At 40.0% G+C, this 72089-nt stretch overlaps 2 protein-coding genes, 1 long non-coding RNA gene and 1 pseudogene across 4 annotated transcripts; 1 reads left to right on the forward strand and 3 right to left on the reverse strand.

Annotated features, from left to right (window-relative positions):
* Positions 1-4570, reverse strand: part of LOC133130972 (H-2 class II histocompatibility antigen, I-E beta chain-like) — a 6074-nt pseudogene extending 1504 nt beyond the window's left edge.
* Positions 4571-15548: 10978 nt separating this feature from the next.
* LOC133121935 (H-2 class II histocompatibility antigen, E-S beta chain-like) lies at positions 15549-36643 on the reverse strand. Of its 2 annotated transcripts, none has more exons than XM_061231531.1 (6): positions 36526-36643; positions 20004-20273; positions 19043-19330; positions 18253-18366; positions 16343-16369; positions 15549-16121 (listed from the first exon to the last, which is right to left on the reverse strand). In XM_061231531.1, the coding sequence occupies exons 1-5, from the start codon at positions 36587-36589 to the stop codon at positions 16344-16346; spliced, it is 762 nt and encodes a 253-aa protein (XP_061087515.1). In that variant the 5' UTR covers positions 36590-36643; the 3' UTR covers positions 15549-16121; position 16343. The 2 variants fall into 2 exon arrangements, with proteins under 2 accessions (XP_061087515.1, XP_061087506.1); XM_061231522.1 differs by having other exon boundaries at positions 16338-16369.
* A 9213-nt stretch (positions 36644-45856) lies between these two features.
* On the reverse strand, positions 45857-59225 carry LOC133121949 (H-2 class II histocompatibility antigen, A-U alpha chain-like). Its single transcript, XM_061231543.1, has 5 exons — positions 59070-59225; positions 57695-57943; positions 55872-56153; positions 52222-52351; positions 45857-46564 (listed from the first exon to the last, which is right to left on the reverse strand). Exons 1-4 carry the CDS (start codon positions 59131-59133, stop codon positions 52227-52229), a joined length of 720 nt encoding a protein of 239 aa, XP_061087527.1. The 5' UTR covers positions 59134-59225; the 3' UTR covers positions 45857-46564; positions 52222-52226.
* A 2554-nt stretch (positions 59226-61779) lies between these two features.
* On the forward strand, positions 61780-65184 carry LOC133121959 (uncharacterized). The gene is made up of 3 exons (XR_009708060.1): positions 61780-61821; positions 62162-62192; positions 64841-65184. It is a non-coding gene; the product is annotated as an uncharacterized LOC133121959 (long non-coding RNA).
* Positions 65185-72089: the final 6905 nt, after the last annotated feature.

The following is a 72089-nucleotide window of genomic DNA, read 5'->3' on the forward strand; positions in this document are numbered from 1 at the left end:
ACAGACTGTCCCTCGGCGGCCGAAGGCTCGTGACCGTGATTCCGAGGCGCCCAAGGTGCTTTATTGTGCAGTGAACAGCTAGCCCTGCTAAGTCCCTCCCCTCTGGAGCAGAGAGCCAATTATGCTGCTTCACATGACCCGGCCAAACCTTTTGGCAGGACGGGGAATCGAACCCCAGTCCTCGGTGTGCAACAGCAGTGAACTGCAACTGCAAGTCCATTGCATCTTAGCCTGTTGCGCGGCTCCGGAACTGAACGTGCTTGTTGGAATATTTGTGCGCTTGCTGAAATGACCGCATCAGTGAATGAATCACATAGTCTTTGAGTAGAATCTTTGGACTGAACTGAACAAACAGATGCAAAATGATCTGTCATTTCCACCACTACTGAACACAAGACTACAAGGCAAACCTGACCCAAAACACAACAATATGTTTAATGTGCCATGTATACAGCATGTCACCAGTACATAGGCTTTTGCATTTCCTATGAGCTTTGAGAAAATATCAGCACCGAGAAAATGACTTAAGAGTTCAGAGCCTAAATATCTTGTCTAAAATAGTATTATTGTCCATCCATCCATCCATTATCCATCCAACCCGCTTATCCTGAACAGGGTCACAGGGGGGCTGGAGCCTATCCCAGCATACATTGGGCGAAAGGCAGGAATACACCCTGGACAGGTCGCCAGTCCATCGCAGGGCACACACACGATTCACTCACACACTCATACCTATGGGCAATATAGACTCTCAAATCAGCCCAACCTGTATGTTTTTGGACTGAGGGAGGAAACCGGAGTACCCGGAGGAAACCCACACAAACACGGGGTGAACATGCAAACTCCACACAGAGAGGCCCCGACCAACCGGGATTCAAACCCAGGACCTCCTTGCTGTGAGGCAGCAGTACCAACCATTGCACCATCTGTGCGGAATCTTAATTATTTGGACTACCAATTACAGGATCTATGACTAAAACTACCTTCCCAGACTGAAAATGGCTACTGTCATATGTAAATGCTCACCTATAGTCATTAATGATACTACATTGTTGCATTTAATTATGATAAAAAAGAATCCATATCAGATATAACACAAATAGGACTACATGCTTTGTTTAATGATAATACTGTAGGTGGTTGAAAGCTTGCTTCTTACCAGTGGATTTCTTCTTGTAATAGACCACTCCGGCAATTGTGATTATTAGCCCCAGCACCAGGCCAGAGGCACCAATGATCACCTTGTTTCTCTTTACTTCAGACATGTTGGGGTCTGAAAAAACAATGTTCTCCTTGAGCCAAGAGCTTATTCCAAATAAAGAAAAAACACATAGAAATCATGCGTTCATAATAATAATCCATTTTTGAAAGTGTGGATGTTGCGACTTTTGAAAGTGTGGATGTTTTGAACTGGCTAGAAATAATGCTTACTTTCTAAACAAATGCATTTTTGAAAATAAAACTGCACTGCAGACTAGCATGGAGGTGTGCTTGTGACTGCTATGTGAAGCAGATCTGATTTTGATGGTGGGTTTGGGTATATCTGAAAACAAGCACACATCATGTTTTATTTCCCTTTCCTCATACCCTATTCTATATTTTCCCATTTCAGTCCTCCACTATCGGCTCACATTTGTTTTAATAAAATGTGTAATTACACAATCACACTACATTATGGTAATGACTGAGATTACATCATGAGAATAATCAGAATTGGGTCTCCCCCTATTGAAGGAATGCTTTCGGTTTAAATAAACTGTCAAAATGTTAACAATGATGGTGGGATTTTCATCACCCTTAATACTCACTTTTCTTGTCCAGTATGTTTGTAAAGTCCAGTTCAGCATTAGGCCTGCAATAGCCATCCAGATTTGTATGCTATCCTTCCGCAGTTCCATCAGTATTCCATCTTTCAGCATTTTTCACCCCATGTTCAGTGTAGCCAATGTATTTATTCAGAGTGCAGTTTTATCTGGCATACTCCAATTTATTAAAGATGTATCTGTCAATGAATTCCAAGTCATGCAGGTCATTTGAGCTTGTAGGGGAAAATTCACAGAACGAAAGATCTCCCTCCTAAAAGCATGATAACCAATCACAAGTCAAAATCACACTCCACCTTAGTGAGCAGGTTCCTCCAAAACTCTCGATGATGTGTGCTAAAAGTTTATCAATATATCTGTATTAAAGTATGATATGTACCCTGTATAGTTCCAAACTGATTAACTACTAAATTGTGCTAGGATTACACAGTGAGCCCAGCCAGCTGGCAGGGGGGGGGGGCCCGTCTTGAACTGTGTAGACCAAACTGTCAAGGACACGGGCAGAGCAAGATATGACTGTACAGCTGATTTCTCCGGGACTCTCGATGTTTTATGCCAGGAGTGTATCCATTTGACCTAGAACATTAATTACAGCTGAGCTTATGAAAACGCAAGAAACCACAGTGAAAACTGTCGAAATGAGAGCAAAGAATGCTACGTACATTTACTCCCTTAGAAGAGAATAATTAATCAAATGTTTAGTATGTCTGTATATTAGAAAAGTATATTAGAAGTGAATATTAATGAAATGTTTAGTTTGTCTGTATATTTTCAATGATTACTGCTGCTTAGTTCGTCTTATAAAAGCGAAAGATACAGAGTGACGTGTATGGATGACGTGTTAGAGGGAGGGCATCTAGAACTTTATGAGGTCTGGTAGTTTGCCAAGAGCAGAGCAGGTGCGGGGTGAAGTGAGGACACGTAGTTGGCAGAATGCCCTGAACTTTGTACAGAGTTGGCAGAGCATAAGGACCGTTGGCAATTTGCCACAATGACGTTGTGGGAGGAGCGTTGGGAGGAGTTACAATGAGAAAAGTGTGGGTGATTTGCCAGAATGAGGTTTGAGGAGGAGTTGTAGGTGGAGTAACTGTGTATAAAATGGGTGTACAAATGCCAGTCAGGGTTCAGTTCTGGAGAGCTGATCCGGCTTTATGCACGTGTGCTAATAAAGTCGGATTTTCCTGAAGATCTTGCTGCCTGGTGTCGTCTTTTCGCGAAGATGTTTTTGGACAAATTGAAGATTTGGACTCTGTCGTTTCCTAGACACGCCAAGCTGAAACGGCACTCACAGAGACTGTAGTGGAAATAGGCATCTGATTAAAAAACAAGAAAAAAAAAAAAGCGAATCAGGTCAAATGTGTAATACATTGGGTGAAAGGCAGGAATACACCCTGGACAGGTCGCCAGTCCACCATTCACTCAGACACTCATACCAATGGGCAATTGAGACTCTCCAATCAGCCTAACCTGCATGTCTTTGGACTGTGGGAGGAAACCGGAGTACCCGGAGGAAACCCACGAAGATTATGATATGTTAAATGGAAAATACTATTCTCGATCACATTTTCACACATAGCTGAAGATGTGCAGCATCCTGTCAGTAGTCAACATACAAGCTGCACCTTCCACTTCAAAGGGCTCAGAGTGCAGACATGTCCCAACACTGTCATGATAACTTGCAGTTACTTGAACTAACAATCCAGCGTCTGGCAAAGTAACATTTACACAGAAAACAAGTTAAGAAAATCTCTTAATCTCATGCTTGGTTAAATAGAGCTCAAAGACAACAATGCAGAACCAGAGAGACCCGTTTCCACAGAGGATACAATTCTCCACAGTGAAAGAAAGAAAACAGCTCCTGGGCAAGTAGTAACTTAGAGTGTACACTGAACTTAGCAAGAGCACCAAACTGAACAGAGAATCCAAGTTCTCGTCATTACAATCCCCAATGTTTCTTGCACTATCTGAACTTCAAAATTGCACGGAAGCGATATCGATGCTGCCTGATTATCTGATTTTAACAATTCATTATTGCTATAATGGCGGCATGGATGGTGCAGTGGGTAGCACTGCCGCCTCACAGCAAGGAGGTCCTGGGTTCGAATCCCTGTCGGCTGGGGCCTCTCTGTGCGGAGTTTGCATGTTCTCCCCATGTCTGCGTGGGTTTCCTCCGGGTACTCTGGTTTCCTCCCACAGTCCAAAGACATGCAGGTTAGGCTGATTGGAGAGTCTAAATTGCCCGTAGGCATGAGTGTGTGAGTGAATGGTGCGTGTGCCCTGCGATGGACTGGCGACCTGTCCAGGGTGTATTCCTGCCTTTTGCCCAATTTATGCTGGGATAGGCTCCAGCCCCCCTGCGACCCTGATCAGGATAAGCAGGTTCAGATAATGGATGGATGGATGGATTATTGCTATACATTCATGCCTCAGGATGTTCTGATGCAGTCATTGCCTCCCCTCCCCTGACAGAAAAAGGAAACCAGACTGGGGAGATGGGTGGGTGACAGGGTGTCAGGAGATGCAACAGCACCATGCTGTGATGAACCCAGTGCTGCATTAATCTCACTAAACTCATCAGTTAGCCCATCTAAACTGTCCCGTGAGTTTTTCCCAAGGCATGTAATGATATCCTTGCAGTGTTCATGTATTATGCCAACCACTCAGCAACAGAAAAGAACCATGTTAATTCAACTCTACACATCCAACAAACAGATTCAACTGCACAAATACGCTACTCATTACTTCATCTTGCACATTTCACAACCGCTGAAAGCAATTTCAAAATAATATTCACACATTCCTGTCCTAAACAGTGAATGTTGGAAAGAGATGAAATGATCAGAAATCAATCAACAACTGCCGGCATTCACCAGATAAACCTGCACCATTATGGAAATGCAGCATTTTGCTATGTTTGTGAACACATTAGTATCATTCAGGTGAAAATAATGAGATTACTGATTAATCTGAAAAAAGGGTAGAGGGGAGAATGGCAGGGGATATCATACAATGTCTAAAACAAGTTACCCCAACACCAAGTGCAATGTTCCTACAGCACACACAGAACACAGCTTGGCCCCCTTAAGCACACAACAGATGGTTTATTGCATTTAGCTGACTTTATGGTAATGTGCCTTAAGATATGCACTGCCACAGCAGCAGGGAAAGAACATGGAAAAAATATATACTGCCCATTGCCTTTGCATCCCCATAGAAACTGCTGGCCTATCCATTGACTGCCAGACTGCCATAACCCATGGCAACCATCCCACATACCACCTACAACACTGGGCCCATAGGAACAGACTGACAGTAAACCACAGTTGTCTCTTGAAATCCAAGGCCATGGGCTTCTGTAAAACATATGAATTTTATCATTAGACACTTTTTTGCCAAGTGCTGCCATGGAGTGCAGGGATGAGCTGATCGTTCCTGCTTTAGCCATTTCTTCTGCCTGGTGATCTTGGAGAACTCTCAGCTCTGAGCTCCCAGCACACATGTTGCCCACTGACACGCATGCCCACTGACACGCATGCCCACTGACACACATGTTGCCCACTGACACGCGTGCCCACCGACACGCATGCCCACTGACACGCATGCTGCCCACTGACACGCATGCCCACTGACACGCATGCCCACTGACACACATGCTGCCCACTGACACACATGCTGCCCACTGACACGCATGCCCACTGACACACATGCCCACTGACACACATGCCCACTGACACGCATGCTGCCCACTGACACGCATGCTGCCCACTGACACACATGCCCACTGACACACATGCCCACTGACACACATGCCCACTGACACGCATGCTGCCCACTGACACACATGCTGCCAGAATGGGAGCGCTTGCACCACAGCACCAAGTCAGCCCAGGTTGATGGAGCCCTGCCATTTGTCCATTGGCCAGTGGGCAAGTTTCTTAGCAAGAACTCTGGCAAATATTGCACAAACAAGGCTGCTACCTCTAGTAACCCAAGGCAGTATTCAACTTGATTAACCCCTCTGTGAATAATTACACGGATTTTAAATGGTGATGTTGGAAAAAATAAAAAATAAAAAATAAAAATAAATAAAATTAAGTTTTCTAACAATTAGCCCCACTGAAGCAGCCAACAGAGCGTATGACCTGATCCACTCTCTGGTGCTTACTTTGACTTCCTAAAGGGGTTGCCGTTGGGAAGTTGAGTCAATTTTAGCTAAAGCCTCGTGAACCAGACAAACAAACAAGGCTAAACCCAAGAATACAACGCTCAACTTCAAAATAAAACTAGAATGGAGTATATCTTACCTCGTCAAAATACAATAGAACTCTTCCCTGCGTGGTCTTATAGTGAGATATGTACCGGTCCGATAGAGCCTTTAGCTATGAGAGGGGAGAGAGAGGAGGAGGTTGAAATGGAAAAGGTTTGAAGGGCACAATTGGTAAAAATGTTCATTTCAAGGTCAAGGCAGATCTAATACACTGAAATAACCATGGTAGTATCCAAACTGAGCAGGCCCTCAACAAGGTTAAGCACACAAACTCTGAAACTCTGAACAGTTTACTCCTTTTGACACAGATTGCATACGGTGTGAAAGGAAGAAAAAGAGCAAATGATTACCAAAAATGTAGGAATGAAGCATAGTGTAAATAAAGAGAGAAAGACCAGAAGACTGGATAAAGCTGGCTATGATGATGATGATGATGATAACTTGCCTTTTCCAGATCTGCAGTCACTGCCTCAAAGCCACTAAGCAGCGTAATGTCATGCCAGAGAGGTTCCTGCTCAGGTCATGGCTGAAAGATGGATCACAAACCCATGCACAATGACCAGCACATCACATTTACTGAGGATCAACTGGCGTTTAACCAACAAACACAGTACAGTATGTAATTAATAATGGAAACACATCATTATCTTGTTTAAACTGTCCTCTTGATAGTCACCTTCTAGCGTGACTTTGCTAGTACATGGTGGAAATTTTCGTATTATCCTTTTAACAAAGCTGGATCAACGCTGAGGTCAATATTTCTCAGAATTGAACCTAAAACATAATAGAAATAATAAACTCACCATAGTAGAAAAAGGTAAGTTGCAGACAATTTGCAAATCACTGTGGCCACCATTCACCTTCCCATGCTTTCATTCACCATTCATAAAATTGTATAGAGACAAGCACATCGAGCGCAGGGCAAGGCAATATAGGGTAGAGCCTGTACACCCAAACTAAATATAATTCTTTATGAGTATCAAATAACGTTTCAACCCATAGTGGATCTGACGAAGATCCACGATGGGTCGACACGTTTGACTTGATGAAGATCCACAATAGGTGGAAGCGTTTCACTTGATGAAGATCCACAATAGGTGGAAGCATTTGACCTGATGAAGATCCACTATAGGTGGAAATGTTTGACCTGATGAAGATCCACTATAGGTGGAAATGTTTGACCTGATGAAGATCCACAATAGGTGGAAGCGTTTGACCTGATGAAGATCCACTATAGGTGGAAACGTTTGACCTGATGAAGATACACTATAGGTGGAAACGTTTGACCTGATGAAGATCCACTATGGGTTGACACGTTTGACCTGATGAAGATTCACTATGGGTCGAAACATGGTTGTGCAGGCTATTTTAATTCATTCACCATTCTCTCAATGATTGAGCACTCAGTGAGGGAAACTGACCTGACACAGACCACATACTCCACATCTGTCTTCTGGTTCTCATCAGTGTTCCTCCTGTGTCTACTGCGAGAATCAAACCACTCTATCTTTGAATGGGCGATGTCTCTTTCCTCCACCTCCTTCTTTCTCTCCCCTTCTTCATCATCCACATAGTCATAGTTATATATCACTTCACCTGAAGAAAATACAGGAACAATAGAAATAGAAATGTAAATACAGTACAATACATGCCAATAATGCTACTCATTTTATAGAATTTTCAAGTAAAATTCATTTTATAGAATTTTCATGGATGACAGGCTGTCAAATCTAATCAGAGAATAAATCAAATCACATGGGATAGACAGACCACATATTTCAATTCAATTCGCTTCACTGACACACATGTTTTCAGTAATAATTACTAACTTCTCAGACAAATTAGGAATTCTGACTATCTATGCATATTTCATACAGATTAGCGTATTTTGGAAATGTATGTTGTCTTCACTATCAGTTTTATCCCACTCTCACCTGTGTATTTAACCTTGCCCTGCACCGTGATGCTGATTGACAGAAACTGACAGGTGTCCTCAGGCTGAAGGGCATGATTTGCCATGACCATCTGTCAAACAGACCACACACACATCGATTTTCACTGACAAAGATATTACATTACCTTACATTATAGGCATTTGGCAGACACTCTTATGCAGAGAAACGTACAAAAAAGTGCATACCCATTACCAGGGACAAGTGCACTGAACAACAGCAACTACCACTAAAAAAATAGAGAAGACTCTAAAATAGAGTACTCTACATCCATAAGCATGTGTATGCATGGGTGTGCTGAACTGGTGTCTTTAAAAAGCACTGTATGCCCACTGCAAGTTGATCATTTTTGGTCTGTGCTCAAAAGGTAAAAAGGGTCATTCAGTCATTTTATTTATTATTAATTGTTTAGTTATGGCAGATTTCTGTACAGAAATATTACCCATAGTTTATGTCCTGCCATGAAAGCAACAGCATTGCTTATGGAAGAACTAATATTGCAATGTTGGTCAGCAATAAATAAGTGTTTGTTATTTAAAGTCATAAGAAGAAATTCCCTAAGGGTTGCTTCTCCCTGTGGTTGCTATTTTATTGTCCAAAACAACCTCCTGTTGTTCAAATTATGTTTCTACAATCATTGGTTGGAAGGTTATCGCTTTGTGGCTTTGCATTCCATTATTTGTTTTACTTCTCAGTTGTTATTGTCTACAAAAATGAAAATGTAAAAATAATTCCCAGCAAATGCTTTTAATAGTGGAATCTCATTGTGTGGACAGCAAATAACTGCCTAAGAATGAGTGAGGTAGTCTTTTCACCTTAGCAGGTTCAACTGTTTTGCTGCATAATGCACATTTTGTCACAAGGTATAACTCTCTGACTGAAGTCATTGGCTTACAGTCATGTTCTAACTAGCAAACTAGAAAATGAGTACACTGACTGAATGACCACTTTTGGCTATCATAAGTTGTTCACTCCTGATATTACCTTGTCTTGTGATATATTATGTTACCAAGCCTGCTGTCTTTACTACACCTGACTGAAATGCATCATCAGTGTAAACACACTCAGCGTCCAAACATCCAGAAATTTCTTTTCTGCCGAATCAATGATTAGGGATACACGGCAACAAACATACAAACCGCAAATTCTATCAGTTGAGATGTACACTGTGGCCACAGCAATTCTGCGGGCAAAAACACCTTGTTATTGAGAGAGGTCAGAGGAGAAGGGCCAGACTGGTCAAAACTGAAAGGCAGGTGAGAGTAATGCAAATAACCACACATTGCAACAGTGGTATGCAGAAGAGTACCTCTGAACACACAATGCCTCAAACCTAGAGGATAGGCTACAGCATCAGAAGACCAATAAGTCTAAAAAATAAGTCTAAAATAATTACTTAAGTGCTCACTCAGTGTATGTGCGAGCCATAGAATTTGTATAAAGGTATGTTTATGCTTATGGCTCATGGGCCTACTGATAATGCCTTCTCCTTCAATGGGCTGGAGTCATAGTATGGAGACATAGTAATTTTATTTTTAAATAATTACAATATAGAGACTGTACTGTTGAGAATTGTGTTTCTGATGTAATAATAATATAAATTTGTATAGCACCTTTCTTACACCTTTTTCTGCTCTGACATTTTGAACTAATATTTCTACATTTTGGAAATGGAATGGAATGCATACAAGGAGAAGCACCTCATACCTACTGTCAAATATGGCGGTGGGTTTTTTATGTTTTGCTGCCAGTGGTCCAGGGGCACAGTTTAAAATCAATGGTACAATTCATTCAACGAAGTAGTGGGAAAATCTAGTTGTCTCTGTTTGGAAGCCTGGTCATAGGTAGATTGGCGAGCAGGACAATGATCCCAAATGTACATCAAAATCCACACAGACATTGTTAAGTGAAAATTCCAAGTTCTGCAATGGCCATCTCAGTTTCCAGACTTAAATACCATCAAAAACCTGTGGTCTGAACTGAAAAGGGGGATTGATAAGCTTCAAACCCAAAGATATCAATTATTCTGATAAGTTCTTCATGGAGGAATGGTCAAACATCCCTCCAAATGTGTTCTTTATCAATTATAGGAAAAAACTCATGGCTGTCATCTTTGCCAGGGGTGTTTGCACAAAGTATTGAAACAGGGGTGCCAATATTTTTGGTACATATGGTTTTCAGAAAAAAACCCATTGATTGCTTTATAAAAACCATTAAAACATGAGAATACATGTATTGAAATAAAAATATGCAATCACAAAGCACTATATTAGGTATTTATTCAACTTGTTTTTTAGACTTCTGCTGCAGTAGCCTATCCACTTATGTGTTGTGTCTTCACAGATGCAAAGTCACTTCGTTCACATTTTCTCCCCATTCTGATGGTTGACGTGAACATTAACTGAAGCTCCTGACCCGTATCTACATGATTGTATGCATTGCACTGCTGCCACACAATTGGCTGATTAAATGCATGAATAAGTAGGTGTAATAAAGTAAAAATTTTACTAATAAAGTGCTCGGTGAGCATATATATTTCCTTTATGTTTGAACATAACAAATTATTAGGTGTTGTTTACTAAATACAGCCTTTCTTCAGGGGTGCCGATCATTCTGGTGCCCACTGTATGTACACTTTGTTCACTTAAAAGTGTTTCACAAACTGTATAACATGGTGTCTGTTTTACCCAGGCGTCTGTTTAAGGGCACCTGAATCAATCTGCATCAGAGTGCAAATACACTCATCCAAGCATCAGGCAAGCCCTCTTCTGAAGCTGCACAACCAGTTATTACACAGAAATACACACAAACAAAGCTCTCACTCTTTCACACTCTCTTCCTCATCACTCATTATACTGTATCTGCGTCTCTCCTGTCTAACACAGTGACTGGATGAGTGCCAGGGGGTTTCTTTTTTTCTGATCATGAGGATATGGCACAGGAGGAGGTGTGACTTACAGAAACATGCTGCTCTGCCAGGTTCTCTCAGTGAGGTAAATACACAGGGAAACAGTTGAAGGCCTTACCTACAGGGCGGCCTGTAGCGTAGTGGTTAAGGTAAATGGCTGGGACCCGCAAGGTTGGTGGTTCTAATCCTGGTGTAGCCACAATAAGATCCGCACAGCCGTTGGGCCCTTGAGCAACGCCCTTAACCCCGCATTGCTCCAGGGGAGGATTGTCTCCTGCTTAGTCAAATCAACTGTACGTCGCTCTGGATAAGAGCGTCTGCCAAATGCCAATAATGTAATGTAATGTACCTCACTTACTTCAAGGACCCAATCAGATTGAAATGGATACTACTGAATGACATTAAAGAAAATCTTCAACCAAAAATACAATAAAAAATATGCTCTATAATTTTAAGATGAAGATGTGTACCTACCTAATATTGTTTGTTTATTTAATTTTGCACTGCTTTTTAGTTTTAGATAAAATGGATTGGTCAAAGCTGACAAAGGTGACAGTCACGCAAATAAGTGGATAGGTTACAGCAGCAGAAGACTTAATAATTATCATAGATAAGTGCAATAAATACCAAACAAAATGCTCACTGAGTGTACCTACAGGAGAGAGCTTTAGATGTAGTTTATCATGCTGTGATATTTATAGTTACAACATGTATTGTTACAGTATGTTAAAATTCAGCTCAGAAAAAGAAATAGCATTTACAAGTATGTATGTATGGGTATGTATGACTGCTGCTCACTCAATGTTTTTTGTACCTTTCTCTGTAACATCTAGAGACTGCTATGTGAAAATCACCAGAGATCAGCCTAGCACAAACAATCATTCCACAATAAAAGTCACTTAGATTACATTTCTTCCCCATTCTGATGTTTCGTCGAAACAACAACTGAACCCCTTGACCGTGTTTGCATTATTTCATTCATTGAGTTGCTGCCACATGATTAGCTGATTATAATAATTGCAATAACGAGCTGATGCACAGGTCTTCCTAATAAAATGGTCACTAAATGTATATACAAAAGTATGTGTAACAATTTTAGGTTTTAATGTTTATGGGTGTGTGAAATCTTATTAGGGTTAAAAATATATAACTAAAAAGGTGCTCAGAATACGAATTATGTCATCATAGTGGATATCACATTTTATCAAAAACAATGTGAATTGCAAACTACCAAATTATAATAATTTGTTCATTTGTAATTTTTTATTGCAGTAGATAATACAAATGCTGCACTTTTTAATGTACTTGGCATCCACAGAATTCACCTGTTACACTTACAACTATACTTAATACTGCCTTGTTCTTATTGAAATCCAACTTTAGGCTGGATTCAATCAACATTTTCCTTGAGGTGAACTTTGACAAAATAAATTAAACAATAAATCTGAATGACATACTTAATGACAAATGCTAGATCTTGGCCCTCATCTCATATATAGGCTCTGTCTTTGTAAGAGGTTATGAAGCAAAACTGTCACAGCTCTGCTGGGAATCCTTTTACCTAGCAACAAGTATTCCACCATTTCTTTATTTTCTCATTGGTTCCTAAAGGCAGAAGCATGTAGTTTGTTTGGTGGTTGTTCAAAATAAAAAAAAACTTATTTGACATCATGAAGCATTTGCAATAGTCCTGTTTGTATGGGTACTGTACTTTCCATTCCCTGTTATTTAAAGCTGGGGTAGGAAAAACATTCTGACAGCTAGCAATAAACAAACTGCTCGGGGAAAAAAAATTAGATATCTGTGACTGTCCCAGAACAGAATTTTGGTGATTTCCATTTTTCCTCGCTCCCGGTAGCTATCTAATGATGGCAGCTCTCAGCCGTGAGGCAGGCTTACCGGCCTGTCAAATTTGTGGCGCGTGTCCCTGAGAAGCTGACTGGACCCAGCAACATTGAACCAGTGTGGGTGACGAAGAGGAAGGGGGGGGTTTTCACCGCGGTGACAGTAACGCAAATAACCACACATTACAACAGTGGTATGCAGAAGAGTATCTCTGATCACACAATGCATCATAACTCTTAAGTGGATAGGCTACAGCAGTAGAAGTCTCATGAATACCTAACAAAATGCTCACTGAGTGTACGTTTCACCACATGCAGTACCATGTTGTTCCAATGGAGGAAAAAAAAGGGTGAGACTGATTAGAATTAGATGTCATGCATTTTTAAATATGGCGGGTGGTCTTTATTTTTATTTTTGTATTTTGTTATTCTACAAAATACTGTGCATGCAGCTCGATGCCACCCCCAGATCTATGTGCTGCCCTCAATCTCTTCAAACCCTCCAAAGCAGTGGCTGATGGGAGATTTTTTACTCCTAGGTCACTTCTTGGTGAGAAACTGTAACAACTGCTCAAAAAACATTGAAGGCTGATTTCACAAAACCACTCCTGTCAGGCAAATATACTTTAACAAGTCATATCTCCAAAACGGATTGGTCAATCCTGACAAGTGAAACTAGTTTCACTTAAAAAAAAAAAAAATAAAACAAAAGAGATCTGTGACATGATACACCATTTATCGCGTTGCATCACATATTTTAGGCACAATTTATACATAAAATATGAAATAAATGATTCCCACCCATTATTGACTGCTGTCAGCTCCTGATTCATAAATTCAACTTGAATTAACATTAACATTAACACAAACTGTCTAAATTTCAGTGCTCTGTATTTTATGTAATTTCAGGAATGTCCCTATGTTCTGGTCAACTCTATTACCTCTGTTATAAAACTGCTTAAAATTCTGCAAAGCATTCATATAAGAAGCATGTGACCTGCACCCAGTGATGTCACTTCCTCTGGCGGGAAACATCTTGAAGGCAGTGAGGTATGTCATGCTTCTCTCATTATTTTGTACAAAATGTTGAGGATACACCAACAGTAGACTAATTATTTGTCAAATCTGTTATTGTGATATTGCATTGAATCTCTTATTCAATTTTTAAAAAACAATAATATGATGAAAATCCATAGAATTATGTATGTGGACATGCCATGTGATATCTACACATGGTCTCAAGGCAAAACATTGTGGAAAATGTCAACTCTGTTACCGCCAACTCTGTCATTGTTAAACTGTTCTTAACTGTTTCTGTAAACTATTAACAGAGTTGACGATGAGTAAATAAAAGAATCAAATGTTCCCAATTGAATTTTGCATTATTTGACATTTATTCTGGATTCTGTGTCATTTTACTGTAAAGGATACATTTGTGGTATACCATTCCAAATAACATTCTTACTACATGCAACTTTTCAGTTAAATGTGTTGATATTCTTACTCCAAAACAAGAAGTCTCTATCGTATTAGACTTGAAGTTAAATTAATGGATGTAGAGATGTTTCTTTCTATACTTTTTCATACATTTGCGTGTTGCGGTTTGTAAAAAAAAACAAATAGGCTCTGGTCCTTATCTTTGTTGTGCAGGTAGCAGTTAAAATTGTACTTCCCTCTAGGGTCTTTCAGCACACTTATCCCTGGTAATCGGTATGCACTTTGTTGAAATAAGAGCGTCTGCCAAATGCCGTTAATGTAATGTATACTTGAAATGTATCCAAAATTCTGTGATGGGCCCTATACCACTGCCTGTCATGAGTTATTGCTTAAATATACACTCAGTGAACTCTTCCTTTTTAAGTTATTGGTCTTCTACTGCTGTAGCCTATCCACTTAGAGGTTTGTTGTTTGTTCAGAGATGCTCTTCTGCATACCACTGTTGTAATGTGTGGTTATTTGATTAATGTCACCTTCCTGCCAGTCTTTGTCCACTCTGGCCCTTCTCTGACTTCTCTCATTAACAATGGTTTTTTACCTATAGAACTGCTAGTCAATTGATGTTTTTTTTGTTTTTTTGTACCATTCTTTGCAAACTATAGAGACTGTTGCATATGACAATCCTAGGAGATCAGCAGGTTTTCAGATACTCAAACCACCCTGTCTGGCACCCACACACATTTCTTCCCCATTCTGACATTTAGTCTGAAAAAGAGCTATACCTCTTGACCATGTCTGCATGCGTTTATGTATTGAGTTGGTACCACGTGATTGGCTGAATAAACATTTGCATTAACAAGCTAGAGTACAGTATAATAAAGTGGTCATTGGTTGTATGTCAGAAATTTGCCTTTTCACATGTGAAAATCACAATTGAACATTTTCACATGTAAATTAAAATATGTGAAAAGAGAATGTAACATTGTGTCATTTGTATTTTCACATCATTGAACTTTTAAAATGTGAACTACAATTTGCACATGTAAAAACAAAACATGTGACTTCAAATAGGATAGGTAACCTGCTCTCATTTTATAAGTGGGATTATTTTTATAGTTGACATGTGTACTTTTCACACCTTGGATGTTCACATATGGTCAGAGTTTCCAAATTATTCAAACATTGCACCTATCAGGAAAATGTGCACAAGAGTTGGAGTTATACTACATACCCCTTTGATAGACCCAGCATCCCGGATATATGAAAAAACAGAGAGCTGATTGATGACAGCTGAAATATTTCAGTTTAACTATATAATAACATTTAAATGTAAACATCACCTCAGTCTGTCACAACCGACCGTAGATGACATTACATTCTTTATTTAATGAGTTGACTCATACAGGATGATATTTACACATGCATTACTATATTCATATTCATTTACAAATGATGATACAATATTTTTGTTGATGTAGATATTTATTGCTAAACTATAAAAATACAAGGTGTTTTTTTTTAAATTGTTTTGTATTTTAGTGTAACTTTTGTGTACACTGTATGTACATGCCCCAACATGAATTTGTTTCTCAAGTTTCTGAATGGTACAAGTCTCTTCTTTAATTTAATTCTTAAAGACAGATGATAAGAATTTGTGAAGCAATGCCCTGCTACCCTTTAAACGATTCAATATATTGGTTGTTAAAACACGAAAGAAAAGCCATTTCCATATTGTGAAAACATCTGAATCTATATCCAATCCAAGCAAAACAACATTGAATGCATCAACATATTATTTAAAAATTAGATTAAAAATATGTAGACTAAGTTTTCAATCACCAAGAAACACAGAGTTCATCCTCATGATCCAGTTGCTTAATAATTCTGCACCTAGAAATGACAAGAAAATCATATAGCCAGTGAGTTAGAAATACTATTGAATAGTATTAGAAAACATGCAACATATACAATATGCATGACCATTTTAAATATAATACAACTATTAATACTATTACTGGTATTACTCCATAATATGACTACTAATAAATGATGTCATCAAAACCATCAGTGGAATAAACAATTTTAGAATCATTAGAACAACAATACCTTATCTTAACTTGATGGGACCAGAATTCTCCCTGTTAATCCAAAACATATAAAACACAATAACTCTCAACTCCTTCCCTTTTTGCCTAGTTATCAAATAAATTAAAACTGTATCTTCAATTGTAACCAAAAGCTGGCAGAAGGCAATAAATTATCACCTCTATGATCTTATTCAAGAAAATGTAGTTCACCAGGAAATTCTTTTCATTATATAAAGTAATTTGCAATTGTCTAAATTCCTGATGCCCAGTCAAATCGCAAAGGCTAATTGAAATGCTTATTGCAAGCAAGTTACATCAAACTATGCAAAAAGGCCTAGTAATGAATCACAATTTTAATTTGAATCTGTTGATAATTTTTCTATAATCACATTTGTCATAGTTGAACTGATAAAAATTCCCTTTTTCATAATCAACATCACTAGCACGGTCAGTTTAAAATGAAATTAATAGAGAAATAGGGAAGTTAAGGGGATTATGAAAAAAATTTTTTGATTATTAAATTATTTTGTATCACCATACTCGTCATCATCCAAAAACAGAAACAGCACAGGTCTATTATAGATAACAACATTAATAGTGACAGCAGTAATAGCGATATCAAAATAGTGTAGTGCATATAATAAGGACACTGGAGGGGTATGTGTACTGAACGTGCTTTAAAATTTTTTTAATTTTTTTTATTCAGATTTTCTTCCCAATTTTGTAGCCAATTGTATCGCATCTAATCCAATTAGAGTTAGTGTTAGATACACCGCCCACAGCCCGTCCCTTAGCGGCCCAATGGCTCGTGACCGTGATTCCAAGGCGCCCAAGGTGCTTTATTGTGCAGTGAACAGCTAACCCTGCCAAGTCCCTCCCCTCTGGAGCAGAGAGCCAATTATGCTGCTTCACGTGAGCCGGCCAAACCTTTTGGCAGGACCGGGAATCGAACCCCAGTCCTCAGTGTGCAACAGTAGTGAACTGCAACCGCAAGTCCGCTGCATCTTAGCCTGTTGTGCCACTGTTGCGCGGCTGCGGAACTGAACGTGCTTGTTGGAATATGTGTGCGCTTGCTGAACAGACCGCATCAGTGAATGAATCACATAGTCTTTGAGTAGAATCTTTGGACTGAACTGAACAAACAGATGCAAAATGGTTTGTCATTTCCACCACTACTGTACACAAGACTACAAGGCAAAGCTGACCCAAAACATAAAAATGTGCCATGTATACAGCATGTCACCAGTACATAGGCTTTTGCATTTCCTATGAGCTTTGAGAAAATATCAGCACCGAGAAAATGACTTGGAGTTTAGAGCCTAAATATCTTGTCTAAAATAGTATTATTGTCCATCCATCCATCCATTATCTTAACCCGCTTATCCTGAACAGGGTCGCAGGGGGGCTGGAGCCTATCCCAGCATACATTGGGCGAAAGGCAGGAATACACCCTGGACAGGTCGCCAGTCCATCGCAGGGCACACACACCATTCACTCACACACTCATACCTATGGGCAATTTAGACTCTCCAATCAGCTCAACCCGCATGTCTTTGGATTGAGGGAGGAAACCGGAGTACCCGGAGGAAACCCACACGAACACGGGGAGAACATGCAAACTCCACACAGAGGCCCTGGCCGACCGGGATTCAAACCCAGGACCTCCTTGCTGTGAGGCAGCAGTACCAACCATTGCACCATCTGAGCGGAATCTTAATTATTTGGACTACCAATTACAGGATCTATGACTAAAACTACCTTCCCAGACTGAAAATGGCTACTGTCATATGTAAATGCTCACCTATAGTCATTAATGATGCTACATTGTTGCATTTAATTATGATAAAAAAGAATCCATATCAGATATAACACAAATAGGACTACATGCTTTGTTTAATGATAATACTGTAGGTGGTTGAAAGCTTGCTTCTTACCAGTGGATTTCTTCTTGTAATAGACCACTCCGGCAATTGTGATTATTAGCCCCAGCACCAGGCCAGAGGCACCAATGATCACCTTGTTTCTCTTTACTTCAGATATGTTGGGGTCTGAAAAAAACAATGTTCTCCTTGAGCCAAGAGCTTTTTCCAAATTAAGAAAAAACACATAGAAATCATGCGTTCATAATAATAATCCATTTTTGAAAGAGTGGATGTTTTGAACTGGCTCGAAATAATGCTTACTTTCTAAACAAATGCATTTTTGAAAATAAAACAATTATCATCAAAAAGGAGTTGATCCGTAGGCAATATATTAGAAAAGTGTATTCAGTACAACAAGATGTGATTCTGGTAGGGCAGATTAGCCCCACGGTCTGTTACTGAATCCAGACTGTGCTAAGACCGGCTATGTGTGCAACTGACTGCAGCATTGCCTGAGAGGAGTCTCTGTTCCTGGGGCCTCCATGTCTCACTGGGCAAAAACAACAGCCACCTTCTGCCTCTACAAGCTAAATGAAGAGTTCTCTTCCAAGTCTATTTCTATGGATGCTTAACAAGCATATTTTAGGAAACAAATACAGCAACTTGATTTTACATGATCTAGAGGAGGGTGTGTGTCTGTCTGTGCTCTCATGATTTGACAGAGGTTGCAGTGAGTAGCATGAACATACAAAAACTGGGTGCAGAAGGGTGAAGTAAAATAACAAATACAGCACAATCAGTATATATAAGCACTGTGTAAAAAAACCCCCATGAAAAACAGCCATACAAATCAGTGTCTTACCCCACTTAACCTCTTTGCCTTTAGGGAGACTTGCATGTTCTACCCTGCAGGAGATGGTCTCTCCTGATTTGGGTGTGTACTCCAGATGTGAGTGGATCTGATATAACCAGTTTCCATTAGCCAGCTCCTCCGTGGAGGTGACATCATGCGTTACCTCCTTCCCATCTCTCAGCCAGGTCAATTTGATTCCTCTGGGGTAGAAGTCATAGGCACTGCAGACTAGCATGGAGGTGTGCTTGTGACTGCTATGTGAAGCAGATCTGATTTTGATGGTGGGTTTGGGTATATCTGAAAACAAGCATACATCATGTTTTATTTCCCTTTCCTCATACCCTATTCTATATTTTCCAATTTCAGCCCTCCACGATCGCCTCACATTTGTTTTAACAAAACGTTTAATTACACAATCACACTACATTATGGTGATGACTGAGATTATATCATAAGAATAATCAGAATCGGGTCTCCCCCTATTGAAGGAATGCTTTTGGTTTAAATAAACTGTCAAAACGTTAACAATGATGGCGGGATTTTTATAAAATAATGTTGCACAGACAAATTAAACCTCCCATCTTCAAGATTAACAGGTGAAATAATCTTATAATAATAATCGCAGGGATGGATAATATTGTAATATTGCACATGTATTTGCATGTGCATATTTCACATAATGAAGGTTGCTTCTCTTCTGGTTTATACCTGTATACACCTGCAAAGCAACCAACATGCCCACCATTCTGATTCTTGGAGGCATTTTGTAATTTGTAATAAAATACATTTTCACATAATTTTATGCATCCCTAAAAGTGGTTCACAAGCACTAGATCCGATACATCGTGCCCTTAATATTAATGAACATTTGGCTTCACATAAAGATACACAATAAAATTATTTTTACCATAAATAGACTCAGTCATTTCCAAGCTTCCATACTTGTGTTTTCATCACCCTTAATACTCACTTTTCTTGTCCAGTATGGCTGTAGAGTAGATGCCATCATTATGCCTGCAGTAGCCATCCAGATCTTTATGCCATCGTTCCACAGTTCCATCAGTATTCCATATTTCAGCATTTTTCACCCCAAGTTCAGTGTAGCCAATGAATTTATTCAGAGTGCTGTTATATCTCATGAACTCCAATTTATTAAAGAGTAATCTGTCAATGTACTCCAAGTCATGCAGGTCATTTGAGCTGAAATGACACTCACTTTGCCGGCTATAGAAATAGGCATCTGATTTAAAAAAAGAAGAAGCAAATCAGGTCAAATGTGTAAATAAACTAATCTTAAGCTCAAAGTAAATGAATCATAAGAAGGGTTGAGTGATTGCTGTGGGGTTGGCAGGGGGTGATATGGAGAGCTTGGGAGGGTTGAGGATTTGGGAGATGCTGCCATGGGGATGGAGTGGGTGCATTTTGCTCTTACATATTTACATCAATTGGGAAATGGAAATGGAAGAAGTTGAATATTATTATTAACTGAGAAATAAAAATCTGATTATAAAATATTTAACTCCTGCATATCACTTTTGCTTGCATGAAGGAGCTCACAATTAAGACAAGCACGTCCATCTCAAAATATGATGTTTGAAAATGATGAAGTTCATAAGCCAGCTACCCTTACCCCTATGGAAAATCATATGAATTTTGCATGTGAATTACATTGTAAATATGTAATATAATGTAATGATATATATATATATATATATATATAATATGATGTATGAATACCTGTGAAATAAATGTGACATGATAACATCTATGATAAACATTATGCGAGCTCACATTAAACACGTGGAAATGAGTGGCATATGCATGTGTTGCAATGCACACCTCATATTACAACAAACTGAATACAGTACAAGTGACATCTGTGACAATAGTTCACCACTTGTCAATACTTTAGTCCTATATTTAAGTCCTATATTTGTGGTTTTGTTCAGCAACTATTCATGCCTTTTTGTTGATCAATTTTGTTTGGTTATTAAATACAAATGTTTAAAAACATTCTGATTTAATCACATGTAATGCAACTGTGTAAATTAAAGTAAATCACCATTAAGCACAATGAAAATGTTGCACTTTGCCCAGTGAAAGCTTTATATATGGTTTTCCTACACACATAGAAACAAATACTTGACAGTGTCACAGATATACAGTGGATAGTGCCACAATTTCTGTTGTTTTGGCTCTGTACTCCCGTGCATTGGATTTAAAACAAAACAATTAATATTAGGTTAATGGTGATTCCGAATTTGGAATTATGGGATAGCAAGTTCCTCGAAAATGGCAAGTAAAAAATTCCATAACCAATTTCAATCAATTCAACTGTTTTCAGGCACCACTGGATTCTTGAAGAGGGGTATACCTGCTATCATTCAGTGTATTTTTCTGTATTCGTTTGGAATTATGCAGCAATTAAAAGTTGATTTGTCATCATTTTCTAGTATTTCTAAATGAAATGTTATCCTGAAATATCCTTTGATCCCCAAACCAGCATGTGCAGGTTTAAATACAAAAGGTAGTTATGTTTTTGTATGGTATGTTATCATGGCAGGTTGATTTTTTAAGTAAATAACTAATGAAATATTTTTCTATGGTTTGGGGAAAATGCCTTTCACATTTATCTGGTTATTGTTCCTATTTCAGTTATAACATTTGTAATTGTTACCCTGTTATGTCTGGGTCTGAATGTTTACGAGCCTGAGTCACTCCCCTGTCTGCATGCTTCACTATTCAGGTGGCTTCAGTAATTTCCAGGGTTTTCAACACTTCTTCCAGACTCCTTACATTCCTTACTTCCGGCTTCTCTCGATAGTTAAATGTTGTAAATGTAACATACCGAGCCAACCATGTGTAATTGGATTCAAAGAAAGTTACAATTAATTTCTTAATTATTAAATGTGGGTAATATTTCCACAATGAACCCGTCTTAATTTTACAAAAGCATTTTCAATAAAATGAAACGCCTGACCTACTCACCGGTGAGTTCTTTAACTAACTGAAAATGGAGCACTTCAACCAAGGAATTTACCTTACTTTCATATAAACTCAAACATCACGTGCCCCGCATTCACATATTTCAGAAGGCACCATGTCTTAATGACACCAAAACAAATATACATAAATGCAATAACCTCTTTTCCCATAAAAGTTCAAAACCCTGAACCTCTCACAATATAACAACACATTGGTTACCTTTCCAGACCCACCATAAAAGGTAGGCTACAGTTTTATACAATAAATGTCCTTCACATTCAGTTTTGTATTATTTTGTCAGTGTCCAGAATTGTCCCCTCATTTTCCTCAAAGTGTAGCCTATTGAACGTTCATAACAATGACGTTAACGTCTCTGACAAGTCAGTGCAGCGGGAGGGAGAGGGAGAGAGAAAGGGAGGGAACATCAAGGGCTACCGCCAGTAGTAGCGAGGTGGACCGGCTTTCCTTGTGAGCTGGCGTGGTGAAGCCTCCAACGTCGATCTCAGAAGGCGACGAGATAATAATGCTTTTCAGTTTCTAATCTCACTGAACAGTTCACTAACTACTGAGGATATTTCACCTCACGAAACGACGTACTTTTCTCGACGGCAGCAAAGAAGTCTTCAAAGTTGATTGAAGTGTAGTCTCCTCTTCGACACGGCGACTCCGGAAAACAGAAAACAACGAATCTAACTTAAACTTCGACATAAACTTTCAGTTATTTGAACTATATTAACGTTTCCTTTTTGTTTACTTCCAATAACGTGGGAGCTCTCCGGCCGCCGCCATCTTCTCTCTTCTCGTCATCCTCTGTGTTCCTCCTCGTCTCTCCTAGTCCCTCCCTCTCCGTACTCCCGATTGGGCAGTGCACCAACTTTGCAATCACTGATTGGCTGGCCCTATGGCCATGTCCTGTGGTGCTATTGGGTGTTGGTTTTAAGAGGAGATTTCACAAAAGTCATTGCAGAGGGAATGCTTTGTCGTTAGCCGCAGTCAGGCTAGACTTTGGTGTGTTGGAGTGTGAGGCGACGAGCTTTCTAGGCTGGGTGTTTGGTTTGTGAATGTGGATTGGGTGGGCAAATCCCGACGTCGGTAGCGACAGACGTGCGGGAGCAGACTTGCCGGCTGATTTTTTTTTTTTTGGCTAGGTTTTTGGCCTCTGTTTGGAAGGGAAAAGTAGACATCTCGTTCGGTTGGACTGATTAAAAAGTTAACTGTTGGCAACAATGCAATCTGACGATGAAGGTGGAGGGGATTGGGGAAATACTAAGAAGAAAGATAGGAAAAGAAAGGATAGGAACAATTTAGGGGAAGAGAATACCGGAGTGAGGAAACAAAAAAAGCAAGAAGTGAGATGAGTCAGAGTGAGGAGTATAAAGTCATATTTAAACTTAGGGAAGGGCAAGCAGGTTTCAATTCATTTAACCCCATTGAGTTGACCAAGGCGTTGAAGGCAGGGATGGGTGAAATCCTCCACGCTAAAATTCTTGTAGACGGCAAATTGCTGGTGTTCTGTAAATCGGCAGCTCAGTTGGCCAAAGCTATGGAACTAAAGGCGATTGGGGAAAAAAGGAGTGGAAGCGATTGTCCCGGGGCACAAACCTGGCATGAAAGGAGTGATCTATGGAGTCTATCTAAAACTAGCAATGGAAGACTTAGTCAGAGACGTCCAAGGGGCCAAAGTTAGTGAAGCTGTAAGATTCAAAATAACAATAGACGGAAATAGACAAGAGTCTATGACAGTTTTGTTAACATTTCAAGAGGAGGTTCTGCCTGAGAGAGTAACACTAGGATATGTGGTGTATAAAGTACAACCATACAGGAGACCTCCTCTGAGGTGTTACAAATGTCAGAGATATGGGCACATAGCAGCAGCGTGTAGGGGAGCGCTAAGATGTGGAAAATGTGGAGGTGAGCATCTATTTGCAGAATGTAAGGAAACCGTAGTGAAATGTGGAAGCTGTGGAGGGGGACATATAGCTGGAAGCCGGCTATGTGGTCAATATGAACGGGCTATGAAGGTGCAGCAATATGAAGAAAGTAACAAGTAAAAGTAACATAAGTATCTTATGCTGAAGCAGTGAAAAGGGTTGCAGATACGGAAAGGGGAGTGGTAAGAGATGGGAGAGAAGGACAGGGGAGGCAGACTCCAAGAGGTTCTGATGATTCAGTGATTGTGGACAAATTTGAATTTTTAGCATTCATAGTGGAAGTAGTGTGGGCAACTAAACATGCAAAAAACAAATCGGATGTGGTAAAGGTAGTAGTTGAAGCTGCAAGTGAATTCCTGAAATTTGAGCAAGTGGAACCGGCTAACCTTCATACATACTTATTTTCTAAAGAAAGAAGGGAAGAAAGCAATAGAGGAAGAAGAGTGGAGAGGAGTGAAGACGGATAATTATGTTTTATCTATTGCAATGGAATGCCCGTAGCCTGATAGCGAATGGTCAAGGGATGAAGAGATTTGTGGATAAATTTAGGGATAAATTGGAGGTAATATGTATACAAGAGACATGGTTAAAACCTTGTTTGGATTTTGTTATTCCAGGGTATGAGTGTTTGCGTAAGGATCGAAAGAAAAAAGTAGGAGGGGGTTGTGCAGTGTTTGTGAGGGAAGGGGTTCAATATAGACAGGTTGATATACAGGCAGCTCTTGAATGTGTGGTGCTGGAGATATGGTATTTAGGGGGAAGGATGTCTAATTCATTTGTATAATCCTTGTCGTCAGCTGAGTATGAAAGAATTAGATGAGATAATGGATCAGGTTCGGCTTCCAGTTGTATGGGTTGGGGATTTTAATGCACACAATCCACTGTGGGGTAGTGAGTCCCTGGATAGTAATGGTATAATTATAGAGGAGTTCTTGGATAAGCACTGTTTGGTAGTTTTGAATGATGGTAGGTCGACTAGGTTCCAGTTAGGTAGGGATATTGTGTCATGTATTGACTTAACTTTTGTGTCAGCTGATTTGGCAAGAAATGGAGAGTGGGATTTGTTGGAAAGGAATACAATGGGTAGTGATCATATTCCTATTCTATTATAAGTCGGTTTGGTAGAGATTTGAGAAAGGAGTTGGTAGACATGCCAAGCAGGATGGATTTCTCTAAGGCTAATTGGGAGAAGTTCAGAGAGCAGTGTTCAATATTTATGGGAGAGGTCAATAGTGAGGGTAGCTTGGATGAGTGGAATAGATCCTTTTGCTGTGCAGTAAGAAGGGCAGCTGACATGTCAATTCCAGAGAAGGAAAGACCTAAGAGGAAGAAAATAGTGCCTTGGTGGAACGAAGCATGTGATGAGGCAGTGCGGGCCCGAAATAAGGCCTATAGAAAACTGAGGAGGACTCCAGTTGAAGCATGTGTAGTAGAATATAAGAGGCTGAGGGCAGAAGCAAGGAAAGCCATAAAGTCTGCTAAAAGAGAAAGCTGGAGGAACTTCTGTGGAACAATAGGGCCAGAAACCTCTATCACGCAAGTCTGGAGGGTAGTACATCATATGGCAGGAATATATGGAAAGGTGTCCATGCCTGTCCAAATGGAGGAAGGTAGGGAAGCAGTAAGTAATGGTGAGAAAGCAAATTTGTGTGCTAAAACATTTCAAGAAGTGCACAGTTCAAGTAACATTGGGGAGGAAAGCTCATTAAGAAGGAATCAGATGACCCTGCGAGAAAAGCACAAGCTAAAAGTAAATGAGGAGAACCGCGCTGTAGTCAATGTATTATTTTCTATGGATGAAATGAAGCGAGCAATTAGATCAGGAAGGAATACTACTCCAGGAAGGGATGGATTAGGATATGAGCTTTTTAAACATATGGAGGAGAGGACACTAGAGGATATGTTATCAATGCTCCATAAGGTGTGGGAACTTGGAGAACTTCCGGCTGAATGGAAACATGCTGTAGTGGTTCCGATATTGAAACCAGGGAAAGCAGCTGCTAGTCCTGGATCGTATCGCCCTATTGCACTTACGGCTGTGATATGCAAGATAATGGAAAGAATGGTAACTGACAGGCTTGTGCATATGCTAGAAAAGAAAGGATATTTTTCTCAATATCAGAGTGGGTTTAGAGTAGGACGATCAACTATGGACTCAGTTTTAATGTTGGATATGGAAGTGAAGAAAGCCCTTATGAATAAGGAGGCAGTGGTTAGTGTATTTCTAGATATCGAAAAGGCATATGATTCATTATGGAAAGAAGGGCTTATGATTAAATTGTATGATGCAGGTGTACGTGGGAGGATCCTAAATTGGATTCAGAATTTTCTGAGATCCCGTACTATGCAAGTGAAAGTGGGAGGGGTGCTATCTGAGAGTGTTGAAATTGACAATGGGACGCCTCAAGGGAGTGTAATTAGTCCAGTCCTCTTTAATATTATGATCAATGATATTTTCAGTGAGGTGGGGGAAGGAGTAGGGAAGTCTTTATTTGCAGACGATGGAGCAATATGGAAGCGAGGCCGAAATGTGGAATATTTATTTAAACAAATGCAGGCTGCCCTTGATAAAGTTAAAATCTGGGCTGATAAATGGGGCTTTAAAATTTCAGTTTCAAAATCAAAGTATATGGTCTTTGGTAGGAAGAGGAAAATAAATAATCAACACTTCATTTTATATGATACCCCAGTTGAAAGGGTAAGGGAGTTTAAATTCCTAGGAATATGGCTTGATGAAAGGTTGACATGGAAAGTACACATGGAGAAGGTCATCAACATTATGAGGTGTTTGTCAGGTTGTTCTTGGGGAGCAGATAGATGCACAATGGTGATGATATATCAGGCAATGATACGGTCAGTTCTGGATTATGGATGTTTGGTTTATGGGTCTGCAACTGCAACAACTTTGAGGAAACTGGATGTAATACAGGCAAAAGCCTTGAGGTTGTGTTCCGGGGCATTTCGCACCACTCCAATCCCAGCGCTGCTGGTGGAAATGGGGGAGGCTCCGTTGAGACTGCGACGAATCAAACTAGCGCTACATTACTGGATTAAATTGAGAGGATTCGGAACATCCCTTCCTACAAACTCATTGTTGACTGAATATTGGGAATTCGCAGGTAGAGATGGTAGGATAAAGAAAGGCAGTTTTGTAAATTCAGTAAGGGGGTGGGCAGAGAACTTAGGAGTTGAAAGAGTAGAAGTGGAGGCCCGTATTTGTTGGCCAGCAGTGCCCCGCTGGTTATGGCCTGAGCCCAACATAGGCTTAAGACTTCTGGAAATATTGAAGAAGGAAGATGCTGGAGATCCAGTATTAGTAGAAGGAAAACATTTGAAAGAGAAGTGGGCCTCTCATATTCAGGTGTATACTGATGGATCTAGAGACCCTGTTAGCAGAAGAGTAGGGTTTGGTATGTGTGTTCCTCAAATCCAGATCTACCAGGGAAGGAGATTGCCAGATGGGATATCAATATATTCAGCTGAATTAATTGCTCTACTGTGGGCAGTGTGGTGGGTGGAGGAAGTGAGTCCCAGAAAAGCAGTTTTGTGCTCTGATTCAGCAGCAGCCCTGGTAGCTCTGGAGGGAGGAGGAACTAGTGCTAGACCAAATATTAGATAAATATTAAATAATGCTAGGAGTCTATAGGTTAGAGAGAAGAGGGTGTAGGGTAGGATTTTTATGGGTTCCATCTCATGTAGGAGTTGAGGGCAACGAGGGAGCGGATAGAGCGGCAAAAGATAGTCTGACAAGGGAAAGAGTGGATGTTGAGGTGTCATTTGGATTAGAAGAATGCAAAAGCATGGTCAGGGAGGGGATGTACAACCAGTGGCAGAGGGAATGGGAGGAGGAGAGAAGAGGGAGGCATCTGTATAATATACAGTCATCAGTCGCAGTGAGGAGTAGGGGGCGGATGAGTAGGGCAGATGAAATAAAACTGACCAGATTAAGGCTGGGGCATTGTGGAATAGGGAGTGGACTGGCATTAGTAGGCAAGCATATAAATGGTAATTGTGAAGAGTGTGGGGTATTGGAAACAGTCCTCCGTGTGATGCTGCAGTGTCCACTTTTATGCTGAGGAAAGAAGAGAGTCAGCAAAATTGGGAGTTGAGACTTTCTCATTGAAAACAATACTAGGAGAATCAAAACACCAGAGTCAGATCGCAAGAAAGGTTATAGACTTTCTTAACGCTACGGGCCTGTATCCGAGGATATAGATCATATATATAGTTTTTTTTTGGTTTTGTTTTGTGGTCTAATGTTTGACCGGTGGGAGGCAGCAATGCACTGACCGTGCCTAGTCTGCCGGAAATCAAAAGAAGAAGAAGAAGTCATTGCAGAGGTTGCATATAAAGAAATATGTCCACATTCTAGGTGTACCACTACATAAAGCACTATTCTTACTAACTACTACTAATCTAGATGTTGTACAGTACTAATCCGATTAATAGACTGTCTGTCTAACTAACTAACTAACAGTCACTTTAATTGGGTAGTTTAGATTTATCACGTAACTAACTCACTAACGCAATCTCTTAGCTTTCCACACTGTTCTATAACTCCTCCTTCCTATGCTATTCCTGATGTCTTGCTTAGCGAAGTGTTCTCTTACTATCACTACGTCTTCACTCTATGCAAATGTCTACTCCATAACCTGAAGCAGTATGTTTTACATGTGTGTTATCGTGCATATATTGTATTATTCCCATATTATTTCCCACCTGTTGTCTATTTGTTTAGCCCACCTTTCTCCCCAGCCCCGCCTAGATTGTCACCTTCCCTCATGTTTTTAAACCTCAGTCTCTGCTTTGTTCTTTGTCAGAACGTTGATCTTTACTAGTGCCGAGTTCCTTGTACGCCTGTTATTGAGATTCCTACCGATACCCCTTTGATTTGTTTTTGAGTTTGCCTTGCCCTCTGGTTTTGTTTGCCCATCTGTTTTCTTGGTTTTGATTATTTGCTTTATTTTTAGCCCTTTTGTACCTTCTACTTCTGATCACCTGGATTTTGACCTTTTGCTTGTTTATTCGACCATTCTTTTTGCTTTCTGTTTATGGCATTGTCTTTGGATCTCTTGGCTTTCAACTTGAACTATTTAACAACGTTTTTGGATTATCCCTTAATAACATAACATAATGAAGTTGATTTTCTGCTCATCATGAGTTTTCCATAATTGTGTGCCATCGTTTTTTATTTTATATATCCTTTTTTGATAAAATAATTAAATTGTTTCTGTTGAGCTTTGTGCTGATTCCTTAATTTGCTATAAGTGTGCCAATTGTCTGGACTGCCAGATCCATTCGTTTTCATCTTGTGTCATTTCTTAGATGTACACATTTCTTTTTAAATGAATCATCTATTCAGGTTGCCTTACAAGTCTTTACAGTGCTTTTTTCACAAGTGCTAGTTGCTCTTTAGAAATGACAGCACCTTTTGCCCATGCTCCCTCCATTTTAAGGTACTACAAATATTTGTTTAATTGGCTTCACGTATGTGTTTCATTATGCAGGTGTATTAATTTGTGTTGTTACTGAATGCAGAAGAAAGTTGTTGATGTCTAGTCCTGATTCTAGACTTTGCAATTGCCTTCGGATATCACGTAAGTATATCATCCTACATTGCAAGAATAGGTTGAATAGAGTAACCACATCATATAGCCACGTCAATAGGACAAGCCATTGCTTTATAATATATGGAAATATCAGCAGAGTTCCTGGCAGAAATATGCTCAGAGCTCTGAAAGGGTCAAATAAAACAGCTTTCTTTTTTGGATAACACTGCATCCAATTAAACAAGCAATAAATAACTATGTAATTACATTACATTACATTACAGGCATTTATCAGACGCTCTAATCCAGAGTGACAAACAAAGTGCAAATCGAACACAGGGACAAGTGTGATGAGGCCCTAGAGGAAAGAATAATACATTATAAAATTAAAATAAATGAACATTATGCATCATCCATTATCTTAACTTGCTTATCCTGAACAGGGTCGCAGGGGAGCTGGAGCCTATCCCAGCATACATTGGGTGAAAGGCAGGAATACACCCTGGACAGGTCGCCAGTCCATCGAAGGGCACACACACCATTCACTCACACACTCATACCCAAGGGCAATTTAGATTCTCCAATCCAATGAGTTTGCCATGAACTGAAAGCTTACTGAAGCAGGCAGTCATTGAGCAAGGCATTACAGGAAGTTGTCTAAAGCACAAAGTTAGTATAACTGGATTTTTTAAAATATGGCAGTCAACGGGTATCCCATTTCCCACTGGGATACAGTGGATCCCAGTTGCCCATCCCTGTGCAAGAGCAACAAAGGGGTGACCAAAAAGTGGAAAATCCTTGACTGGCTGAGTCAATCATTAGATCTGAATCCAACTGAACATGCATTTTACATGGTGAAAAAGAGACTGAAGGCAAAAAGCCCCCATAACAAGCAGTAACAGAAGATGGCTTCAGTACAGGCTGGGCAGAGCATCAATAGGGAAGATCTGGTGATGTCTATGCGCTGCAGACTTCAATCAGTCATTGCATGCAAAGGATATGCAACCAAATGTTATTATAAAATAATAATAATAATAATAATAATAATAATAATAATAATAGTATAAAAATTATTATACCTACTTTAATCTACATTATTGTGATGTGAGGGGGGCAACTACTGTGGGCTGGGGGACTCATTAGTCAATGACATGAATGAACATGATTAAACTGAACTGAATACAGGTGTGCCTGATTGCGAGTGGGGGAGACTGAGTAGACAAAAGACAGGGGCTTGGCACTCTCGCTGGAACTGCGGGTGGGGGTCGTTTGCAATCGGTTACGATTGCTGCCGATGTAGATAGCTAGAATAGGGGTAACTGTTCAAATGTCAGGTGGCAGGTGTGAAGTGCCTCCTGTAGCCAGAGAGGGCTGGGACTAAGCAACGTTGACTTAATCCTGTCCATGCTGCCCAGCGAAGCCGATTTCCCAAGGAGTTGAACGGCGTCCAAAGCTCAGACCCCGGGTTTCCCTGAGCGGGCAAGTTACGTACACCTTTAAACTCTTTATGTATTCATGTTAGTATATGTCCCAGTAGGCTTAATTACTTGTAGGCTAGTTTTGTACTAGTGTGGAGAGGGCAACAGATAAGGGAGGGGTAACTGTAAGACTATGGCAGGCATAGGGTTTCACTTTAAACCGGCGTGGGTTGCAGTGCCTTTCCAATGTTGCTTTGGTTGATAACTTGCAGTGCCTTATGTTTAGAGGGTGTCAGCTTGCCGTGCTGAGTGGTGTTCCCTAAGCTAGCCTTGTGTGCAGTGGTTTGTCACCTTTTAGACGCCTGATGAGGCTAGTTGCCCTGTCGGTAGCCCCTTGTACATTTATGAGAGACCCTATATTTCTTATTATTTTAGCTAGACCATGAATTAACTGTTAATAAAGATTCTCATTTTGTACAACTGTCTCTCTAGCTGTGTTTATTCAAAGGCTCTGATGTCACAAAGCAGTGATTTCCTGATAAATTAAGGACAAGGCGACTTTTATTACATTATGTTAAACTCGGACTCGGACTGGCGACTCAGACTCGAGACGTGACTCGGAAAATGACTTGAGACTAGACTTGGACTCGTCAATAAGGACTTGTGAACAATAAAAGTCTGCCAACTGGCATCGTGAAAATGACGAAGTGAATAATGTCACAGCCAATGATTATTTTTCAATTATTTATATGAAATATATTCCTTAGCTAAAACACACCCAATGTTGTTTTACACACAACACTGTGCACCATTTAGTTGCAACTATAGCAACACCATACGCTGTATTTCTTGCATAGCTCGTTAAGATTACAGTTCCGCATGTTGTTCCGCCTTTGAGTTTAAATAATAAAGGAGTACATTATCATTAGGCAATTTATCCATTGGATATTGAAAGCGAGTATTCCTCGCTTGCAATGGAAAATGGACGCGTTAATCTCACCGCCACGATTGTCCCGCCACATATAAAATACAAGGTTAGCGTTTCATAAAAATATATCAAATTGTACAGAGACCTGTATTGGCAGGAAAGACCAGTCGCCCATGGTAAAATAGACCTGGTGTTATATTCTATCAGCCGAATACTGCATGACCACGGAATTTTGAGAGCACAACAAAGTTGTTCACAGCAGCAAATTTACAGATTACATGCCAATCAAGTCTATCAGGCCGAAGCCATACATTTTAACTGATGCATTAAAAAATTACATACGATTGACCACTTTTGACCACACGATTACACTGCACAATGTCAATGTAAATGTTAATATTTTATTTGGCAATTAGGATGACAACCCTAGATACGACCCCAAGCAGTCATAAGCAGTATCGGTTAACTGGTTAACTGTTAAAAAAATGGGATGGTAAACGGTTACAAAAACTGAGGATTTGTCACATCCCTAGTTCACACAAGTAGCTGCGTTTTCAGTAAAACGGCCATGCAATGGGATTCTGATCTGGAGCCTGATCAAGGGTTGCATTATTTTAAAAACCTTTCTGTATGGTCTTTAAGTTCTATATGCAAGCAGGACAGCAAGTGATTTTAAATGTCTTGTTAGGTGACGCTATGTACTAGTTGCGTGGACATTGTTTGGTATTCCAGTGTCATATGAATATGAACTGTATTTTCAAGAGAGCTTGTTTGTAATTGATGTTAACATTAAAAGCTACTGTGGAACACAAGTTTGGCATGTACTGTAGTTGCATGCGGTTTTGAAATGATTTATAATTTTACTATGCAATAGTGCAATGGCATTCCTTGGGAATCGAGCATATAGCATAATGTAGATTTAATCCCAAACATAGCTCCCGATTTCTTGCATAAACAGTATCCAGCCTCATTAGATTTTTTTATTTTAATGATTAAAGTAAATGCTTAACAGGTACCTTCCATTTTAAAATTAAAAAGTAAGAGTTTATTAATAAACCAATACTGCAACGTGATTCAAATTTCAACACTTTGTAAACTTGTTTACAAATAAAGTTATAATTATTATTCTTCAGTCGCAGATACAGATTAAGGCTCATCCTAGACTGAATTTAATTGGAGATTATCCATACCAAACTGCATTTAGTCCAGGATTAAGCTTAATCTGTGTTCATGTATTTTGTGGCCCATATTCTGTTATTGACCATCATCTTATATTATAATTATAATTACCTACCACACCAGACCTGAAGTTTGTCAACCAAAATGTTGACTTCAGTGTGGTTGTTCATTGATATATGAATAAATAAATGAAATAACAACTATCTTTTTGTGTGCCCCTGATACTACTGTATCTTCAGTTGTCGCAGACTTGATGTCATACACAAAATATGTCTTCTACACTTCTGGTTTCTATATCTTCAATTAGCATAGGAATCGGGATGAATTTCTATAGCCATACTGTTGTTTAGGCTGCATGATTCTGGAGACTTGAGACTTGACTCAGACTCTAGCTCAGAGACTTGAGACTTGACTCAGACTCTAGCTCAGAGACTTGAGACTTGACATGGACTCGAGCTCAGAGACTTGAGACTTGATTTGGACTCTAGCTCAGAGACTTGAGACTTGACTTGGACTTGCATTTGGGGGGGAACAGTTGTGAACAAATTGATGCCCAAAAATATGACTATACAAAATATAATGAGGTGGAATGCGCAAAAAGGGGGACACAGAATTCATCTGATTTTAATGGTGTAGCGTTATTGTATACATTTTTTTTCATCAGAAAGTAGTCTCTCTCTCTCTCTCTCTCTCGCTCTGTGAGAAAGTAATTAACTTGTTTCAAGCCATAAATATTTGCTGCCAGATAGGGAGAGCAAGAAGAGTGAGAGGAAGGGGACAGGTGACAGGTAGGGGGGAAGTGAGAACACATTTTTCAGGATATATATTTTTTATCTATAGTATTTTATACCTCATGCACAACCAATAATATCATTTAGTTTTTATGTGTTGTTTTGGAGTCTCCAAATGTCCTTTTTGGAAACCTGCCTAGACATGCAGAATGCTCTTTTTAGTGATATTGTCATCAAGTTTGACCAGCATTTTTTGTCCAGCTTTTTCGCTGTAGTTCTATTGTGTTTCTAAGCCCAACAGACACAGGCATGAGCATCTGTATCCACTCAAATACAAAACATATTTTCAGTGAGAAAAAAAGCTTCCACTTCCACTGGGTTTGAGCATCTGTAACTTTGTTTTAATAATATTTACAGTAATTCTCCAAAGGGTACCTTTCAGAACAGACCATGATTGTGCCTGTAGTCAAAATCAGCCAATCACGTGGCTGCAGTGTGATGCATAAACACATGCAGATACGAGTCAGAGGAGCTTCAGTTAATGTTCACATCAACCATCAGAATAGGGAAAAATGTGATCTCAGTGATTTCGACCATGGCATGATTGTTGGTGCCAGACAGGCTGGTTTGAGTATTTCTTTAACTGCTGATCTCCCTGGATTTTAATGCACAGCAGTTTCTAGAGTTTACTCAGAATGGTGCAAAAAAACTAAAGACATCCAGTGAGTGGAAGTTCTGCCGATGGAAACGTCTTGTCAATCAGATAAACAGGCAGTACAATTGTGATGAGCAGAAAAGCATATTAGAATGCACAACATATTAAACCTTGAGGCGGATGGACTACAACAGCAGAAGACCACATTGGGTTCCACTTCTGTCAGTCAAGAACAGAAAGCTGAGGCTGTAGCAGGCACAGGCTCAGCAAAACTGGACAGTTGAACACTGGAAATATGTAGCCTACTCTGATGAATCTCGATTTCTGCTGAGGCATACAGATGATAGGGTCAGAATTTGGCACCGCATGAATCCATGGTCCCAACCCTCAGAACAGCTACCATCAGTGTTCCATGTTGTTTAGCTCGTTTTGTTAATCAATTCATCTATTTTTATTAATATGTTTTCACATTGTGCGACCGGCCAAGGGCACTGGTCCGAACTATCCCTTAGGAGGTTGCTTAAGGGATAGCTTCTTCTTGTTACTACACCCTGTCCATAGCGATGGATCTGAACATCAACGGCTCCAGGATTGATTACTCACTCCATGCAGCAACTGCTTGACTGCATTATGAAAGAAAGTGGTGTTCTTTACGAATAAAACACTGCAGGAATGCTTCAAATTATTGCATTCATCACAACTGGTGGAAACTCAAAGAAACAAATGTGCATTATTGTTTGCAATTATTGTGGTGCAATTGTTTGTTTTTATCTTGCGTAACCTCCGGTCCCATGGATTCATATGGGAGCTTCTCAATGGCGTGAGAAGCCAATTCACGGAGGCGGAGCTACATTCCTATAACCTACTTACGGAAAAGCTAACGTTAGACAAAACTGAATTACAGAAATTGTGCTTAGCACTCTGTTATGTTTTACATAACAACCTAGCGATCGAGCTGTAATTATAGCTAGACCGTAGAACAAATCTTGCAATCAAGGAATGTTGTACTCTGAGTTATTATGTTATGGCTGCGTTCAATTAGCCGTCTAAGAACCAGAGCGCACTTCATACGTTCAGAGCGATCAAAGCATTCGGAAATGCAGATCACCTTTGCCCTGGAGCGCTCCCACCGTGCACTGGACGCTCTGAGAGCAAATAAACGAACACAGCTAATATCGTAGTGGCTGCCTACTGTCACGATGTAGCAATAGTTGAAAATCTACGATTGTAAGACCAATGTGCACTGATTTGTGATAATAAAAAGTAAATGATTTCTTATAATTCTCAACAAGTTGAGTTGGATCATAACTGGCCCATTGGGAATAACTTTACATTGCCCGACGCTTTTATCCTAACCGGCGTACAATAGTGAATACCAAAGGTCACTGGAACGAATACAAAGATCGGATAAATTACCAATTACAATTTTGACTCTCCAATCATGTCTTTGGACTGTGGGCGGAAACCCACGCAAACACGGGGAGCGCAGGCAAAGTCCACACAGCCGACCAAGATTCGGACCCAGGACCTCCTTGATCTGTGCTGCCGCATAATAGTAATAAATTAATATTAATAATATTTCCACTTCCATTTGAAAATTATTATTATTATTACTTTTTTTTTTTACGTGACTCTGTGAGAGCACAGGACATTCCGACAACAACATTTATTAATGAAGAGTATCTGTAACGATGATATTGGCCTAGTATTACTTGGTATCCTATCGAAATCGAAGTTTGCAGTATCGCCCACCCCTACCCGCAACTGAATTTTTCAACCGCGACTGGGCTTTAAACATAGACCAATTTTGGCGTGAAACCCGCGGACATGGCAACACTGATGCAGGTGGGACGCAAGCGCACACACACACACACACACACACACACACACACTGGGCTTAAACGTAGGAATACGATCATACACAATGATGCCAACACGCAGTATATTTTTAAACGTAATACAATTTGCATACATGTTTTCAATGGTGAAACGTGACATTTTCTCACAGTTTAAAACTTAAAACGAGCGCCTTTAGAATAAACTCGCAAAGCAATATGATTTCAGCATAAAACGACAACAACTATAATAATAACAATATGACGTTTAAGATACGTACCAGTTCCAAGCAGTAACGTAAATAAAAACAGTGCAGGAATACGCAAGGAATTTAAGGTGGCCATCTAGTCTTCAAGGCAGAGCCGCAGAAGTGTACAGTTTGTAGACCGAAATAAAATGAGGATTAGAAAGTTGAGCTGTCTGTATACACCAGAGGAAATCACGCAGTGCACCAATCCAAACTGATGACAATGAAATGTAATGTGTTGCTAGGTAACTTGCAAATGAATTACTGCTATGTCAATTTCTACTATTGCGCTACACGTAAAATTACATTGACACCAAGCAAGTCTTGCAGATAATATTAGTAGATCGCTGATAATAATAATTATATACAGTAATATAAGGAAAGTTCGGTAAGACGCCCCCCTTAATAACAATGTTTATTTTATTCTAAAATATAAATAATATGAATATCAATATACTATGTACCCAAGAAGCAAGTACACCAGTGGCTGGCCACAATTTTTGGTGAAGCAAACCCACCATCACCCCTGGTGAAAATCGAACTCCTGTTACTGCCATGCTTTACCTGCTGACCTGGTGATAAACACTGACCGCATCACACTGCCAGGTATAGGCAGCCTGTTAAACAAGTTTAAATTGACAACCTATCACCATGGTCATGCCATTCAAATTGAACTGCCTTTTTTAAAATGATCTACACAAAACAGAATACAATGACAAGTAGTCATGTACATTTATTAACAGTCAGATTATGTCATCTCACTATCCATCACCGATGCATATTCAATAGATAAACAAAATTACATTACATTATCCTAGAGTGATCACATGAATAAAACTTGAACCCTTGAAGAATAATCTGATAACTTTCCATTAGCATACCATGGTTGGCAGCTAGAATACCCAGAAGACTAAAATAATACACAAGTGCAATTATAATCTATAGCATATACTTAGCATACACAGCTAATTATAACAGTGAGATAGGGAGGGAAAGCTGCAGTCTGAAAAGGTTAGTTTTCAGTCTGTGCTTGAAAGTGGTTAAAGACTCTGTTCTGATGTCCACATGAAGGTAATTCCCCCACTGTAGGGCCAGACAGCAGTCATGACTGAGAAGTGCAGGTGCAACGAGGGGGACGTGCTAGGTCTCCAGAGGTAGCAGAACGGAGAGGTCTGGCAGGTGTGTAGGGTCTGATTACCTTTTGGATGTATGCTCGGGTTGGTCCCTTAACTACCTGCTATGCAAGCACCAATGTGTTAAATTTGAGACCTATAACAGGCAGCCAGTGGAGGTCAGTGAGCAGGGGGGTGCTGTGAGAGTTTCTGGGGACATTGAATACCAGATGAGCCGCAGTGTTCTGGATCAGTTGTAGGGGTCTGACAGCAGATCCCAGAAGGCCAGCCAGCAGAGATTTGCAGTAGTCCAGGTGGGACAGTACCTTTCCTTGGACAAGGAGCTGAGTTGGGTAGGTGGTGAGGAAGGGTCGGATTCTCTGGATGTTGTACAGGAAGAACCTACATACCCGGGTCGCAGCTGCGATATTCTAGGAGAGGGACAGCCTGTTGTCCATCACCACTCCGATGTTCCTTGCACTGCGGGATGAGGACACTGCGGTGTCCCAAAGTGAAAAGGAAAAATCAGAGAAGGGAGAAGTTAGAGCAGGGATGAAGAGAAACTCTGTCTTACCTGGGTTGAGCTTTAGATGGTGGTTGTCCATCCAGCTCTGGATGTCTCTCAGGCAGGCGGAGATAAGGGGAAGAGACCTGTGATGTACAATGTAACATTGTAATCAGATGTTATATTGTAAAAGACTAACACAAAAAGGAGGCACATTTTGCACAGAACTGTGGCATTGTTAATTCACATGGACTTTTAACTGACAGTGCTCCAATTGAGAGAAGAGATGGCCTAGAAATACTTTGCCTAGAATGCATACTAGAATGCATTGCCGGTAACAAGCCACGTAAACTTTCCATCATCTGGCAGCGTCCATGTGAGGTTGGGGAGACCCGGGAACAATCCTTTTAGGTTTTTGCCTAATAACAAAAATATATACACACATTAGAGCAAATATGATTCATCCAGAAAGAAGATACATTCTTTGCTTTGGCTATAGGCCATTGCTGTAACTGTAACCATTCCTGACAATTACAGTTCTGTCGAAAGCAGTGGGAGTAAGTCTGATTCAACCTTTGAGATATATATATTAAAGCCAAAAATTATGTTTAAAGTGAGAGATAATGTCATAATGATTGGCAAAAGCCAAAAAAGACAGGAAATTCCCACAAGCACCGAGGCCATTATTTTGACGTATGCACTGACAAGGCTTCCAACACACAATGCATTAATACCTACTATGGGTACTCTAAATATGGTGGTCTACTTCAAACAATGTGTACCGCTGGGCAGGCTGCTGAGGATTCAATCAAATATTCTCTTTGAATCAACAACCAAACTGATGGAACTGAGGACTTAAATAGTTGAAAGAAGGTACGATAGGTAAGATTTTTCTGTTAAAACATTGTTGCAAGATCATTATAAATCCCTTCCTATCATTGAAAAAGGCTCACTGACATGTTGACTCACCCTCTGCCTGTGTTTATAGTCCTTAAATTCACGTTTCAAAATATACAGTTGACAGCCCGACACTCATTGTCTAAGATTGTATAACTGTACAATAATTCAATCTCATTGGTTAAAAATTGGTTTTAATTGCCACAGCCAATGGCTTTTCAATGTCAGCGTGTTTACATGGCTCAGGCAGTAAGAGCAGTTGTCTGGCAGTCGGAGGGTTGCCAGTTTGATCCCCCACCCGGGCTGTGTCGAAGTGTCCCTGAGCAAGACACCTAACCCCCAAATGCTCCTGACGAGCTTGTCAGTGGGGAGCGTGTCTATTTTCCCACAGCTCTATGTTCCCACAGCCCTATGTTCAGTTCACTTCACACTCAGCAGGCTGCTTGCATGGGACCTGAAGAAATCCAGTGTATGTTTGTGCAATTTAGACACAGTACACGTTCAATTATCTATACGTTTTTAATGAACAAGCAAACAAGAGAAATAAGAAAAAAAAATTTGCAAGTGCTGTCCTTTGAGGACTATTTTGACATCTAAATATATAAAGTTCAGTTTACACGATCAATAATAAACATTTAATTTTGAAAAAAAATTAAATCTTAGAAATGTGGGAACATAGGGCTGTGGGAACATAGGGATGACCCCAGTCAGGTCAGTGCCTTGCATGGCAGCCAATTGCCGTCGGTGTGAGAGTGTGTGTATGAATGGGTGAATGAGAAGCATCAATTGTACACCGCTTTGGATAAAGGCGCTATATAAATGCCAACCATTTACCATTTACAGAGAAGGGGGAGGGATAAACAGCATTGTGGTTAGAAGGTGTTTGTTCCTGCTATTCCTCTCTTGGCTGTTAGAAGTCTGAAATTACCTATTATACCATTAATGCTCTGTAAAAGAAACTAAAAGAGGTAATCTCTGCCAAATTACATAAGTACATAGTGTGTATCTGAACTAATGGTAGCAGCCATGAAAATGAATACGATTGTCAAGTAATTAATAAGCCAGTACTGGACAATTATAGCGAAGGCATTTGCTATAGAACTACAATTCCCTGTAATACATCCCATGGCACTAAATACGAAAATGACACCAAAATGTAGTTCACCTTGATACAACCGCGACAATGCATTTAATATGGAGAAAAAAAACGAATTGTGGAAATATTTAAAAGCAATCATTTCATTTTTTTAATGGGGTGTGTTTTATCATGCAGTCTACTGTGAGGCAAACTGTATGACTGATAATTAGCTTAGATACGTGGACATTTATGCTTTCTAAATCCAGCATGTTGATACTTACTGCTGTTTGTCGTGATATGTGAACAGCATGCATGATCCTGTCAAGATTTTGCAGAGGGGTGGAATCATATGCATAAATTAAAAGGGTGTCAGCTTTCTGTAAAAAGAAAAAAAACACTTTGTGGGCTATGCTAAAATCTGATATTGTATTGGTAATCATGTTAAACCAATTTTTGATTATACATTTACCATCAGGTTTTATTGGTGACAATATATCTATATATACTGTACACAATGTACTACAGTATTTGTATGAAGATTGACAGATCACACCAGTCAGATTAAAATATTTTTTTTTATTAAATCACGCAATTCAGTGTTTTCTCTACAAGCTTTTATTAGCTGGACATTTCGGTTATCCACTCAAGGCCCATCAAGTTACAGAAGTGTATAAGTCTAGATACTTAGATGTTGCCATTCGGCAGATGCTCTCATTTGGACCAAATTTCAAAGCAAAGATACGTACATGCATATGAGACGACATTAACACATGAACAAATCACTAGAGTGCAAAACACAGTGTTCCAATACATAATCAAAATGTATTTGTATAGCACATTTCTCAAACTATTGTCATATATACTTCACAAAAACCCTGGTTTAATCCCCATATAATGACAAGGAAAAATTCCCTGATGGCAGATAGAAAGAATCAATCAGTCATTGTTCACATTAATGAAATTAGCTTCAATTAGGCAACGGTCCTGAGGTGGCGACTCAGACGGTGGGTGGGTCTAGGTGGCGATCGTGAGGAGCAAGAGGCAGTGATGGCAGGGTAGTAGACAGCACCAAAAGGGAGACCAGACAACAGATTCAAGATCAGCATCTGGGATTCGGGGCAAGAGCCCCACTGGCACTACGGAGAGGGAAAAATTGGCGTTGGAAGAGAGAAACAGGTATTAACAGGGACTTTGGAGACTGGGGGTTTAAAAAGTCTCCCTGCCAGGAGGTATCTACAGCTGCATAGTGACAAGCTGAGTGATGAGTGAGACAACTGAACCCACTAATCAAGAGCCAATAAATAGTCAATGGTATACTATAAAAAAAAGGTAGTATAATGCAAGTAATACAATAGCCAAAATGCTTCTAACATGGCTAGTCTCAGTCTATACGTCGCTGTTAAAATACCCCTAAAATGGTACGGTATTGAGATGTGTGCGTGGGGGTTGGACCCAAAATGCACGACTCAGAAACAATGGGTAGATAAAGTCCCGTCAGGGCTTTATTCGGGACGAATCCCAGGAGAGTGGTCAAAACAAGCAAAGTCCATACACAAAGATCCAGCCAAACAAACAGTAAACAAACAAAAAGCATGGTGCCGAGGGAAGAGGCGAACTCGTAGTCGGTAGGCGTGCAGGGAGGTCCGGTAGCAGGAGAGCTGTCAGCGAGGCAGAAGTACAGGCGGACGGCAGGCAGGGTCGTGGTCGAAGGCGAAGCAGAAGTCGAAACCATAAAACAAACAGCGAGGCAAAGGTACAAAATCGGTAGGCGAGGACGTGGTAAAAAAACAAACGATGGTCAACAAAACAGAAATCAATAATCGGTGGTCGGTAAACAGGCTTGGATCGTGACGTGTAATCAATAATAGTAAATGCTCAAGAGTTGCGTTGATAAACAAGAGGCAGACAATTTCGCGAAGAACAGTAGTGCGACTGGGCTATAAATTTGGGTGTAGACAGGTGTAGACAATTAGTTTAGAGAGCAGCAAGGAAATGAAAAACAGGTGCGATGGATGACAAGTTTAACAAGGTAATTAGTAATCATTAGTAATAAACCTATCCTGCCCTAGCATTAGTAAATTAGTAAATGACATGCACAAGAAACGTAAGGTAACATGAACACATGATTAGTTTGTTAGTTCTACCCAATCCTGATCTAGCGTTAGTAGTTTTAGTAAATAGACAAATGGAAACAATTAGGGGCGGCACGGATGGTGCAGTGGGTAGCACTGCCGCCTCACAGCAAGGAGGTCCTGGGTTCGAATCCCCGTCGGCCGGGGCCTCTCTGTGCGGAGTTTGCATGTTCTCCCCGTGTCTGCGTGTGTTTCCTCCGGGTACTCTGGTTTCCTCCCACAGTCCAAAGACATGCAGGTTAGGCTGATTGGAGAGTCTAAATTGCCCGTAGGTATGAGTGTGTGAGTGAATGGTGTGTGCGCCCTGCGATGGACTGGCGACCTGTCCAGGGTGTATTCCTGCCTTTCGCCCAATGTATGCTGGGATAGGCTCCAGCCCCCCTGCGACCCTGTTCAGGATAAGCAGGTTCAGATAATGGATGGATGGATGGATGGAAACAATTAGGGTGTGAATTAGTGAATGTGAATTAGTGAGAGAGAGAGAGTGAGAGAGAAAAGGCGGAACGCAAGGTTTGCGGAAAGACATGTAAAAGTGTATGTTTAAACAGTAACCAGTCTACGTAACAATAAACATAAATCAAAATATAACACTAAACGAAACTAAGACGATAACCACTCAACATAACAAGGTAATATAATCGTACTAAGACAAAATGAATAAACATAAAACATGGCAAGACAGACCTGAAACGTGACACGGTATATCAAATAGAAAGACTTATGACCTAACAATTAATTCCGGGATCACAAATACAATCTGAGGAGGCGGGTATTGAGTCCAGTGTAAAGCCATTTATGCTCGGCCTACATCATAGTAACTTGTCAAATAGCAAGCTAGTTGCTTGCTGACTTTAATAAGTTGTATAAGAAATGCATTTAAACAATGGTAATTATGTCAGAAAGCACGGAAAACGTAACTATGTTCTAATTATTTAATGTTACTCTGCAGCTTTTATTTTTACGAAAAATCACAGGACGTTTAGACTGGAAGTTCTGTACAGAAAGTGTAATTGTTGCTAGCTTCACGGAGCTTTGACCACACACGCATCATCTCCCCCTACCTACATTCATCTGGAGTTTGTTTTGTGGAAGGGAAGGAGGAATTCATAGATTGCAAGATTTCTTGCCATGTATTTTTTGTCTTATTACATTCTTCTGTTTTAATACTTGCTCTGCTTGAAGTATGACTTCTTGAAGTAAATTTTCGCCTTGTTGAATTTCTCCATTATTGTCTTAACATACCACGTTTATTATGTGCTACAGCTCTTAACAATTAGGGGTGATATGATGAGCAGCATCCATTTGAAAATGTCAATGTTCACCCTCTATGGTATACGCACACTATGAAATAGCACTTTGAAAAATTGTTTTTTTTATTTTATATTTCACCTTAACATCAATTCTACAATTATTTTTTTCAAGTTTAACCTTTGACCTTTTTTAGGTAATTGTCATTTATAAATGACTTAGTCCCATAAAGCCCCAATACATAAGGATAGTGAATGCATTTAATTGCCTATTAAGTATTCAGAATGTTATTACAGTATTTATTTTTTTATTTTATTGAATTTATTTTCAAATCCAACAACAATATAACAATTAATTATAGAATATAGTGGAACAATGAGCATTTATGAAAATGATGTCTCTTGCTTGCAGACCACCTCAACCACTGAGGCCTTATACTTATACCTAGCAATTTCTTTCATGAAATTCAATCTTCAACATATCCAAAGTTGAGGATGGTGGCACACTTCTAACACCCCATTTCAATTCATGCCAAGACTAACTTAATTGCATTTTTCATGAGCTAGTATATGTAGTATACCCTTGTCAATCACCTGATGTATTATAATTTTTTTATGGGAGCACAGTCTCTCATAACACTTACATAGACAAAAAATATGTTTACTTTTTGAGATATGACCCCTTGAAAATGGTGTCAGAATAATGAATATCATATCTAAGGCCCCGGCGGCACGGATGGTGCAGTGGGTAGCACTGCCGCCTCACAGCAAGGAGGTCCTGGGTTCGAATCCCCGTCGGCCGGGGCCTCTCTGTGCGGAGTTTGCATGTTCTCCCCGTGTCTGCGTGGGTTTCCTCCGGGTACTCCGGTTTCCTCCCACAGTCCAAAGACATGCAGGTTAGGCTGATTGGAGAGTCTAAATTGCCCGTAGGTATGAATGTGTGAGTGAATGGTGTGTGTGCCCTGCGATGGACTGGCGACCTGTCCAGGGTGTATTCCTGCCTTTCGCCCAATGTATGCTGGGATAGGCTCCAGCCCCCCTGCGACCCTGTTCAGGATAAGCGGGTTAAGATAATGGATGGATGGATGGATATCTAAGGCCCACTATCTTCAAAATGAATATGTTTTTTGACACCAGAAGATGATGATGATGAAGATAAACATTTCAGATTTCATGTAACTTGGCATTTTTTAAGTCATGGCCATCTAAATTTTAGAAGGGGCGACATGGCTCAGGCAGTAAGAGCAGTCATCTGGCAGTCGGAGGGTTGACATAAGTCAAACACAGACGCAGTAGGCTACAAGTGCATTTAAAAAAAGCATAATCGAGTCAGCATCAGGTAAAGCAATTACATGTTTCCTGTAGGGCTCTCTGTAGCATAACCTTAAAGGCACTAATAGTAGGGAGTGCCTCTAGACTAATTTGTTGTTGCAGCTTATTCCACAAGGAAGGGGCGTAGTAAGAGAATGCAGTCTTGCCAAACTCTGACTGCACCAAGGGAACATCCAAAAGCATCTTATTAGCTGCTCGCCTGGTGTTAAAAGTACAGGTATAAAAGGACAGAAGTCTGGAAATGTATAAAGGTAGTTTGCCTAGCAGAGACTTCAAAATAGCATCAGCATGTGCGACTGTCTCCTTTGATACAGAGAGGACCATCCTAAAGATTGATACAGAGTGCAGTGGTGAGTACGTGAGCCTGCATCTGTTACCTTGCATGGCAGCCAATCGCCGTTGGTGTGTGAGTGTGTGTATGAATGGGTGAATGAGAAGCATCAATTGCACAGCGCTTTGGATAAAGGCGCTATATAAAAAAAAGAAAAAAAAAAGAAGGCTGTAGCACAAAAAGAATAAACTCAATTTTTTTAGATTTCTATTCCTCATCATTGCCTACAACCACACAAAAAAATTTGAGTTAACACAGAATTGCCCTATAGCAGTGCCACTATGCAGTAAATATTTACCCCTAAATGGTACTTTGTAATTTATACTTGACAAACTGTTTTTCAGTCCTATCATAAACTCTTAACATAACAGGAGGGTTAATATGAACTGAATGGAGGCAGGAGCAGATTGCTAATTGTTCCAGTTCATGCAACAGGCCGTTCTATGAAGGCTTGCTATTGGCTGTGTCCTGGGTGCCATCATTGTAGATACGGCACCTGAATGGGCTGTGAATTAAATTGAGATCTAACTGAGCACCTACGAATTCTGGTTACTCTTTGCTGAAAGATGGTCTTAGCGCATTATTCGTAGCACTTAGGTCCTACTTTTTCGTGAGAATCTTTTTTAACTCCTGAGTCAAACTTTGAGACTATCCTTAGGAGTAATCTGAGCGGCTTTAGACAAATCACCCTAGATCAGTCAAAGCTAAGATCCAATAACATGACAATGTCCATGGTTGTAAACTTTATTTATGATTTAACAGTAAGAAATATACCATCTATCATTTACAAATAGATTGGTTTATGGCTAATTTGCAAAACCTTATTGAAGTGCTGCCAAAAATAATGTATAAGCCACCAAGTAAAAAACGGATTAATCCTTTCAGTCCCAAGACCAATATGAAGTGGCTCCACCCAAAAGGTTGAGAAAGTTGAGACTGTAGTTGAGTTTTTACAGGAGCTGAAAAAATAGTATAGCTTTACACTAGTTAAGCCTCAGTGCCATAAGGCAGTCTTGGCACTAAAAGGGTTAACTGCACTTTCACTGTTTGTACAAGCGTATTATGTATCCACAATTAGGAATTCCCTCAAAAATGTATCTCTAATTACATATTGATACACTATGATGGGAATAGTTTAGAAGAAATTGGTGCAGATACAGTTCATTACTGGATCTTACTGGATTCATAGACCACTTTATACGCAGGGCCAATGTCTGCTGTAATAAGTTTTTTTCCTTGTTTTTGTAGTTTTAGTTTTGTCATAAAAAAAAGAGCAAAACAGATACTTTCTGAATTATTCAGTGTACTGGTTGTATTTCTAAATCGCAATTAATATTGAAATCTGTATTTACAACATAAAGGACATTTATTTTAACACCCTGATCATGAGTAATAGCTACGTCTTCTTCATGCCTTGGCCTTGAGTCCTCATGAAGATCTGGACAAAATGAAAATAATATTATTTAAGGACATATCATAATTCATATGAACCAACCAGTGTGTAATTTTACATTTAACTTACAGTAAATTTGCAGAAGATGTTTTTAGCAAGTGGTGTCATGTGGTAATTCTTACATCAATCTGTGGTGATGCTCTGATTCTTTTATCCAGTTATTTTCACATTGGACAAATTTAGAGCAGGTTATAATGAACACAATACTATGTATAATTATTCATTCATTATGATGAATTATTACTGGAGCAGGGCAAGACAGTTGAAGCCCTCTCTCCCCTCTCCTATTTTGGAAAGCAAAAAAGGAAAAAGAAAAGGTATACACCTGACTGATAATAATACAAACATGTTGGGCATTGAGAAATAGGGCAATAGAGAAGTTCAGAAGTTCAGTGGGTGTTGTGCATATGAGGTGGGTCACTAGGGACATTTTCTTTTGCCAATATATCTATTACATGTGTGTCCAATACATGAAATATGCTGCAAATCTGATTCATAGAAAGGCAACAAGAATATATGTGTGCATAGGTGTAAGTATTCATGTACATGTACATGTACAGTGACCACCGTAATTCATTGGACAGCGACACATTTGTAGTCATTTAGGTTCTGTACTCTAGCACTTTGAGTTTGAAAGGATACAGTGACAATGAGGTTGAAGTGTAGACTGTCAGCTCTCAACAGAAGAAGAACAAAAGCACTCTCCTGGATGCAGGTGTAGATGTGTCAAATTCTAACATATGTGGAAGACACCAGCAGAATTACAGAGGGTACACTTCAAGATGCAAACTGCTAATATGACTGAAGTACAGAAAGGTGAGATTACAGTTTGCTGAAAAGCAGACCCCTTACCATTCATTCTTATGCTCACAATATTGCAGAACATATATTGCAGTCCAAAGGCATTTTGTGTCATTCCAATGTTTTTGCGATTTCGCGTGAGATGGTAAATGTGAGATACATAAGCTTTGCCCAGGGGTTGGCAATTCTAGTCCTGAAGGCCATGTTTGTAAAGGTTTTTGTTTAAAAAAATTACCCTGGCAAAATCAACTAATTGGCTGTATACACCACAACTGGTTCACTCATAGATTAAATCACTGAAGAACATTTCATATAGGGATACAAGAACAATCTCTTATCTCTTTTAACTTTTTCTTAAAATATCAATAAAACCAACATACACAGGGGGCCCAGGACCGAGTTTGGGAACTACTGCTTAAAGGCTTGAAACTCCCTTCCTTTTTTGTGATCAAATGTTTTTATCCAACAAAAATGTTAAATCAGAATATTTTAATTAAAACCTCTTTTGCACTCAGCAGCCATACTTCCTGGTGCTTCAATGCTTAGGTTGACCGAAGGCGTGCTTTCCGGGATTCTTTTTTGAAGATCATTTCCTGGTCATGCTGAGAGACAGTGCTCACTAGCCCCACTGCGGCTGGCTCCAGTATAGGTCATTCAGACCTGTTTTAAATGTAAAGTAATGGTAGAATTGCATTCAAAATACAAAGTGAATATTTTTTACTGCAAGAACATTTTGTGGCAAACAATGTTTTTTATCATCTAATGCCTCCCCATGTCCCGATTTTCATTAAGTTATTGTGTTATTAGGACAAGACAGTAATACTTTGTGGATGAATTAGGGAGAAATTATTACGTCACTCTCTCACACCACAAGCTGTAGGCTATTCTTATGTGCCTACATGATAATTTAGCCTTTTCTCACTGATGGAGATGTATGCTGTACATGGCTTGCAGTATAATTTCCCATCCCTATCAAAGATGTGAGGATATACTTCGCCTTCCAAGCTTTGACAAAGGTCTGCTTTTCTTCGTTCAGCTTTGGCTGTGCCTGTATCAGTACTATCGTGTGGATCATTTTATGATGTCAATGGGTTGTTGTTTGACTTTTTTTATTCAACAGTAAATTTTGTTTGTTTCACCGTTGCAATAACGTACAGCAAGCTGGTTGCGCATTTGTGTCGAAAGTGGCTACAGAACGGTAAGTGCAACTACATATCTTGCTGCACACGCATGTTGGCTAGTTCAGAGTAACTTTACAGAGGCAACAAAATAATATGTTGACAGTTTATTAAAATAGGATTTTCCAGTTTGGTATGTCTTTATACACTCAGTGACCACTTTGTAAGGTATTTTGATACTTATTTTTTTTAGACTTATTGGTCTGCTGTAGCCTATCCTCTTCGAGGTTTGATGTGTTGTTTGTTCAGAGATGCTCTTCTGCATACCACTGTTGTAATGTGTGGTTATTTGCATTACTGTCACCTTCCTGTCAGCTTTGACCAGTCTGGCCCTTTTCCTCTGACCTCTCTCATTAACAACCTGTTTTTGCACGCAGAACTCATTCATTCATTCATTCATTATCCTAACCCGCTTATCCTGAACAGGGTCGCAGGGGGGCTGGAGCCTATTGCAGCATACATTGGGCGAAAGGCAGGAATACACCCTGGATAGGTCGCCAGTCCATCGCAGGGCACACACACCATTCACATGGGCAATTTAGACTCTCCAATCAGCCTAACCTGCATGTCTTTGGACTGTGGGAGGAAACCGGAGTACCCGGGGGAAACCCACACAAACACGGGGAGAACATGCAAACTCCACACAGAGAGGCCCCAGCCGACGGGGATTCGAACCTTGCTGTGAGGCGGCAGTGCTACCCACTGCACCATCAGTGCCGCCTTGCTCGCAGAACTGCTGGATGTTTTTTGATTTTCGCAGTTCTCTGCAAACTCTCTGGTTCATGAAAATCGCAGGAGATCAGCAATTCCTGAGATACTAAAAACACCCTGTCTGGCACCAACAATCATTCCACCAACAATCAAATCACTTAGATTGCATTTCTTCTCCATTCTGACATTTGGTTTGAAAAACAGCTGTACCTCTATGGATTTAGTTTCTGCAACATGATTGGTTGATTCAATATTTTCATTAACTAGCTGGAGTACAGGTCTTCCTAATAAAGTGGTCACTGAGTATATATTGTTATATATAAATAACAGGAAAAAGCGATTCCCAAAGAAGGCAGCCAGAGGCCTCAAAATGGTTGCCAAGGGTAACCGTTAATGTTGAGCCCTGATCTTTTGAGTAGATCATTGAAAATTAAATGATGAGACTAGAATGGATGCATATCCCCGCCCTAGAATTGATGATGCTTTGGATAGCCAAACTAATGCCTGTTGGTTTTCCAGTCTTTACCCAGCTAGTGGTTACTGGCATGGAGAGGTTGATCCTAAGGACAAGCGCTTTACACAGCAGGGCCTTGGTGTTGGCAGGGATGCACATGGTCAGCAACAATACTCAAATAGGCCATTGTCATTCATGGGATGATTGATTGGAATTAATGGACCCAGTGTGCCAAGTAAATATTCCCCACATCATTACACCACCACCACCAGCCTGGACTGTTGACACAAGGCAGGTTGGGTCCATGGATTCATGCTGTTGGTGCCAAATTCTGACCCTGCCATCTGTATGCCTCAGCAGAAATCAAGATTCATCAGATCAGGCTATGTTTTTCCAGTCTTCAACTGTCCAGTTTTGGTGAGCCTGTGCCCACTGCAGCCTCAGCTTTCTGTTCTTGGCTGTCATGGTTTGCCTTGCTAAGTGGGCATAACCTCTTAGAGCTGCTAGAGGGTGCTGTCACATTCAGGTCTCCCTCGTGCAGTGGATAATCACTGATTGCATGAGGATTCGGTAATCGGGGAAAAGGTTTACCAGATCTACATAAGCCTGCTGCTTACTTCTTCATTGAGCTTTGGCACTGTTAGTCTTTTATTTTTGTTTGTGCACAAATGTCAGGTGTGGACGGAGTAGTATCATTTACCCGTGAGGATATTGGATCATGTATCATCAATCCTTCATCATCTTAAGGGAATGAGGACGGTCCGCCTCACCTTCACGTTCACATGTTACTTTTGGTGCACAAATGTAAGACATGTGACAGTTGGAGGACAGGATTCCTCTGGGAATTGATCTGGGAATTGAGACCCTGTCAGAATCTTCCTTCTGTCTAGGCCAAGTGTTAGGGTGGGAGTTTATTGCACCCTTTTGCTGCACGCTTACACTCATAAGCTGTTCGTCCACCAAGTTTATTTTTCGTCTTGTGTTAATGGCTACCTTTGTCAAGTAAGGAGCGGTAGGCTGAGTTTAAGGTGGAAGTACTGAGGTTTCGCTTGTAATTCAAATGATTGGCTCAGGCTGTTTCCAAGGCTGACAGCTGCTTTACTTTTGTTTCTTTATAGCGAGGTGTCTCACTTCTCACTTCTCTCTTGTGGAAGACATGACCCATTGTCAACACACAGCCATGAGCTTCAAACAAGCTACGATACAGAGCTAACTTTAGAAAAATGATCTAGGATTAAAAATGCCTAAGTTATTTGTAAGGACGGAGGATGCGGCCACGATTTTGTGCTGAACATGTGGGCGATTGGCATTGGCTTGATTTGTTTGTTGAAGTTGTAATGTTAACGTAGCTAGCTAGTGAGCTTGCTTGTTTGATTTTTCTGGTCAGATTACCTGTGATCGGAATGTTCTGAACACACTTTAATGTGTGAGGACAGCTGAAAATCCTTAATGCCTAACCATTCTTTGCCTGTGTTTAACTACTCAACACCTCTGTTTCTGGTCCTTCATGTTAGTTAATCCAACGGTTGGTCCACTGTAACATTAAACGGCTATCTTGGTGGACCTGTTGTTTTATTGCATGCATCTAGCATTTTAGCCACAGTATCTGCTGTTGGGATTGGGAATATCCCACATGTGGAGTTGCTCAGAGAACCGTACTAGGGCCTATAGCATTGAGCATCTTCCTAGCATTGATTAACAGTGCCCTCCAGGACGGAACAGACCACTAAAAATATTTATGTGGATGATATGACTTGGGCCCAGACCTGGACATCCCAACTACCGTGTACTCTCCAATAGGCCCTGAATGGTCTTGATATCAGGGTGGAGGAGCACAAAATGAAACTCAGCGCAAGGAAATGTAAAGTTTTACATGTCACTAGCATGAGACATACACCAGCCCTGCTGACTCTTTCTATTGACCAGAACATACTGGAAGCCTGTGACACAGTCAAAGTCCTGGGGGTCACCATCCAGTCTAATTTGTGATGGCACAGTCAGATGGACCACATGCTGACCTCAGCCAACAGGAAGCTTTTTTTCTCAGTGTCGCCTGAATAAATTTGGTCAATAATTATGGAAGTTGTTTTTGGGGAAATATTTTTTTATCTAAAAAAATTTAAGACTTTGATTGATCCCATTCCATTCCATTTGGTTGATCATTAATAAAGTGCACTACTTTACACATGTTGGAAAATAAAGCTTATGTCAATAATTGTATTATTTTTTTTGTTTACAGCACGTTTTGTGTTTACTGTGGTTGCCAATAATTCTCAAGCCCACTGTAAGTGCTATTGAGAGATTTATCGTGTTCCCATTTTTATATCTTTCAGAACACATTATATAAAAACAAAATCTGATGGAGAATACCACATGACCCAGACTGAACATAAATAAAGCTACTGCAGGTACTAAGTGTTTATTAGACACACTAGTCACATATGTATTTACCATAAAACCTGGATTTATGTCAATGTTTGGTGCATACAATATACTACCTCTTTTAGTTGCAGTTATTTCCTTTTATGAGGAAAAAAGTTCCAACTCCCACTCCCAGCAGACCCAGGGTCAGTCCGATTCCACAGAACACTGTTGCTCCCATGTCTGATTCAGTGTTGGCTTCAGGCTCTGTGTGAAGAAAGGACTTTCATTCAGGCAAAATGCATCTATGAATAACTTCAATGTTCATTTTCTAACAGCAATCACTGTATATAGAGAGCCTTTCAAGCAAACCAATTTTAATACGTTTCCAAATTTCCAAATACACATTTGTGTTAATATATTCTTAATGATTAGAGCACTATGTCAGCCACAACAGATCTAGATCAGGGCAAAATGGGGTCATTCATGACTCCATCTCACTGCATGCAGCTATACACATGAATGAAAATTGCTAGTGATGTCTGGGTCCTAGTGATGAACATAGCAGCAAATCAGCAACAAATCATGCAAGGACAAAAATGAGACCTTCCTTGCGATTAAAAGGCACCTGTACATGCTATTATTTTCTCCACATGAGTAAAAGGCACACAAACACAAGTATTACAGTACATAGGTAGCTCCCATGCACAAGTGAAGTTCAGACACACCAGGTTGGCCACCTATATCAAAAAAGAAAATGGAAGCAGAGGGAGTAGGAGAAGCAGACGTGAGGGTAGGGATAAGGGTGGGCGAATGTAAGGTGGGAGAGCTCGACGAGGGCCTTTTAGGGCCTAAGGTATCAAAATGAAACAAGGTCTGATTTTTAAGAGATGTCAAAATTGACCCCAAACATAATAGGAGGGTTAAATAAGATGAACATTTGTGGATAATTTAATCAACAGTGAGCTAACAATGGTTGACGTGGCATGAGGATTACAACCAAATCTGAGCAGATCAACAGTTGCATCAATTATACATGTCTTATAGAGGGAGAGCTGGTAACTACGACTGTAACCACAGAGCAATGAACTATTTACAGTATACTGTACCACATACATCAACTGTTGTACATATAGATTGCATTCACCTTGTGTTCACATGACATATAACTACTATCATGGATTTCTGGTTTTACTGAACAATATAGGGTTGGGAGAAGACCATAAACTTGTGGCAGAGAAGCAACATTTACAGCTGAACAGGGGACTGCTGCTGTAAACATAATCCTTGAAAACCCTCTGGCTGAAAGACACGAAAGACAAAATATCATGACTGTCTGGCCACAGTCTTTTAAAAATCAAAAATTGAAATCTCATTTACAGAAGTATTCAGACCCTTAGCAGTGGCACTCCAAAGTGTGTCTGTTTCAGTGGCAGTGACATAGGCGGTGCACCCAGCTGCACTGGGGCCCGTGGTTTAGGAGGACCCATGTCTTTCCGTGTCTTATATCAGTACGTCCGTATTTTACAGGTCTTTATATTTTAACCACTCACTAGAAAATAACATTTTCTGTTACGTTGTTGTGGGTTTATATATATATATATATATATATATATATATATATAAAAGCAAACTCAACTCGGTCATGGTTATTTTACTTTCTTTGTAGAATAGTCTGTGATCCTACCAAAGGTTCTATGTATAAGTAGTTTAACACATCGAGGTGTAAATACCAGGAAATAAAAGCTGAAATTCTGAAATCTTATATATTGTATATTGCAGAAACAAAGGCCTTGCTGTTCCAATACCTTTGGAGGGGACTGTATATATATAAATTAATTTAGTTCTGTGCATATTAAGTGATATAACTGGGAGCATCTTCCACTTAGAAGTAACATCTCCTGTATTTCAAAATACTGTCGCAGCAGGCCCACAGTCCTACATAATCAGACTGAATTCAGCTGTATGTAACTGTCACTTGTAAACATCTCTCAATATCATCTGTGCTTCATTACAAGTAATTACTTGACGTACAGGATTGGATTGGTTGTTTGGCACGTTGCATGACTAAATGGCTATTGACCTCTTGTTGACAGAGGACTGAAGTACATGCAAGAAAATAGGTGGAGACACACTGGTGGCATTAATTACACATTCAGTCTCATGAAAAAACATTTTCATATAATGAATATTTATAATACAGTATTTTCAGTGGGTTCCATCGGTTAATGGCCAATTGGTTTAACAAGAACAAAGGACTTAATTGGTTTTGGCAAAATAACAATATGGCAGACTGTTGATAAACGTTATCTTATTCCTCTTAAACAGCCCATTAAAATACGTTTCTGAAAACATTTGAGGCAAGAAATAATTTGATCTGACTTCTATGAGACAGACGAGCTACGCTGACACGCACCTCCAACCTCTCCATAGAAAATGAATGGAATGTGTTGTTTGCATGATTCGTACGACAAGTCGGGACCACTTGTAAATTATGTTCCTACCTAAGAACAAATTCTAAATATGATAAAATGGGTGAATCTGTCAAGTTCTCTTAAATCATTTGTACTAGCAATTTAAGAACAAGTTCTTGCATGAGGCCCATTATTCTCATACATTTGCAGAGAGGGTGCTTGCCTCACACATATTCTGACAACCTTTCTCACAGGTGCTTCTTGACCAACATGACCGTAATGACCGACATGGTGACTGAAACGTCAGCATCTTTTTACGCAATAAACAATTCTGAATCCAAATCACAGGAAAATATTGTTCAATTTAAAGGCAGAATAAAGCCAATTAGCAAATCTAGGTGAGAGTATAACATGTACATTATGGGGGGGGGGGGTTGTAGCGTAGTGGTTACGGCACATGACTGGGACCTGCAAGGTCAGTGGTTCGATCCCTGGTGTAGCCACAATAAGATCCACCGTTGGGCCCTTGAGCAAGGCCCTAAACTCTGCATTGCTCCAGGGGAGAATTGTCTCCTGCTTAGACTAATCAACTGTATGTCACTCTGGATAAGAGCATCTGCCAAATGCCATTAATGTAATATAGTTATTGTAACAGGTACATAGTTACCTCATGGCGTTTCTCATAACCATTTAAAAAAACTGACTTTAACTCACACTATTCGATTGAAACATAGAACTTATTGTTTGCTTGCTTGTATTAACGTCATGTGTTTTTTTATTCATTAGTTTCGTCTGCACAATGCCTTTTCCTAACATGGTGCACCTTCTTTAACCACTTTAATTATGTTAATTTACGTACACATTCTCTCATTGTTTTATATACTGCTTTAAATTATTATGCTTTGTAAATTAAAAATGCTTTTGTTCAGACCCTTTTCCCCCAAAAATTGTTAATTGCATGGCTACCACGTGTACAAACCACCCACCACCCCCCACATGCACATCTCCCCTGCGCCCACACAAAAACATCTGAAAGTACATGTTATAACTCTCATGGGTGATTTGGAAATAAATCATTGGGAGGACATTCTGGGCCTTTTACCGCTGCATGCCATTGCCTCAGCATCCATTTTTACAAACCTATAATTAGACTTACCCATTGAGGCCCTGAAACTGTTTTATGTACCATATAGTAGTAATACTGAGAACATATACTAATCACAGGGAACAGGAATTGAAGTGTGAAGTGATCAATACAGACTGTTTCACTATGTTATAAATGTTGTGTACCAATATGCACTTTGTCAAGTAGATTCCAAAATGTGTTGCTTGAGAAATCCTACCACTAATTTTCCATTACACTGGATCCTTACCCCAGATCTTGGTTAGGGGATATTGAAGCCCCTTGTGCTCCACGGTGCAGGAGTAGACATCCCCCTCCTCAGGAGTGATGCTCAGAGTGGAGAACTGTTGATAGGTAAAATCCCGGTTGGGATAGTAGCGGCTTAGAGTCACTCCATCCTTCACTTCAGCATTATTCTTGGTCCACGTCACTTTGACAGGAGGGGGAAAGAAATTGTTCACGAAGCATATCAGGATGTTCTTCTTCCCCAGCTCGACTTCTTCCATTGTATAGACTGTGCTCTCAGGAGGATCTGTGGAATAATGAATCCAGGTCATATCCCAATTTTCAAATCAAACCCAGTAAGCAATCATCATTTGGTCATCAATATGGGCACCAAAACAATTCGGTCAATCATTCAATCATCAGGTTTTGCAGTGTTAAATAATAACTGGTTCCAGAAAGCCCGAGAGGGCCTGCACACCTTGATAGAGTTGTTTTTTGCCGGTGCAGCTTTTTTTGAGGTTAGACTTTTGAAAAAGTAAGGAAAAAGCGCAACACTGCTATTTTACAGAGTCACCACTTTATTGGCAGGCGTGTTGACGTTTCGGCACGTGGCCTTCATCAGAGTAACTTTGCCAGAAAATGGAGAGCTTAATTTATAGAGACATACAATAGGGAACACCCAATAGGGAGTCCCAACCAATAATTAAATCATTAATGTGAAAATACGTTAGGATATAAGGGCAATACATACATTGTGAATAAAGACTTAACATCAATCACAAATTTACATCTCCAACTGTTAAGCTTGATGGACAGGGTAATTTTTTTCTCGGTGTTTGAATAGAAAAAATATACAGATTTACAGTCATGGAAAAATAAAACACATTGGTACATGTTTTTAGAACTAGGCAGAGTACAAGCAGAGTTATAGCATCACATTCAAACATAGTTCTTTATTGAGTCCATTCTTAAAACTTTGCAAAGTTATATAACCATACTAACCATGTCCATCAAGCTTAACAGTTGGAGATGTAAATTTGTGATTGATGTTAAGTCTTTATTCAACAATGTATTGTGTATGTAAAGTGTATTACTCTGAGCTCTGTCACCACCATCTCTTATTTTGTCTCTTGTCCCTGTGAAGTTGTTCTGGTAAGGAATCTACTCTCATAGTCCATTTGTCCTGGTTGTTGAGCACCTTTTTTTGCTGACTTGTAGTGCATTGGGTATTTTCCTTTTTGATGGTAATTATACTGTATATTGTATGGTTATCAACCTCTCACACTAAATGTGTCACTGAAGGAAGTGTGTGCCAAACTGAAAGCTGGAATTTTGCAGTTAACAATGGGTAGGCCATCAAATATTACATGGCAGGAATGTCTGAAGTATTATGCATTTTTGCCTAATTTGCCTGATTTTAATATAATGCATTAGAACATCCGAGCAAATCTTAACTTAAAGGAGCTCCATCATTTATTATGGTACTCAGAATAAAATAACAAATAAACAAATAAAAAATGTTAAATAACCATTCCATTCCAAAATAGGGCTTTTATGGTTTAAGTTTTGAAATGGGAATATATGATGATAAATATAAGGTGCAGTGTGATGAGTCACCTCGTCTTGTCGTAAGGTCTGTTGTGTGTAAGATTTGGAGTTGAAAAATTGAATGTATGGAGACATTTGACATTGACCCAACATCCATTTTGACATACTGATCCAAAAGCATACTGTAGTTATAGATGATAAGATGTCTTTATTTTGTATTATTTTAGCTGTGTGCACACAACACAATTACAATTCAAACAATGATGAATTCTGTTGGTGTCAGAACTGATGAGTTCTTACCTATTGCCTCAGGTGGGTTATTTTCAGATTTGACAGCCACATCCAAGTTTCTAAGGCAGGTAGCATGATCCACCTTTGCCCATTCATACTTGCCGGGATAAGTAAACTCATCAGCAAAGTCAGGCAGGGAAATAATGACATTTTGGTTTTTAAAGTCGACATGATATATCTCATCTCCATCCAACTGCATCCCAGTCTCTGGAGCAGTGTCATTGGTCAGGCAGGCTACAACTTGGACATCTAAATGAGCTAAAAAGACAGAAATATTTTTTAAAAATGTAAACCTTGCATTTTCAGAGATTGTTTGCGCATGCCAATATCCATATCACATGCTTAGACCCCCTCCTTCTCTTTCTTCTTTGTCACATCATCCATAAGCATGTTTTAAACTCTTACTGATATGCTGATGGTATTCAGATATGTCAGCACCAAATCCACCGCTGCCCTTCCTCCTCACACACTCCTAGCATGTATTCAAATCATACAAAATTGGATGTCTATCAATTTCATGATGCTAAAATTTGGCAACACGGCATTATTGCTGCTTGCACCAAAGTCCAGCCTTCTGTTTTGCTGTTGATAACATCGTTTTTTTCAGAATCCTTAACTATATAACTAACCGCATTCTTTCACCTTGGTGCTTGTCCTTCCTCCCCCAGTCTGATTGATGCTGAAACTCTCTTACATGCAATAATTTCCTCCTGCTTAGATTCCTGCAACACGCCATGAATGCCAGTATGTCTAAAACTAAACTGCCAGGTAGGCTCCTATCACATCGTGAACACATTACTAACTGTCCATCAATGCAAGTTCTTCATTATCTTGCTCCACCCTTACCTCTCCAAATTAGTATTTCCCTATACTCTCACTCATACCTAAGGTTTTCTGCAAGTGGCCTGTTTGTGGTCCCTAAAATCATACCACAGGTGGTATTTTGCTCAACCTTTTACATTTCCTTACAACCTCGTATTTAAAACCATATTTATTGTTCACAGTGCATTCAGTCTACCGTTACATTGCTTATCATAATATATTTAAACTCATTATATTCACTTTTACTTTACATTCATCATAGGCTTTTCAGGCTTTATCCTCCAGACAAACATGAAGCTACACATTTGTACAAACACAAAACATAAGTGCTCTAAATGACCCACAAAGACATCATAGTTAAAACAGGCAGTATTTTAATTGCAGGGTATGGATACATGGTGTTTCTTCATTGCTGAACCTGGAGCTTTTCATTGTTATTTTGTGTCTCATGGTTTGAGCCCCATTTGAATTTTGAGAGAAGCCATGGATATACACATACGAAGTTGATCCACATACAGTTGAGTTGAAAATTAATTTAAAAATTAAATGTTACAGCACTTACCCTCAACTTGGGCAAGGACATAGACTGCTCCCAACAGCACAGCTGTGAATATGGAGTGGTTCATTTTCAACTTCAGACAGCACAGACTGGCTCTGCTCTGGTCCTGCGTCTTTTGTGAATGTGCAGCAGCTTGTGTATACACAGAGTAGCATATGTGTGAAGTGAAACTACTGCCTGACCCCCATGTAGTGTCATTCTTTATTCACACATAACCAATCAAAAAAAAGGCTGCCAGTTGCTAGGGAAGTTAATTTCTTTGAACGCATTTGAACAGAGATTTGCACTGTGTTATTTCAATGGATTATCTGTATTACTAAGTATAAATGATATTCCTGGAACTCCACAGTTTTTGGTTGACAAATGGCTCTGGTTTTACTATAGAATTCCACTTGTGCAGTCAGTAAAGTGTCACTGAAACTCATTGTCTCAGTTGCATTTAAAACAATCCAGCAATGTTTACCCCACAAACCGATCTGCAATGGAATGGGGACCATTCTGGATTTTTGCACCTTATAAAATGTTCAAAAACATTTGGTGAAAATATTATCAACCATTAATTATAAACCCTTAATGTGAACATGTGAGATACAGACTGAGCCTTAAAATAAAAAATAAAAAAACAGACGGCATCACCTATTACCAGGGAGATATTTTTATGAAGTAGGGAGGACAATAATGGACTGCGCCATGAGGTGCAGCAGTGCCACCTATCGATATTTTATATAGAGATTATTTCAAACTGTTTATTACAATGGCAAGAGAGAAGTGTGAGAAGCTCACAAATGTGACCTCAATGTAATAAAATCTAAAGCAGGGTTGTCAAACTAAATTCCCAGTGGGTTGTAGTGTATAGGTTTTTGAGGGTTTCTTTCAATCAGCTGCCAATTAAGGCCTCAAGAAACAGGTGTGTGGATTCTTCCAGCAATCAATGAACTACCAGTGCTGAGAACGCCCTGAAGCCCTCCGGGACTAGAATTTGACAACTACATCTTTTGCAGAATTCACTGGAAATAGTGAATTACTGCACTTTGTCTACAAAGCTGAATCTTATAGTTTTCACATTGTATTATTTTGACCTTTTTTAATTTATTTGACCTCAATCACTAAAATCTAATTTGCAATGGAAACCTGACATGACAGCAGCTATAAGCCAGTAGGCTGCACAGAGATCACATAAAAAATAATCAGAATTCAATCAAACAGATAAAATAACTTAACAACCATTGATAAATGAGCATAATATAGATATACCATTTTTGTGGTGTTGGTTTGTTGGTTTCACATAATTCAACACACATATTGATACTGTATGCCCCCAGTTCTTTTTTTTCCCAAAGTCCTTTCTCCGAGACCTGAACATGAACATTACTGCAAACAAATAGTGCATACTTTTTATTGCAGTTCCCTCTTGAATGTTCACCCCCATTATTGATGGTACTGTGTTGCATAGTCAATTAAAAATATATTTAAACAGAATTGTTTTATATTACTATTTAAATAATGCTGAGTAATGGAAAGGCAGGGAATGCTTTATGTTGTAATGGGGGGACTAATGGGGGGACAGCGGTTTCTGTAAAATGGTAAACTATATAGTCAGGTGGGTTACTTACATGGGGGGGGGGGGGGGGGTGGACTTTTCATTCTATTAGTACATGTACAAATAACATCCCCAAACCACTGTGCATTCTGTCCAATCCGTATTGCAATAAAAGTACCATCATGTGTTGTCAGGTGATGTGCTCTGAAAAACGGATACCAATGAAATTAATACTAGTTCTACTGAGAGTTAAGGAGTTTCTCACTGTACAAATATCTTGTTTCAGTTTTGTTTCTGGATTTCTAAACTTGTTACCATTTCAGATAAAGAAGTATAATGAAATATTTAAGAAAAGTCTGGGTGGACGCTAGCATTATAAATTACTGCTAGAACTTACTTTTATTTCAGCATGGTATTTATTTATTTAATAATTGTATTTGTTGAGAACATTGAAAAGATCAAATATAGAGGCTACAGAAAGCACTGATACTTTTTCTTATCTACACACCACATTCTAGATTTAGTCTCATGCTGGCCATTTTTTAAGTTTGTGTTGATGGTTGTCTTTAGATTTTTTAATTCAACAAGACAAAGATCCCAAACACATGAGTAAGCAAGCAATATCTTGGTTCCAGGCAAAAAGGATTGAGGTAATGGAGTGGCCAGCTCAATCCCCCGACCTCAATCCCATTGAAAACCTGTGGGGTAATTAAAAATGCAGTTTCTGAAGCAAAACCCAAAAAATTCACAGGAACTGTGGAATGTAGTTTGTTCATTCTGGGCTGAAATACCTGTTTATAGGTGCCCAAAGTTGGATGACTTGATGCAATGCAAATGCACAGCAGTTATCACAAACAATGGTTATGCAATTAAATATCAGTTCAGTAATTTAAAGTGAAGTTAAATCTTGAAAAATGTATTCAGTTTGAAGAGAAAAACATTTCAACACTGCACATTAGCTAATGCTTTGATTTGAAATTGAATGTGTAATGTTTCCACTACATTTGAAATATTGAACTAAAAGCGATTAAAAAATATTTGCACTTTATTCACTTTTTTTAACGCACTGCTGCTATTTATTTGAACACTACTGTATCTGTCTGGAGCTGTTGGCAGGGGAAGGGAGTCTGTTGAAATAGCAAGGGGGCAAAGTACAATGTGATCAGAGTGACCAGGAAATCTCCGTGAAAAAACCTCTGCTCAGTTCCAGCGATGGTATGTTTATTTACGATATTAAATAAGAAATATATGTACTTAATTTTAGTCTGTGATACATGCTATACGATTACCACACCCCTCTGCCTACCTACTATACACTTCATTTACAATCCATTTATACAACTGAATATTAAATGAAGCAAGAATACAACATAAGTGTTGCATAATTTAAGTTTTTACCTTAGTGGGCCTTAATGACATGTGTGTTAAAATATTAAACTTAGCAGATGCAATGCAAGTCTATATTTTTGGTTAAATTCTTATGCACAAGCTTATTGAGAATGTTTTTTCCCCAATTCATATCACTTTTGAATGTTATTTATCTTTTAATTAACAGCCCCCTGTGACTCAGACCATCAACCTCGCAGGTACCAGTATATACCATGTATACTATGTATGTACCATAACCACTACGCTACAGGCTGGCTCTTAGTTATTGTGGAACACTACTGCCCTTTAGTGGAAAGACTTGCAAGAATATGCTGAATTGTAAATGCTAAATGTGTACAGTCATGCAATTTTCTTTTTTTTTACACTTTTTAAAGAAAATAATTGATAGCATAAGTCAGTATGTATCCCCTTATTTGAATATAGTCAGAGTAGGGGCAGCCAAATCAAATGGCCTACAGCCTTGTGGCTAATTTGCCTGACTGGGACCTGGGAGGTTGGTGGTTCAAGCTCCAGTGTAGCTTCTGGACCCTTGAGCACCCTGGACTCCCACATTGCTCCAAGACAGATTGGTCCAGGCTTAGTCCAATCAAGCTGCTTTGTAAGTTGTTTGAGTTGCTTTGGATAAAAGCACCCCCTAAATAACTTTATTTCTTTCTCCAGTTCTCTAGTCTCATTCCCAAAGACTCAAGTGAAATTTAAGGAAGTGAAAGAAACTAAGCTCTTCTACCGCTCCTCTCAGAGTACGGAAACTGCACGAATCAGGGTAATTCATGATCTCCTCCATTCAGGTAATGCTGGTAACATTAACAATCTAATTTATGTGTGGGGCGACATTGGCTCAGGCGGTAAGAGCAATCGCCTGGCAGTTGGAGGGTTACAACCCGACAGTGGGTGTGTCGAAGTGTCCCTGAGCAAGACTGTCACTTCCTTAAATTTCACTTGAGTCTATGAGAATTAAATTGGAGTTCTCTTAAACAGTTACCTTCCACTGATGTGTGAAGCAGTGCAGTTCCAATAAATTATATCTGTATCATTATAGCAAAATACAGTAGTTAAGACTGTGATGTCCCTTGCTCCCTTTTTTGTTCAGGGTGAGGTATCACTTTTAATTGTAAGCACAGGATTCTTACACGATCATTCTTATAGACATGTGCATGCTTGACAATTGTGTAAAATGTCCCAATGGCAATCATTTAAAAATAAACCGTAACCATTTAATGAAATCATCTTTTAAATATTATTTATTTTACTTTACAGATTTTAAGTTTTTATTTGTACTTGCTTCATGGTGTTATAAGGTGACCACTGCCATCTAGTGGTTACTTGTGATTATTACAATACACAGAGAAATCAGACAATTACTACTAGTTGACTTAACTGCTGTATATGCACCTGTAACATTTAACATTTATAACGCAGATTTATTGGTAGAGAAGATTATTCTTTAAACTAAGATATATTGTTCATCTATTTATCTGGGCTAAAAAAATAAATACCCAGGCATCATAAAGTAACCAAACTCAGTTGATTTATTCCACTAGACAGACAATTCATTAGACAATTTAAAAATAACCACTTTTGAACTACAAACTATTTCAATATGTCATCTTATTGTCTACATACATATAATAAATACTACTTACTGCACATCTGATATTCTTGTGCCAATATAGCAACCCTAACACCTATACCCAGTCCCGACAAACACACAAGAACAAGGTTTAAATAACTCTTCTCTTTAATATGTAGTCTTTCTCTGAGTTCTCAGTTTTGTGTCATTTTCATAGAAAGTAATCTACGAAAATAAGAAAAACAAAATGCAGAAAAAAGAAGAAACTTTCTCTTGGTAGAAACATGCTGCTGAGAAAAATGTACAATGTTTTTCAATAAAATGGTTAGCACTTTCATACGTTTTATTTGTATGGATATTCCCTCTGAGGCCTGAATCTGTACATCACATAAAATATCCCATACCTCTAACTGGGCCATAAAAATAAATTAAAATGTTTGCTCACACAGGAACATTTCCACTTGCTAATTTCTTCTATCTCCAGGGTAATTCTGTACACCCCTAGTCCCATCAGTGCTCCTGTTTCTGGCTCTTACTGTTCAGCCACTACTGTCCTGATGAATGTGCCGCTATACAAACAGGTATCATACCTCATCCATAAAGTGAGACCAGCAAAATTCAAGAAAGAAATTAATAATAATTGGATCTTCTGCAAGGCTATGGTCCAATTCCCATGGTGCTCAGTGTATGTTACAGGGTCTGCTATGAGCATGCTCAGTGTGAGTATACTACAGGGTCTGCTATGAGCATGCTCAGTGTGAGTATACTACAGGGTCTGCTATGAGCATGCTCAGTGTGAGTATACTACCGGGTCTGCTATGAGCATGCTCAGTGTAAGTATACTACAGGGTCTGCTATGAGCATGCTCAGTGTGGGTATACTACAGGGTCTGCTATGAGCATGCTCAGTGTGAGTATACTACAGGGTCTGCTATGAGCATGCTCAGTATGGGTATACTACAGGGTCTGCTATGAGCATGCTCAGTGTGGGTATACTACAGGGTCTGCTATGAGCATGCTCAGTGTGGGTATACTACAGGGTCTGCTATGAGCATGCTCAGTGTGAGTATACTACAGGGTCTGCTATGAGCATGCTCAGTGTGGGTATACTACAGGGTCTGCTATGAGCATGCTCAGTGTATGTTACAGGGTCTGCTATGAGCATGCTCAGTGTGAGTATGTTACAGGGTCTGCTATGAGCATGCTCAGTGTGACTATGTTATAGGGTCTGCTATGAGCATGCTCAGTCTGTGTAACTGGCCATGTACCTGTGCAGGGGAGAGGGCACGGCGGAATGTTTACCTGCGTACTCACCTGGTCCTGCAGCTCCTCCAGATGGTGGGCTCTCTCCTCCTCGCTGTCCGAGCTGGGGCTGCTCTCTGTCTCGCTCTCGCTGCTGGGCTCGCTCTGTGAGGAAGAGGAGGAGGACGAGGAGGAGGAAGAGTGCACTGCTGACATGCCCATCCCACCACCTAGGGACATGGGGGGAGTCTCCGCCACCAGCTCATCTGGCACCTTGGCAAAGTGAAATTCAAACACATCCTGAGGAGGCGATGAGGAGAGAGGCAGTGTCAGTACTGCCTACATTTCCCAGAATTCTCAGGAATCTTCACAATCGGATCTACCCTGGTAGTTGGAGCGAATTAATAACAACTAAGCAGGGTACATTGCACAGGTTTGTATTAAGAAATACGATTATGTTTTTATGTAAACTTTCAATATTGTGATTTTGAGTTGACAATGATAAAGAATGCAGAAAAGCCCATGAAAACAATGAAAGACTCAGTTTTTAGTACCTACATTCATAACATTTTTTTTATTAGAGACAAGGCTATTATGGCAATTTGGCAAATTATCTTAATCTATGAAATGCAAATGAAAAATATCATTACTGTTCCACATTCTGGCTGTATTTCCAGACTTTCCAGAATAGACAAAAGCTATTCATTCTAATCATCGGGCATTCTTTCTGTGAAGTACGTTGTGCTGTCGGTTTAGACACTTTTTCCATAAGGATAAATATTTGCAACGTGATGCCAGTTCACCAGACGGGCAAAAATGCATCAGCCAGTAGTCAGACTTTGAAGCAGTTGCACACCACGTCCTGGACCTACCAAAAAACGGTGCTGGGGGGAGCGGCAGAATTGTCTCGCTGCTCCGAGGGCAGGGGGAGGGCCTCGGCAGGGTTAGTAGGACCGCCATATATATAGCGCCACCCTCGGAGTCACAGTCACAGGCTAAAGATGCATCTTGGAGAACTCATGTCGTTCTACAGATCACAAGATCTCACCAGGCCGCCAAGAAATGACTTTGGCAATTGGAAGAGATAGGGTACAATTGCTAACCAAAATGGGGGGGGGGGGGGGGGGGGGAAGGGAAAGGAATCAGCCATTAAATTTGAATAATTCAAACTCAGATTACGATATGTTAAATGGAAAATACTATTCTCGATCACATTTTCACACATAGCTGAAGATACGCAGCATCCTGTCAGTAGTCAACATACAACCTGCACCTTCCACTTCAAAGGGCTCAGAGTGCAGACATGTCCCAACACTGTCATGATAACTTGCAGTTACTTGAACTAACAATCCAGCGTCTGGCAAAGTAACAATTACACAGAAAACAAGTTAAGAAAATCTCTTAATCTCATGCCTCGTTAAATAGAGCTCAAAGACAACAATGCAGAACCAGAGAGACCCAGAGGATACAGAGGATACAATTCTCCACAGTGGAAGAAAGAAAACAGCTCCTGGGTAAGTAGTAACTTAGAGTGTACACTGAACTTAACAAGAGCACCAAACTGAACAGAGAATCCAAGTTCTCGTCATTACAATCCCCAATGTTTCTTGCACTATCTGAACTTCAAAATTGTACGGAAGCGATATCGATGCTGCCTGATTATCTGATTTTAACAATTCATTATTGCTATACATTCATGCCTCAGGATGTTCTGATGCAGTCATTGACTCCCCTCCCCTGACAGAAAAAGGAAACCAGACTGGGGAGATGGGTGGGTGACAGGGTGTCAGGAGATGCAACATCACCATGCTGTGACAAACTCAGTGCTTCATTAATCTCACGAAACTCATCAGTTAGCCCATCTAAACTGTCCCGTGAGTTTTTCCCCAAGGCATGTAATGATATCCTTGCAGTGTTCATGTATTATGCCAACCACTCAGCAACAGAAAAGGACCATGTTAATTCAACTCTGCACATCCAGCAAACAGATTCAACTGCACAAATACGCTACTCATTACTTCATCTTGCACATTTCACAACCGCTGAAAGCAATTTCATAATAATATTCACACATTCCTGTCCTAAACAGTGAATGTTGGAAAGAGATGAAATGATCAGAAATCAATCAACAACTCCTGGCATTCACCAGATAAACCTGCACCATTATGGAAATGCAGCATTTTGCTATGTTTGTGAACACATTAGTATCATTCAGGTGAAAATAATGAGATTACTGATTAATCTGAAAAAAGGGTAGAGGGGAGAATGGCAGGGGATATCATACAATGTCTAAAACAAGTTACCCCAACACCAAGTGCAATGTTCCTACAGCACACACAGAACACAGCTTGGCCCCCTTAAGCACACAACAGATGGTTTATTGCATTTAGCTGACTTTATGGTAATGTGCCTTAAGATAGGCACTGCCACAGCAGCAGGGAAAGAACATGGAAAAAATATATACTGCCCATTGCCTTTGCATCCCCATAGAAACTTCTGGCCTATCCATTGACTGCCAGACTGCCATAACCCATGGCAACCATCCCACATACCATCTACAACACTGGGCCCATAGGAACAGGCTGACAGTAAACCACAGTTGTCTCTTGAAATCCAAGGCCATGGGCTTCTGTAAAACATGTGAATTTTATCATTAGACACTTTTTTGCCAAGTGCTGCCATGGAGTGCAGGGATGAGCTGATCGTTCCTGCTTTAGCCATTTCTTCTGCCTGGTGATCTTGGAGAACTCTCAGCTCTGAGCTCCCAGCACACATGTTGCCCACTGACAAGCATGCCCACTGACACGCATGCTGCCCACTGACACGCATGCCCACTGACACACATGCTGCCCACTGACACGCATGCCCACTGACACGCATGCTGCCCACTGACACGCATGCCCACTGACACACATGTTGCCCACTGACAAGCATGCCCACTGACACGCATGCTGCCCACTGACACACATGCCCACTGACACACATGCTCACTGACACACATGCTGCCAGCATGGGAGCGCTTGCACCACAGCACCAAGTCAGCCCAGGTCGATGGAGCCCTGCCACTTGTGGGCAAGTTTCTTAGCAAGAACTCTGGCAAATATTGCACAAACAAGGCTGCTACCTCTAGTAACCCAAGGCAGTATTCAACTTGATTAACCCCTCTGTGAAGAATTACATGGATTTAAAATGGTGATGTTGGAAAAAATAAAAATAAAAAATAAAAATAAATAAAATTAAGTTTTCTAACAATTAGCCCCACTGAAGCAGCCAACAGAGCGTATGACCTGATCCACTCTCTGGTGCTTACTTTGACTTCCTAAAGGGGTTGCCGTTGGGAAGTTGAGTCAATTTTAGCTAAAGCCTCGTGAACCAGACAAACAAACAAGACTAAACCCAAGAATACAACGCTCAACTTCAAAATAAAACTAGAATGGAGTATATCTTACCTCGTCAAAATAGAACTCTTCCCTGCGTGGTCTCATCGTAAGATATGTACCGGTCCGATAGCGCCTTTAGCTATGAGAGGGGAGAGAGAGGAGGAGGTTGAAATGGAAAAGGTTTGAAGGGCACAATTGGTAAAAAATTTTCATTTCAAGGTCAAGCCAGATCTAATACACCGAAATAACCATGGTAGTATCCAAACTGAGCAGGCCCTCAACAAGGTTAAGCACACAAACTCTGAAACTCTGAACAGTTTACTCCTTTTGACACAGATTGCATACGGTGTGAAATGAAGAAAAAGAGCAAATGATTACCAAAAATGTAGGAATGAAGCATAGTGTAAATAAAGAGAGAAAGACAGAAGACTGGATAAAGCTGGCTATGATGATGATGATGATGATAACTTGCCTTTTCCAGATCTGCAGTCACTGCCTCAAAGCCACTAAGCAGCGTAATGTCAGCGATGGCCATGCCAGAGAGGTTCCTGCTCAGGTCATGGCTGAAAGATGGACCACAAACCCATGCACAATGACCAGCACATCACATTTACTGAGGATCAACTGGCGTTTAACCAACAAACACAGTACAGTATGTAATTAATAATGGAAACACATCATTATCTTGTTTAAACTGTCCTCTTGATAGTCACCTTCTAGTGTGACTTTGCTAGTACATGGTGGACATTTTCGTATTATCCTTTTAACAAAGCTGGATCAACGCTGAGGTCAATATTTCTCAGAATTGAACCTAAAACATAATAGAAATAATAAACTCACCATAGTAGAAAAAGGTAAGTTGCAGACAATTTGCAAATCACCGTGGCCACCATTCACCTTCCCATGCTTTCATTCACCATTCATAAAATTGTATAGAGACAAGCACATCGACCGCAGGGCAAGGCAATATAGGGTAGAGCCTGTACACCCAAACTAAATATAATTCTTTATGAGTATCAAATAACGTTTCAACCCATAGTGGATCTGACAAAGAACCACTATGGGTCGACACGTTTGACTTGATGAAGATCCACAATAGGTGGAAGCGTTTGACCTGATGAAGATCCACTATAGGAGGAAATGTTTGACCTGATGAAGATCCACTATAGGTGGAAATGTTTGACCTGATGAAGATCCACAATTGGTGGAAGCGTTTGACCTGATGAAGATCCACTATAGGTGGAAACGTTTGACCTGATGAAGATCCACAATAGGTGGAAACGTTTGACCTGATGAAGATCCACAATAGGTGGAAACATTTGACCTGATGAAGATCCACAATAGGTGGAAGCGTTTGACCTGATGAAGATCCGCTGTAGGTGGAAACGTTTGACCTGATGAAGATACACTATAGGTGGAAACGTTTGACCTGATTGTAAGCCAGTCATAAGTAACATTTGGTCTCATGCGCTGGTCAGCTTGCTGACTTCCCCCTCCTGGAGCATACAATGTTTGACCTGATGAAGATCCACAATTGGTGGAAGCGTTTGACCTGATGAAGATCCACTATAGGTGGAAACGTTTGACCTGATGAAGATCCACAATAGGTGGAAACGTTTGACCTGATGAAGATCCACAATAGGTGGAAACGTTTGACCTGATGAAGATCCACAATAGGTGGAAACATTTGACCTGATGAAGATCCGCTGTAGGTGGAAACGTTTGACCTGATTGTAAGCCAGTCATAAGTAACATTTGGTCTCATGCGCTGGTCAGCTTGCTGACTTCCCCCTCCTGGAGCATACATTGTTAGCACCCACCGTTGGCACACATGCCTGTGGGGGAGAGCTAGAGAAGGATTCTGATTGGTTCAGTGCGACTGGTGTAATGGTCTAGTTTTTGTAACAGTCTACCTTTGATAGCATAACCATTCAGGAGCCGAGGGGAAACTGGGCAAAAGCTGTCTCTGTAGAAGCCATGTGTTTTAGCCCCCTGCCTGGTGGCCCTGGCTGTAAATTATAGATGGGTGACTCACTTTTAGGGTCAAGAACTAAGGCCTGGATTTCGGAGATAAGGAGAAGAAACCAAACAGTCTGGGATGTCTCCTTTCCTTTCATTCACCCAAATCAGGTTTATCCAAAATGTATATTACCATGAGAGGCACAAAGACATATTTACAGCATAATGCAGTTATCATGAAAACTCCCAACTACAAAATTCATAGATATGATGGGGCGGCCTGTAGCATAGTGGTTAAGGTCAGGAAGGGCTGCCATTTGTGAGGGGCCTGAGAGCTGGGGTTTCAATGTTGTTTAGACTACCTGTTGGGGAGTTAAGATGTATGAGTGGTCCAAGGCCAGTTGGGTCATGGGAAAAGAATCCTCCCGAACATTGGTGACCTCCCTGTGACCCCATACCTGGTCACTTCCAAGGGGGAAGACTCCGGACAATGCCACAGTGCCCTCATTTGGGCACTGCTGTCATTACACCGGTGACTGTTCTCCTAGATTAAATATTCAAAACTGCTATTAAGATAGTAAATAGACCTGGTAACACCTTGAAAACATTGCCCATGTGATCCTTGTATTATTGCATTAAGTCTTATGTAATGGGAACAGGAGTTGCATGGAAAATGGATAATCAGGAGGGAAGTTTCATGATAACTGCAACATAATAAAACATAAGGGTAATCTGTTTGGTATGGATGCGATCTGATAAAATCAAGGAATCGGATGAGATACATTTCATACCAAATGGAATTTAATAAACTATAGTTTCAGTATCCCAAGGGAAAACCTACACGTCCTCTCTTGGTAATCATCTCATTTTCCCTACTCAACAACCCCCAACGGTGGGGGTCTAAATTCCAAATTCCACAGGTTGATTTATGGCACTGCCGCCTGGTTCCAAACGTATGATTTGGCATAAAAGCAAGGGAGACAGACCAATCTGGGAAGATCGTATTCGACTTCCCACACAGCATATTGTACGTGTATGTAAGTATCAGGAAGATCGTATTCGACTTCCACACAACATGTCTTATGTATGTATGTATGTATGTATGTGTAGCAGCGGAAGATCGTATTCGACTTTCCACACGGCATATTCTATACTCTGTGTTTGTGTGTAGTCCAAGCAGGCTAGGTATGATTATTTACTCTATCTCTATTCTTAATTTGTGTATTTTATACTTGATTGTGATATTCTAAAGCTAATAACCTACCTGTCTGCGAATAAACTATTTTGTTTGGAACTTGCGTGATCTCCATGACTCTAATTCATCCTGTACCTTTTCAGCCTAAGTTACAACTGAATACTCAGGGGGAAATGGTGGCTGAAGACCGACCGATCGGCGGGGCGGTACACCTGTGGTCGTTCTAAGCTGTGCAGCCAGCAATTTCTGTCCCTTAAAGGGTCGGGTGACGCACGGCTCTTGTGATTTGGTGCGAAGGGAACCCTTGGGCGTTACGGCGCTGGTTCCTGCCAAATTAGCTCTAAGGAGCCCAGTTAATGCTACACCAACCTGGGCTCGCAACTATCATGGCAGGTTAGCATGTATTGTGTTGACTGGACCCGCAGCCTCTGAGTTCTCCACCGAACTGAGATTTCAGCAGTAATGCTAATCCCGGGAGCATCTATTAAGTAATGGTGGCGCAGGTACAAGTCGAATGTAATCACTCCCGAGGTCCGCGTAAGTTGCAAACCCAAATTTCTAAATTATATTTTAAATGGAGTCAGATAAACAGGTAAAACTATAGTAACCACTAAGCGTACAATACGGCCCCGTTTGAGAACGGAGAATATTAAGAATTGTACTGATCCCTTTCTGGCCAGCTATAAGCGGGATATGGGGCAGGTCAATCCATATCCGACCCATGGCAACGGACCCAGTATATTCTTAAA

This window comes from Conger conger, chromosome 1 (genome assembly GCF_963514075.1).
Source record: "Conger conger chromosome 1, fConCon1.1, whole genome shotgun sequence".
In the NCBI taxonomy this organism is placed as follows: domain Eukaryota; kingdom Metazoa; phylum Chordata; class Actinopteri; order Anguilliformes; family Congridae; genus Conger; species Conger conger.

Excerpts from the sequence above, each read along its gene's own strand:
- LOC133121935 (XM_061231531.1), bottom strand. The coding sequence starts at position 36,589 with ATGGCCACCTTAAATTCCTTGCGTATTCCTGCACTGTTTTTATTTACG. Across the intron at positions 19,331-20,003 it reads AGCCATACTGGACAAGAAAA|ATATACCCAAACCCACCATC; the intron begins GTGAGTATTAAG and ends GCTTGTTTTCAG. Across the intron at positions 16,370-18,252 it reads TTACAAGAAGAAATCCACTG|GGAGAATTCTGGTCCCATCA; the intron begins GTAAGAAGCAAG and ends TTGGATTAACAG.
- LOC133121949 (XM_061231543.1), bottom strand. The coding sequence starts at position 59,133 with ATGAACCACTCCATATTCACAGCTGTGCTGTTGGGAGCAGTCTATGTC. Across the intron at positions 56,154-57,694 it reads TAACCCACCTGAGGCAATAG|ATCCTCCTGAGAGCACAGTC; the intron begins GTAAGAACTCAT and ends ATTATTCCACAG. Across the intron at positions 52,352-55,871 it reads TCCCCTAACCAAGATCTGGG|AGCCTGAAGCCAACACTGAA; the intron begins GTAAGGATCCAG and ends TTCTTCACACAG.